The sequence below is a fragment of the Pyrus communis genome, chromosome 2, assembly GCF_963583255.1.
Source record: "Pyrus communis chromosome 2, drPyrComm1.1, whole genome shotgun sequence".
NCBI classification, from domain to species: Eukaryota; Viridiplantae; Streptophyta; class Magnoliopsida; order Rosales; family Rosaceae; genus Pyrus; species Pyrus communis.
In genome coordinates, this window is record NC_084804.1 from 16,723,890 (window position 1) to 16,795,978 (window position 72,089).

The following is a 72,089-nucleotide window of genomic DNA, read 5'->3' on the forward strand; positions in this document are numbered from 1 at the left end:
TTTTTTGTTGATAGAAGTGATTATATTGGGGAAGGAGATTCGAATTCAGTGTATATGTTATGAAATAGATCCGGATGGATTTGTAGGTTATGAAAAATATATATGGATGGATTGCAGGTTATGAAATATAAATAGTGGGGTTTGCAGGTTATTAGTATGGCTTCTTCCTCTTCCTCTGCTGCTGCTATCTCGTCACCTCGAAGAAAGTATGATGTGTTTCTTAGTTTCAGAGGTGAGGACACCCGCAACACTTTCACCAGCCACCTTCATGCTGCTTTACTTCGAAAGAAACTTGTGTAAGATGTGAGTGTCAAGAAGAATGTGTTCTTGTTCTCGACAAACTGATAGCTCAGTGTATGAGTTATCATGTTGAGGAAATTCTGATCCTACTTGGCTAAGATTAAGAGTCCTAATAACATGCAATTATATTCTAGTAACCTTATCAAGACTTGACAAGAGTTCAATACCTATGAGGACTATACCGAAACCCTAATCAGTTTGGAATATCTAAGGTATCAGTTAATAGGCCTGATATCAAGGGAGTATGGATATATATAGGGAGGTCTCTGCACTCACAGTAATTATCCTTCTTTCGTGCTAAAACCCTATTTGATAGCAAGGAATCTCGGCTGCTTGAGTGTAGAAGACTCCTTATGAAACCCTAGCAGTCATGTCTTCTTCTTCTTCCTCCACTTCGGAAGATAAGTTTATTTCCCTTTAATTGTTTGATTGGTTTATTGTAATTATTTTGGTTTTATCTGTGATCCTAGTAGCTTGTTGATTTTGAATTACTTCTTACATGTGGTATCAGAGCCTCTCAACTCGCCTAGAATTCAGAATTTCGATCATGGTTGGTTTTGAATATATTGGTAACGTTCCAATATCATGCCATTACTTTTATCCTTACAATATGTAAAGCTTCCGCGAATAACATGACTCATTGATTTATATTGCTGATAATTCAATATGCGGATTGATTATCGTATTGGCTTTGCAAATAATTATTTAGTTATTATTATTATTTTTTAATCTGACCCATCTGCAGAAATACCTTTGCGTGTAGTTGTATTATCCTTGTCTGCAGATACAAATCTGCTAGGGAATTTGCAAAGCTTTGGGGTTCGGATTATTGGTAATCTGTTTGAACAAATTCTTAACAAATTAAAGGCATAATTATTTGTTGTTTTGGTTAAATGTCTTTTACTTGTGGATCCTGAGGCTTCCGCTTAATCTTAGAAAGGGTGCACGAGAAAACATTGATTAAATGCACGATCCTGACATAAGACTTCCGCGCAATGAAGCTAATCGGTTTATCAACTATTTTATGACAGACATCACATTTAGAATTATTTATATATATATATATATATGTACATGTTTTGCAAAATTCTTCTCCAGGAGTACAAGGATGTGTTTCAGTTTTCGGAGAATCAAATTACTGTCACTACATGTTATGACAGTCGAATTTTGGATCATGATCAATTTCAACTCAAAAGTGTTTGTATCATGGTTCAAATTGTCAGTTCAAATTGAACAGAACGATTAAACTGATGATGAATATGTTTTGAGATAATTCTAAAGAATTCTTATATTCAGTCATGTTTAATTGGTGTATAAGTGAGATACAAAATTAGTATAGATGCAATTTTATCTGCTCAAAAGTGTTAAAATTGTATCGCTAATGAGAATTTTGTATGTTGGTTATGCAAAACCTAATATAATCAGTTTTCGATCCAAAGATGTGACTGGTATTATATGATTTGATGCCATTAATTGTTCATATTTATGAACTCTTAATGAAGAACTTCTGAGCACAAATACTAAAACGTATGTTGTTGATACAGCTATGACTTCTCTCAATTTCTCCAATATTGAAACACTAACTAGATCCAACTACAAAAGATGGAAGGATGACATGGAGATAGCTCTTGGCACACATGTTCATTCATAGCTTAGATGAATGTGTGAACTCATTCTGCAGAAATTAGAAAGGTTTGAGATCCCTTTCAATTCTCAAATCTTGTGATCGTAAGGAGCTTGATCTATATACACATATTAATGCCGTAGCCATTTTGGTGTCATTTTTAAATTGTTTTCTTATCTTAAAAGGAGATTTTGATATATCACAATGGACATGCTAAATGTTGTTTTAAAAGAAAATTAAGATTTTAGTAAAGTTATGACAACAAGACTAGCTATGTTCATGCAGTTTAGCGTACCTAGCAATTTGTTCTGTTTTAGTTTCTGATTTTGATAGATTTTTCATAACTACAAATTTTATGAAATTTGGTCATGTCATAATATCAAATGGATTGTTGACGTTGGTATTTTTTTTCACGTTTCTAGACAAGAAATGGATTTATGTTAAATATTTAAGTGTGATACCATGTTGCTGGAATAGTCTGTTTGTGATATTATTTTGATATATCTATGTAACTCCTAAATTCATGAAATTTTAGTATGATATACATTGAGATGTTTATTTCAAATCTGGAAATTTTCACGAGCATTGGTTTGCAAATGAATTATTGGTGGGTTTTTAATGTCGGGACTGTTCTGCAGAATTTACGCAGCTCCTGCAGCACATTCCATTTCAATTTTATTTTTTATCCCACTTTTAAGATTAAAAAAATTATGGAACTTTTGGTGACAGTAAATGTATATGTCTACTTTATTTCTGGAAATTCTCATGCATATTGGAGACAAATTGAATTTTTGGTGAATTATTTAGTCTCCGGTATGTACTGCAGAATATTTGCCGTTTCTGCAGCATATCCCATTTCTAATTTTCTTTTAGTACACTTGTAATGTCTGAAAAATTATGAAATTTTGGGAATTAACATCTTTGTATGTTTAATTTATGTTTGAAAATTTTCATGCATATCGGATGAACAGTGAATATTGGTGATTTTGTAATCTCAGGTCTGTACTGAACCTTTTTCTGCAGTTTCTGCAGCACCTCCCTTCTCGAATTCATGTTTGGCTCGCTTAAAAATTTTAAAAATCATGAAATTTTTCGAAATAGTAGCCATATATGTCTAGTGCACACCTAAAAATTTTCATGACAATCTAAAGAGAATTTAGTTTTTAGTGAATTTGCAAACTTAAGTAGTATTGCTGAATTTTGGTACTTCAAAACTAGTTTTGTTATGTGATATTGTTTCACTGATTTGTGCACACCTATTGGTACCGATTATTGAACAAGTTTATGGTTCCAATATGTCCTTATTTTATGCAAATTCTCAATACTAATGACTTTATAGACAACACTGATTAAATTTTGGTTTAAAGATGTATTGGTTTATTTTGCTCAAACCAATATTTTGTTTGGTCATCAATTATGATTATATGATCATTGTCTTTCGAAAAAAAAAAAAAAAAAAAAAAAAAAAGAGGAAAGTGATATCAGTTTACTAATTGATCATTTTGGTCTCTATCGAATAACTAAATAATCATGTTTCCTCTTTCGAGAACTTTATTGTTCAATGTTAATAATGACATACTCTTGTGTCTGATTTAATCTTTTGAGAACCGGTTATTTAATATTGTTCTAAGGGATTATTTTGAAAAATCAGAATTCTAATTTATATGGTGAATACTTTTATCCCAATAGGAATTTCAGGAAATCGCTCACCAATTATAAATTAGTATTACAGCAAATCATAAAGTACTTCTAACATATTTTCATCTGGCCAAAGGTGTTGAAGCTATATGTATTTTGTGTATTTTATGTTTTGGCTAGCTATGCAGGTATTTTCTTTGCATGATTAGTTTTTGCCCAAAGGTGTAACAATCATGCAATTTGGAGTTGGTTCAATCCTCCACAACTCGACTACTTCCATGATGAATCTTGTAGAATCGAGAATGAGTAGGTAAATTTGCCAATCTTTTGCCTTAATTTTCTCTGAGTTCTAAATTGGATTAAAATTATTGTTGGAAAATTGATGTTATTGAGATATCTAAGTGTTTATCGACTTTGTTTTAGAATTAAAACATAAATTTTGAGTTTGGATTCTCTTATTAGGTTTCATTTTAATTTATGAACTAATCTTTAACACATATGTGGGTCATCTCTCATACACTAAAATTAAATTAAATTTGTAGTCATTGCATAAGTTTTTATGGAACTTTTAATTCTAACCTACTTTAATAAAAATAAAAAAAAATTATGTATTTGATCTTTATTGATTCAACTAGCCTATATTTTGTTATATGAAAGCCACTTTCTCTAGTGTTTAAACTTGCAATTTTGAGTGTTTGCCCAAGTGGGAGAAATAATGTATTATGGGCTTCACACTCATCAATTCTGCATGCTTTTAATGATCATGATTTTGGTAGATAAAATGTAAATTATCATACTTGTTTATATTTGATTAGTTACAAATTCAAGAAGGGTTAATGAGTATATTCTGCTCAAAAGTGTTTTTCTTATTAATTCTTGTTTGTTGTTCAAGAAATTGGACTTGTGATTTATATGTTATTTATGGATAATTAATCTGCTCAAAAGTGTTTTCTTATTCAGTCCAACTATAAATCAATGAACGGTTAAACATGGAATTGACAAGATTGTATATACTTCATCTGCTCAAAAGTGTTGAAACTATATACGTTTGCCCTTGTATTTTATGTTTTAGCTGTGAAAACCTAATATAATTAGATTCTGTCCAAAGATGATTCTAGAATTATATGTTTTTGTTGCAATCAGAAAACATTCCGTTAAAGTTTTCTGTTTTTGTCAAATTTTAGATGAATAAAACTGATCATATGATTTTGTATATCTTTTTAGCCACTCACTTCCTTGCAATATCTGACATAGAGATATAGTCAGAAAAATTAGTAGTTGATGTTGAATTCTCAATACTTTTAAATCCTTGATTAATGCTTGATCAGTGGGAGCTTTTAAAAGGTATATGCATTTATGAGATTTTTTACTCTTTTAATCAGTGGGAGTTTAAAATTGCTTTTGTATTATTGAATTGAAGTGTTAGTGGAAAATGGTTTAATCGTAAAATTTTATTCATAAATCTTGATAAGAGAGTAATTTTGTAACAATATATTGTATTTGCATCTTCTCTTATCAATATGTTTTAATTGACAAAAAATGTGAGCCATGCTTGCATAAGGCTCAGTTCAGGAGTTGAATTTTGTTTATCAACTTGAAACTTTTGAATTCTGTCAAACAACACAGTGCTTATGGTGTAGGTACTTGTAATCATAAAGTGCACATGTAGAAGAGATTACATAATGCATTTATGATTCAATATTCGAAGCTATAAGTGACAGGTTGTTAAAGGTTTAATTGCAGCTTTCGGGGACTTGTGATCACCTTAGTCTTAGCCTAAGTAATATCATTCTTCTTGGACACTCAAGTGGGAGAATGTAAGATGTGAGTGTCAAGAAGAATGTGTTCTTGTTCTCGACAAACTGATAGCTCAGTGTATGAGTTATCATGTTGAGGAAATTCTGATCCTACTTGGCTAAGATTAAGAGTCCTAATAACATGCAATTATATTCTAGTAACCTTATCAAGACTTGACAAGAGTTCAATACCTATGAGGACTATACCGAAACCCTAATCAGTTTGGAATATCTAAGGTATCAGTTAATAGGCCTGATATCAAGGGAGTATGGATATATATAGGGAGGTCTCTGCACTCACAGTAATTATCCTTCTTTCGTGCTAAAACCCTATTTGATAGCAAGGACTCTCGGCTGCTTGAGTGTAGAAGACTCCTCATGAAACCCTAGCAGTCATGTCTTCTTCTTCTTCCTCCACTTCGGAAGATAAGTTTATTTCCCTTTAATTGTTTGATTGGTTTATTGTAATTATTTTGGTTTTATCTGTGATCCTAGTAGCTTGTTGATTTTGAATTACTTCTTACAACTTGACACCTACATAGATTACAAACTTGAGAGAGGGGATGAAATCAGACCTGCCCTTCTAGAAGCTATTGAGAAATCAAAGCTTTCGGTGATCATTTTCTCAAAAAACTACGCTTCTTCCACATGGTGTCTGGATGAACTCGTCCATATACTAGGATGCAAGGAAAGGGATGGACAGTTTGTTATACCCGTTTTTTACGACATCAGTCCACAGGATGTACGAAAACAACAGGGGAGTTATGCAGATGCATTTGCCAAGCTTGAAGAACGTTTCAAGCTTGAAGAAGGTATGGACAAGGTGCTTAAGTGGAGGGATGCTTTGCAGAAAGCTGCCAACCTATCTGGTTATGATTATTCAAACAAAGCCGGGTAACTAACTTTGCAACTCTTGCAGAATTTTTTTACTTGTGACCTTTGTTTCAAACAAGATTCATTAATGCAGGACTTAGTAACTATTTTTTTCCTTCGTGGTTACTTATATTTTCCAGGACAGAGGCTGATTCCATTGAGAAACTTGTCGAAGTTATATTGAACAAATTGGATTGCAAAAGCTCAAGTAATTTAAAGGGCCTAGTTGAAATTGAAACCAAAGTTGAGCAAATTGAATCGTTACTATGCCTTGATTCATCGGATGTTTGCATTGTAGGTATTTGGGGCATGGGTGGTATTGGCAAGACCACCCTTGCTGATGTTGTATATCACCGACTCTCTTCCAAGTTTGAAGCTTGCTGTTTTCTTAAAAATGTTAGAGAAAATTACGAAGGAAAAGAAGGAATATATAACTTACGAAATGAACTTCTCCGTGAGATTTTAGATGATAAAAATACAAATATTAAGACTCCATCTATAGGATCAGAGCTTATTAAGGGGAGGCTCCGTCGTACAAAGGTACTCATTGTTCTTGACGACGTGAATGATTCAAGGCAATTAGAACTTCTAGTTGGAGATGATCTTGAGTTTGGTGTCGGAAGTAGAATCATTATAACAACTCGGGATAGGAGCTTACTCAATGAAAAGGTGGTTGATGACAAAATTTATGAGGTCAAGGGATTGAAACATGATGGCGCTCTTCAGCTCTTTCATTTTCATGCTCTGAAAAATAAGTCTCCTACGACAGTTTATACAGAGTTTTCAAGAAAGGTGATAGATCATATTCAAGGCATTCCATTGGCTCTTAAAACTTTGGGTGGCTTATTCCATCACTGCGATACAGAAGAAGACTGGGATGAAGAATTGAACAGATTGAAAAAATTTCCTAGCGAAAAAGTTCAGAATGTGTTGAGACTTAGTTACGATGGTGAGAAGAAAATGAGAAGGAATGCTTTCTTGACATTGCATGCTTTCTGAAAGGGGTAGATGTTTATCACGCAAAAAGAATATTAGATATTCGGGGTTTCCTTGTGACGGGAATCCAAATTCTCATTGACAAGTCTCTCATATCAATTTCAGAGATGAATCGCTTAGAGATGCATGATTTGCTGCAAGAAATGGGCCGGACAATTGTTCGCGAACAATGCAAGGACGAGCCAGGAAAACGTAATAGGTTGTGGGCTGCTGCTGATGTCTATCAAGTGCTGGAGAATGATATGGTAAGAACCAAAAATCATGAACTTTCTATGACGGGACCACGGAAACTCATTTTGTACAAGCATATGTCAACAAAAGTAGTTTTTAGTAATCTTGGTTGTACATTTATTCTCATTATACTATTTTCTCTTGATTTCCAGGGAACTTCAACAGTTCAATGCATATGCTTTGACACGTCTAACATTACACGGTTGGAATTATGTGGATCACCGTTCAAGAAGATGTCTAATTTAAGATTGTTGATAATTCATGATGATCATCTAAGACTCTATGACCTTCCAGAATGGATGCGACAGGCTTATGTTGCTGATCTTTTTGACAACAATCTGGACCTTTCTCAAGGTCTTCAGTCTCTTCCCAATTCTCTCAGGTATCTTTACTGGCAGGGATACCCGTTGAAATCTCTTCCAACAAAATTTTCTCCACAAAATCTTGTTGAGCTTCGATTGCCCCACAGCTTTGCTGGGAAAAAACTTTGGAGTAAAAACCAGGTATATATATGCTTCCTCTTCTTTTTTCTATGTTTTTTTTATAGAAGTATATATATGCTAACTTTTGTTCTTCGTATGAACTATGGTGCCTCTGGAAACCTATTGGGCCGAAGTCAATAATGTTCTTCTTTCCATTTTTCTTTAATTTGTTACAGAATCTTGGGAACTTAAAAGTGATTGAACTAAGGTTTTGCGTGCATCTGACTGAAGTTCCAGATCTCTCTCGCAGTAAAAAAATTGAAGATATAGTGCTTTTTGGGTGTGAAAGATTGGTTCGAATTCCTTCTTATTTTAAAGATCTTGACAAGCTTAGGTGGCTGAATCTGGGAAAGTGCTCAAGTCTAGAATTCTTACCAGAGCTCCCAGTGCTATGTTGTCTTGAAGCAAGTGGCTGCACTTCACTGAAGACAGTTTCAAGTTCAAGAAATTCACTCACACAAGCTTGGGATAAATATGAATTGTTTCGAGGGCGTTTTAACTTTGTTGATTGCCCAAAGTTGAATGAAAATGCAAGGACCAATATAATGGCTGACACACAGTTAAGAATTATGCGAGTGGCAACTGGGCCATTGAAAACTCAGCAACGTAAAGAAGAAGAACTTGTCATGGTATCTCTCTCCCTCTCTCTCACCCACGCACACACTTTCATATCTCCTTTATGCCATTTTTTCACATGTTGAATAATTTACTTGATTTACATGCATCGATGTTACAGGAAATGACTTCATCTATCCCTATGTGCTATCGGACTACACGTAGCACCGACTCTGCTCGGACTTTAGTTAGCACTGCATGTACAGGATATGAAATTCCAAATTGGTTCTGCCATCAAAATGAAGGATCTTCGATAACTATCAAGCTTCCTCGAAATTGGTATTGTACAGATTTTTTGGGTTTTGCTCTATCTGTTGTTCTCCCTCCCCAAATTTCTTATATGGAACTGATGCTTGGATGCTCGTGCAATTTTAAAACTAATAGTGGTGAAAGCCATGAAACCATTTATCCTACCCATTATCCTTTAAATGCAAAAGGGGAAGTGGTTGCTTATTCGCCATTCGGTCAGGTATTTGTGTGGTATAGTGCGTTTGCACTTGGAGAGGGAGCAAATTTGAATCGCTCCAATTCTTTTTACAAACTTGTCACTGGGGCCTGTTTTGAGTTCAACGCTGTGGATGCCTGCCGCCGTCGCGAATTTAAGGTGAAAAAGTGTGGGATCAGCCTGCTGTATGCTAAAGATGTCGAGACCATCAAGTGGGGAGGAAATACAGGTTGGAGTAGCCAAAAAAAAAAAGTTAGAAATGAAAAATTAAGAATTTGAGCTCTTCTTATTGTTTGTATTCTCATCAAGTCGGGAGGAAATATCGGGAAGATGTCTTCGCAGAGGATTGTTTACAAGGATTCATAATTTCAATTTTAGGACAGAAGATGTTATAAACATGTGAAAGTCATAATCTTTTGTTATTGGTGCTCATAATTATTATTTTTTCAAGTTTTAATTACCTTGTATTTGAGAAGAGGTTCAAAACTCTCTTCAATTTCTTTTGGTTCTGGTTTGGCTTCAGGCTTAGCCTCCGTTGTCACCATTGACAGAAGACGGGCTCTTAGGAATAGAAGTGGGTATGAATGGAGCTTGATATGATCTAATAATGAAAACATACACAAATCAAACATAAAATACTAGATCATATAAAAGTTTCCTTGTGAGTTTGGTTTTCTTGACCAAACTTTTATCATTTACTTAATTTATTATTCCTTGTGGCCTTTTTTTTTACCAATCTATATGATGGGTTTAGCTAGAAATACTAGATCATAGTACTAATTGTTATAGTTTTTAGGCTTTTGATCATTCTTTTATTAATTTTTAATATTTCATTTACTTAATTTATCATTTAATTCGCAAATTAATATAAAAAAACTCCAAAAATAATGTGGTCTTATCTTATCTTCTCTTACAATAATTCGTTTCATAATAATCACTAGCAAAAGTGCTCCACACATGGCTGCGAGTGCTTAAAATATTTTGATAATATATACATACAGAAAACATATCAAAAGATTGGCGGTGTTTACTCTTTATTCAATTGAGAGGCATTTTCAAATTGTGAGGGGATGAGAAGACCCGTCCCATCTTCCAACTTCAATACAAGTGCCTGTGGCGAAGCATATCGGGAAGATGTCTTCCTTGAGGATTGTTTATAAGGATTCATAGTTTCAACTTTAGGACAGAACTAGAAGAAGATGTTATAAACATGTGAAAGTCATAATCTTTTGTTCTTGGTGCTCATAATTTTTATTTTCTTTTCAAGTTTTAATTACCTTGTATTTGAGAAGAGGTTCAGAACTCTCTTCAATTTTCTGATTTGGCTTCAGGCTTAGCCTCCGTTGTCACCATTGACAGAAGACGGGCTCTTAGGAATAGTAGTGAGTATGAATGGAGCTTGATATGATCTAATTATGAAAACATACACTAATCAACATAAAATTTCAAATGCATGAACGAATTTATACAAATATGTTGAAAAGAATATCACTTTTTTTATATATGTTGAAATTTGTTGATGCTGGGGTGAAAAAATTCCTCGACTGAAAAATTTCCTGCCAATTTAGAAAAGAACTATTCCAAATTACGGATGTACTCTATTAATTTAACCAAGAACATGCATGGCACCACCACTATTAAGAAGCATCAGCATCAACATACAAAGACAAAAGTTTCTACAATCAGTTGTCAAATTGTTACCAAAAACATGCATGGAAAGAATAAAAATGACCACAAAGATGGCTAAACAATTAACCACATATGTTGTTTATATGCCCACTGAGAGGAAAAAGCTTCTGCAATTGCAAGAACGTATTTATATAAAATAGACATGTCACTTTAGCTTAAGCTCACACACCATCTGAAAGAGCTTCTTGTATCCATTCCAATCATACTCCTGTCAAGCATGTCCCTCTACTATTCCCCACCAGCAATCAACCATAAACGCCATCTACATTAACTGATATCAATACCCTCGGCTGCTTTAGTGAGCATCTGGATCAACCAGCACACACTTCATATGAATGACACCTAACTGCCACCAAAATAAAAGACATGATGAAGAGCATACAAATTGGCGACTAAGCTTAAAAACAACCCTTGTGTATTAAGCAGAACTTGAACTCACTTGACATGGCAACCTCTAATGCAAGGTAAAGAGTAGAAAAGCAAATGCATTGACAAACAGAAAACCATGTAATCCTTCAATCACATAAATATAAACATTATATCCAAGCACCTAAAATAAAAACATGAACCAAAATCCCAGAAATTTCACTATGAAACTGAAGCTTAATAAACATATGTGCACCTGTAGCTATTGCCTCATAAGAATTTCCTTGAAACGGTGTGAATTGAGTTGAGGATCAGAACCTATAATTGAATAGAACAGTCTGCAAGTATCAAACAGAAACAGGAATCCAAATGACCAAAAAGATAAATGCAGTGATAAATAAAGTTAATACCTATTCATATTCCCCTTGCACTGGCTGTAAAGATCAATCAACTCCTTCTTCTTGAAATCAGATCCCTTCTACTTTGCTTTGAACACTTCGATATCAGCTTCAATAACCTGCACCGGCCCTCGCTGTGGCAACTTTTTGTTCATTTTGCTGCCCTTACCCCTTGCTATCTTGTCCCGATTTACATGTTCTTCAAATCTCACGGGCGTCCATCTTCCTCGACCAATTTCATTCTGGCCTGCAGTCAGTTTTCAACGCAATTTGTTGCGATCATTCGAGAGGGTGCGTAGAGTTCTAGTGGTCACGCCGGCTCAGGTGTTTACAACACCACCTCCTTCTCTTTGTCTGCCTTTGTAGGCAGACAAAGAGAAGAGCATTAATTTCATGAAAAGCATTCTTACCTGATGATTATAGAGATTTCTGCACATCATAACAGCATTCAGACCTCCAGTAATAATTGAAAGTGCAATGATCTGTTGCAATTGGTAAGTAATACTTAGTCACTCGACAATTACCAAATGGACCAAATAATAAAGAAAAAACCAATCTTGGTTAATTCATTTAACTAAGAAGAAAGGCTGTGAAGTTCCAAAATGAATATGCAGCCATCTTTTGGAATGTCAAAACTTATTTCTCATATTTAACCATGATATACAGATTCTCCGTGTTTTCATCTTCTGGATTACATGGTGATTACTACCTTTCTCCCTTACCAAACCAGGAAGCAGAAACATAGGACCCCCATGGGACCCTATAATCTCCAGCCCAATGTCCATCTTGTGCCTGGATTGTTGAATAGAAACTCAGAGACCTTCGTAATGTGATTGTCACTGCCTCTTCCGTTACCTCTTCTTGATTTTTAACTTTGAGTTGTGGTAGATTAGTGGCAAATGGATTCTCCTTTGCAAACTGCATTTCAGAAATAAGAAGAGAACACGCTCGTAATCCTGCCAAAAGATACCCCTAATCACTAGCTATCGTTTTCATTGATCCAAATCATCCAATTAGCAGAAGTATCCAACAATCTCCTCGGCTGAAAAAATTCCTGCCAATTTAGAAAGGAACTATTCCAAATTACGGATGTACTCTATTAATTTAACCAAGAACATGCATGGCACCACCACTATTAAGAAGCATCAGCATCAACATACAAAGACAAAAGTTGCTACAATCAGTTGTCAAATTGTTACCAAAAACATGCATAGAAAGAATAAAAATGACCACAAAGATGGCTAAACAATTAACCACATATGTTGTTTATATGCCCACTGAGAGGAAAAAGCTTCTGCAATTGCAAGAACGTATTTATATAAAACAGACATGTCACTTTAGCTTAAGCTCACACACCATCTGAAAGAGCCTCTTATATCCATTCCAATCATACTCCTGTCAAGCATGTCCCTCTACTATTCCCCACCAGCAATCAACCATAAACGCCATCTACATTAACCGATATCAATAAGGATTTAAAAGAGAGAGAGACTGAACTCAGAAAAATTTGCTTCCTAGTAACATTGACTTAAATTTGTGGTAGAAGGACTGGAATTTTCTCTTCTTTTTTATTAAAGATAAAAGAGAGAGAGAGACTTCATTTAGATACAATAAGGATTTAAAAGAATGAATTCATATTTTGACAACAAGCTCAGATTTGTTTCTAACATGAAGATATAATCCACGAAATGAGCAAATGTAATGTAATAACTTAAACTAAAATGACTGTGTCCAATGAATCATTCGAAATCCATGTAATCCTTCAATCACATAAATATAAACATCATATCCAAGCACCTAAAATAAAAATATGAACCAAAATCCCAGAAACTTCACTATGAAACTGAAGCTTAATAAACATATGTGCACCTGCAGCTATTGCCTCATAAGAATTTCCTTGAAACGGTGTGAATTGAGTTTAGGATCAGAACCTATAATTGACCTGCACCGGCCCTGGCTGTGGCAGGGGTCGGTGGAAGATCTTTCCTTTTTCTCTAAGTTTCAACTTTTTGCTCATTTTGCTGCCTTTACCCCTTGCTATCTTGTCCCGATTTACCTGTTCTTCAAACCTCACGGGCGTCCATCTTCCTCGACCAATTTCATTCTAGTCTGCAGTCACTTTTCAACGCAATTTGTTGCGATTATTCGAGAGGGTGCGTAGAGTTCTGGTGATCATGCCGGCTCAGGTGTTTACAACACCACCTCCTTCTCTTTGTCCGCCTTTGTTGGCAATGTTGTTCGTGGTAAATCCACATGCTTTTTTCAATTTCTGGCTGAGATTGGCGCGAGGATCGTGGCTGGATGATGAGATTTTCCTCCATTTAATCTCTACGGTGCTGCTTGGTAGGATTTTTGGTGTCTGCTGGGGAAATCGATTCGGATTGATTGGGAAATACCATTGCAGTGGTGGTAGAAGGAATCCAGAATTTTCTTTTGTTCGTGTATAGCTTTGGGCCCTTGGTTGGGCTCTTTTGGGTTTAGCTTAGGTTGGGCTCCTTTGGGTTTAGCTTAGGTGGCTTCTGTTTGTTTTGTTTATGTGTACATGGGCCTTTGTTGTAACTTAATGCTGGAATAAAATTTTGTTCCTTTCTACGGAAAGGATTTTACCAAAAATAAATAAATAAATAAATAAAAGGTAAATATCAGTTTCGTGGTTTTCTACATTTACTACATGAAATTTTTTTTGTTCTAAGTCATATCTAAAATGTTAATTTTGGAACAGTCTCATACATCCGTTAGTGTGACTATTAAGTCTCTCAATGACATAACGTCTATGTAGACAATGATTGAATGACACATGTTATTAAGGGATCCATGTGAAAATCAAAAATTCAAAAAATATTTAAAAATTAATTAAAAAAATATTTATTTAAAAATTGAATGACACGAGTTACGACATTCGGCGCATTGAACGCCGAGTGATTTTATGATTGGATACTCACAAGTGAGTTTCAGAGTTCGGCATTCTGACGGCCGAACCACATTCACCATCAAGACATACATCACCTTTGAATACTTGTGTTCGTACATTCTGGTGTCGATTCGACGTGCTTATACTCTTACGAATATAATCACTATGACCAAATCCGGCACCGACGATTTGTGCACTTCGCAGAACTAGCAGCATTGTCTTCAGGCTCGAGAATCCAAGGGCCGAGATTTGTTCCTTTCTCAGCTGCAGTCGCAAGATAAAGAAGTCAGCAACACACTTAACGCAACATCAACAAATTTTACTCCTTGACCGAGCTCGGCCGACGATTTGGCACGCCCCGCATTCAACCGAATGACGTAGTTAGCTTATTAGTTACTCGGCATGCGCGTCACGTAGGTTTTGTAATTTTTAGAACCAACACCAACAAAGCACCAATCTGAATACTTCAATTTCCAAGGAGGTGTGAGCTAACTATGAATCGTGAGCTTTGAATCAAATAGGGTGAGAAACATGAGAAACCCCAAGGAAACTTGGACACAGTGTCTTGTGATCCTAAGTAAACAGTCCAGATAACATTGCCACTTGAACATGGCTTGCGTACAATATATATCTCGTGCCAATATCTTAGTAAGCAGATCGGGTTGCTAAAGAGGATGTGGTGTCTCCCTTAGCTCTCCACATCCCCCATCGTCTTTGATTCTTTTACCAACTCCAAGATTGGTCTTTGAGGACCACCTTATTTCTTCTTTTTCTGGTTCTCTTCTTAATTGATAGCTTTTTATTTCCTTTTATTTTTCCCTACTCTTTCTACTAATTCATGTAATATCTTGTAACACTCAAATTCATTCAATTCATCATTCTCCATCAAAAGTTAAACGAGAGGCCATTATAGAATTAACCAACACAACAATCTCGATCAGAAAGGAAAATATTTGGTTTCTTACGTTGAAGCAATCTCTTACACGAGTTAAAAAAAAAACCTAAACAAACCCGAGTTACGACACGAGTTAATATTTAAAAATATTAATTTTTAAATAAATTAACCCACACCATTAAGATGGTCTCAGAAATTAAAAACTGATTAATGTAGTCCCTGAAAATAGTTGTCACAAATCAATAGTCCCTTTGTCACAATTCTGTAAAAAAATTATATTATGTGTTGACGTGACACATAAATGGGCCTTATAAGTTTGTTTTTATCACCAAATGGTCTTTGAAATTAACCCACACCATCAAGATTGCCTTTGAAATTGAAAATCGATCAATGTAGTCCTAGAAATAGATGTGTCAAATCAATATGATCTTTTACTCATAATTCTACTTATTAATTAAAAAATAATTAGAAATAAATTTAATAATTAATTTAAAAATAGCCCAGAAACTCAATCCCACAATCACCTCCAATCCCAACCCACACTCCTCTACCTCCATCTATGGTAGCCTTCGCCGTCTCTTCTCTGAAATAAAAAAAATAAAAAATAAAAATCTCAAGGCACCTTTCTTTACACCCTTTGGCACCCTTCAAAGAATTGGACCAGGAACGAAACCACATTTGGTGACATCTTGGATCCGTGATGACTTTGACATCACCGTTAACATTTGGATGATTGACATCATCACAACCTTAATCTTAGAGAGCTTGTTGGGCGTTTCCGCAAATGATCTTGGTGACGTGGATAATGGCGAGCTCTGATTTGATATGATCTCATTTTGTTAAAAGGTATTTTGACAACTTTTTAAATTAATTATTAAATTATAAAACCTACATAAGCATGTAACAAATTTTTTGACAGAATGATAATATTGATTTGCGACATCTATTTTCAGGGACTACATATTTGAATTTTTAATTTCAGGGACCATTTGAGATAAAAACCCTTAAATCTTGTGAACTCCTTTATGTACCACATTAGCATATAACAGAATTTTTAATAAAGTTGTGACGGAATGACCAAATTGATTTACGACACTTATTTTGAAGGACTATACTATTCGATTTTCAATTTCAAAAACTATTTTGATGGTGTTAGTTAATTTTAAAGACCATTTCAGGTAAAACCCCATCTAAGATAAACTTAACAAATAGTGACTTGGAGAGATCCTCTTTAAACGTGTACGCGTCGTTTCTTTTTACACCAACCTTCAACATTACAATTTTGATCTGTTTAGAGCTTTGCTTGTGAAAGCCATAGGTGTGTGGTAAGGCTGGGTTCGGTTCAAATTGGTTTGGTTTTTTGTCGAAATCAAAACAGAACCGAAATTTCGGTTCGGTTTTTTCTGGTTTGGTTTCAATTTTTTTTTTCTTTTTCAAAAAATGAAAAAAAAATTGAAATCTTAAATTTTGTCAAAGTGATAGTATTACATTATCACTTTTCATTAGTGATAGTATTGAGCTAAAAAGGAAGCTGGATGCTAAAAAAAAAAAAAGAACCTTGAAAGTTTAAAGCGAGCAGCCCCCATGCACTCTGAGAGTCAATCAGATTTTGTGTGTTTCTTTCTCACCCTTTGCCGTGACTGACTGATAGGAATCCAGATTCAGAGGGAAGGAGATTATGAAAAAGAACTGAATAGATTAATTAATTTACCACACTGCAACTAATGCCACGTTTAACATATAAAACTAAGAAAAAGTACGTATTTTAGGTCAAACCAGTAAGTAGCTAGTGATTATTATATGCTTAAATATCATGTATTTTAGGTCAAAAAATAAAAAAATTTGAAATCTTAAATTTGAACATCTCAAGCACAACCATGACATAAACATACCAACTAGAATCAAAGAAAATGAAAATAAACATTTAAAGTTCAACGAGAATCATAATATAAAGGCTTTTATTAATATTTTGGGTTTAAAGTTTGACAATACATTGGGCTTAGCACATTTGGACTTGCAAATTGGGTTTAAAAAATAATACCCAAAACAGATAATTAAAAAATATTAATTTAATTAATTTGGTTCGGTTCGGTTCGGTTCAATTTTTTCGATTTCGGTTCGGTTCGGTTTTCGATTTTTTGAATCCACCCATAATGTGTGGCATTCACGCATATAATTAAGTAATGAATGGTCATATAAAATTATAAAATCTAATAATTAAGTGACCGACTAGTTTTTCAAGTTAAAAGGTGAACCCCGTTTCATTAATATTTTAGAAGTTATATACCATAGTGTTGGATAATAGATTTTTACATGAAACATACAACAGGATATATAGTATATTTACGGTGGTAGATCCAATCTTAATATTACTCGTTATCAACTGTTAGTTTAAGTTGTGACATGATAGTCTGATTAAACGTAAATACGAAAAGAAAAAAAAAATGTAAACTTGATATACATTATTATCTCAATCCTTCTCAGTTTCAGTTGTTGTAACCTGGCTGTTGTGTAGACCCTGTTGAAATTGAATATCACAGCTGAAACCCAATGGGCATAGAATAGAAGTTTCTTTCTAACAAAGTCAAATGGTTGCTGTCATTCAGTTTAATATTTGATTAAAACTTCTAATTACAACTCAGATGGAAAAATCCCACATTGACAATTCCTATATAAAGCTCAATCATGGATGTTCCACACAACAAAACAAACTATCAGAAAAATGGGTCTGATCAAGAGAGTATTATTTCGACATTTTCGAGCTGCGATTAGTCGAAAGAGCAATTTGATCGGAAGCAATGAGTTCATGGAGGCCGTTGCAAAAGTAAACGGTGATCATCATCATCAGGGTACTAACGTAATTTCTCATCAGACTCAGGAAGATGGGGTTGTGAGGATGAAGATTCTGGTAAGAAAGCAAGATTTGAAGCAAGTTCTGGAGCTCATGAATGGCGCTGGCATTCATAACCAAGCATCAGTTGTTAGGGCAACATCGTCATTTTCTCTGGAGCAGAGGCCGAGGCTGTTGAAAAAAACGCAAATTCTGAGAGCCAAACATAGTCGCCAAAGTTCCTGGATCCCGGAGCTGCAAAGCATCCCTGAAGAAATTTAATTAAGCTTAATAATATTACAACAATTTTTCAAGCGTGTATGTTTTACTATATATGTTTAACATATCACTTTCATCACTGTAAACTTTTTTCCAATTCCTATTGGTTTGTCTCCTTCGACATAATCAGACTATGTTGGTTCTGTGATAGCTTGTTGTCCCCCAGGGCTCGTTTGAAATTATTTTTAAAATAACAAAAAATGCTTATGGCGAAATTGATTTTGGGTTTCAAAAACACTAAATATGTGTTTCTTGCAGAAATCACTTAAAATGTTTTTTTAGGATTCACTTGCATTTTTATTAAGAATTGATTTCAAAAACATTTTCACTAAAAACACTTTCAGCCATTCTAAAAGTATTTCCAAACGAGTCATAATTTGTTTCCAATATTACTAGTTGTGTGTGTGTGTGTGTGTGGTGAGAGAATGCCAAATAGGGTAAATACTATCAACGACAGTCATAGAAACAACCAAATCATCACTAGTCGTTACATAACGAAGACTACAATTCATAATTGTAGAAGGAAAAATAATCCCCGCCTAGCGCCTAGAAGGAAAAATAATCCCGGCCTAGCATCTAGGCGGCCACCGCCCTAATTAATGCCTAAACGTTTGAAAATTAAGAAATGGCGCCTAGACCCGCCTAGGTTACGACTCATTTGGACAGAAAATAGATAACTTTCATTTTGCATTTTATTTTTTTCAATAAATTGTAAGAGACTTGTTGAATACTTAAATGAATACACATTATCTGCATGTTCTCCATGTTTTCATTATGTTTCAATACTTCCTAATATATATGTCATTTTATTTTGTAGTTTATAATGAAATTATATATATTTTAAGTATAAACTATAAACAAACACTTACTTAAATCCTCCTAGTCCGCCTAGGACCCCGTCTAGGCTCCGCCTAGGCGCCTAGGCGCTAGGGCCCAGCTCACTGGCCGAGTAGCGCCTAACGTATTTTAGAATCTTGAGTGCAAAACAATTGCAATCCCTAGCTTAGCGAAAAAAAAAAAAAAAAAAAAAAAAAAAACGTATCCTTAATTGGTTTAAACTCTATAAACGCGTTGGAAAGAAACCTCTTGGAAGCATCAAATAACATAACAAATGTTAGTAACTTCTTACCAAAGAATGGACACCAAGGTGCGTGAAATGACTGTAAAACAATGTCAATTAGGGTTTTGATTAAACCAATTGACACTACGTATAACCAACTTATCTAAATTTATTAAGGTCCTGTTTGATAACAAGTTTCGTTTTTCAGTTTTCAGTTTACACTATAGGATAAATAAGTGTGGGAAAAAAAAGGGATGTAGAAGAGGAATGAATGATTGTGGTAGAGATGTATAAGAAATGTATAATGCAAGGCACACAACGAAAAAAAACCCTAAAACCATTGGAATTTTGGAAATATAAAAATGTATGATGAAAGACTTAAGTGAAAATTTAAAAAAACTATTAATTTTAAATTAAATCTTTCCTTCTTCTTTTGTAGAAACTCTCTCTCTCTCTAAAGAGCGTCGTCTTTAGAAGAAACCCTAAACTTCATCATTATTCTTGACGCCGGCCTCTAGCTTCTGCTTGGGATCGGTGGCAAACAACTTTTCAAACTTGTTTTCCTCCTCCTCCTTCTCTTCATCCTTCTCTTCCTTCCCAAGACCTACGATGGCCCTTTTTCCCTTCTGGATTTTGGGGATCTACACACCTTCTTCGGAAGGAGTGGATGGAGCTCGATCTATGGACTTTTTGTCTTTCCCCGCACATGGGGTGGCCCCGTTTCCCATCAAGGAACGGTGGAGCAACCCACCATATACGGGTGGTATGGGTAGAGTACTAACTCTGGGCTGTTTGCCCATGTATCATGGTAATCTGATTTGGAGTCTTTGGGTTATGATTTGGGGCCCTGCGCTCAAGATCTTCCAAAACTTCGAATCAAATTCCAAATTTGGTGTATCTCACCTCAACACTTGCTTGCTGCTTCTTTCGTGCTTCTCTCCAGTCAAAGACAACTACAAGTTGTCACCCCTAAAAAGAAGCAGCAATTGGGCATTAGCCTTTGGGCTCCTATGTAATTTTCATTTTAGGTATAGATATGAACCTTTACTCATGCATTGTGTGCATGTGTGGCGCCTTGTCTGTACCGAACCTTTTTTATGGGCTGTTTTTATTTCTCGCTTTCATTTGCGAAGTCTTTGTAATTTATCATCCAGGACTTTGTTATAAAAACTCCCATCGACAAAAAAAAAAATATATATATATATATATATACAAAATGTAAAATTGAGAATTGAAAACGAAATGATTATTAAACGTATCTTAAAAGTCTTTTATAACTCCTCCCTCCGAGGGGAAAAACCTCATAATTTACCAATCATGTCTAAGAATTAAGCGTCATTAGCTACTTAGTACTACAGTCTAGAGACATTCCTCTTCATTTGTAAGTGAGAGGTTTTAAGTTCGATTCTCGTCAAAGGCGAATTTGAATTACATTATTGCTAGCCCATTGTGAGACTAAGCTCATCTTCATTCCCCTTAGTGTAGATAATATCGTTTGTTAAAAAAAATAATAATAATTAAGTGTCTTTCAACCCCAAAACTTTGGCTCATGTTAGGGTTTATGCGCTGTAGCTTAATAAGTTCATACGATTGTAGGTGGGGAGAGATTAAGACTAATGATTAGAAACACGTACGGGCCATACAAACAACTCACTATACATATAAGACCCTTTCACATTTTTCATTTCAAAATTTTGAAGCAACCCTAATAATATAGATTCTTCATTCTCGAATGCCACCTGTTTTAATTTGAGCTAAACTCCATCTGATTAATTTAATAATCTCAATGAATGTTTTCTCTTTACCTAATCACCAATCTATGATAAACATATATAACAGATAGATTCTCAATCTCGAATGCTACAACTGTTTACAAAGCATTTTAATTTGAACCAAACTACATTGTGATTAATATAATTAATCTCAAAGAATGTTCTCTCTTTACCTAATCATAAATCTGAGACAAAGATAACTGAACTGATAGAGAAACCTAGAGATCTCTATTTAAACGTGTGCACGCGTCGTTTTCATTAGCACCAACCTCCAGCACTAACATACAGGGCTTTGCATGTGAGCTGTCGGTGTGTGCCACAATCCATTCATACGTACGTTCACTTGAACAATGTGGTCATACAAAAATTTTACAATATAAATCTGTTGAATAAAGCAAAAGTCCCCTTCGAATTGTATTGAGACCTTTTGCATAAAAATTCACATCTATTAATTGCACGAATAATTAAGTGGAGATATTATCAATGCTATTAGTGGTAAATCGCCCGTCTCTCTAAAACTATAGCAAAAACCTAATCATTGAATAAGTAATTGAAGTCTATCAAGACTATGCTACTGCTATGATCAACTTCAAAATGAGACCTTGTTTTACTAACATTTTAGAAATTGATATTTTGATGCGTAAACCTCATTTACATTGTTGATTCGTTTTCTGTTAGCTTAAGATTTTGATGTTTAATTGTTGTTCGGTTGTCTTTCTCCCTTTATCTAACTAAATCCTTACGTTAGAGAAGATGTAAACTTAATATACGCTATTGTCTTATTCCTGTTTGCTTATATTGTTGTAACCTAGTTGTTGTATGGTCCCCGCTGACTTCGAATATAAGTATTACAGCTAAAACCCAATTGGGCACAGGAGTATATTAACAAAGTCAAATGGTCGCTACCATTCAGTTTAATATATTAATTAAAAAAATTAGTTAAAACGCAGAGGGCTAAAACCACATTGGCAATTCCTATATAAAGCTCAATCACAAATGCTATGTTCATCACTACACACAGGTTTAATTAAAGCTTAGTTAAACACACAAAACATAAAAAATCAAATATTCAGAAAGATGGGGCTGATCAAGAGAGTACTATTTCGACATTTTCGAGCTCTGTTTAACCGAAAGAGCAATTTGATCGGAAGCAATGCGTTCATGGAGGCCCTTGCAAATGTAAATGGTGATCATCGTCATCAGAGTACTAACGTAATTTCTCACCAAACTCAGGACGATGGGGTTGTGCGGATGAAGATTCTGGTAAGAAAGCAAGATTTGAAGCAAGTTCTGGAGCTCATGAATGGCAACGGCGTTCATAACCAATCATCAGTTGTTCGGGCATCGTCGTCATTTTCTTTGGAGCAGAGGTTATATGTTTTGAGAAAAAAGCAAATTCAAAGAGCCAAACATAGCCGCCAGGGTTCTTGGAGTCATGAATTGCAAAGCATCCCTGAAGAAATTTAATTTTATAACCTAATTACAACTAAGATTTTCGAGTGTGTTGTTTGACTTTATGTGTTTGACATCATACTTTGATCGCATGTAATCTTTTCTTTTTTTTTCCAATTCATATTGGTTTTTCTTTCAACATAATAAAACTATCCTTGTTGGTTCTGAACTCTATGGTAGCTTGTTCTAGCTCTAGTGGCTTTAATTTGGGTTTTGCAAGCCACATACAAATATGAGTTCATGTGATCAATAATTTACCTTCGATCAATTAACAATCCCGGATAGAGGTAACCGATCAATGACGAAGCCAGAAATTTATCGTAATGGGAGCACAACAAAAGAATAATACTTGGCCAAAGAATGAGTAGGAGTTCCTACTCAAAACAGTTCGTTGCCGATCCATAGAACTTAGTGTTTATATCATAACCGTTTATATTACAAATATTATATAAAGATCGTTTGTGCAAAAAACAATTAAAATTAAGGTCATTTGGTCACTGAATTGAATAAAAACAGATGAATGAAATTGGTAAAAGCATTATGAATTGTCTATGTATTTGCTACAATAAATTGACTAAATGACTTTAGTTTTAATTTAATTTTTGCATAGATGATCTTTACAAAGTGATTTATAATATGAACGGTTTTTATTATAAGCACAAACCTATGTAATTTGAACATGAAGAGTTTTGAGTAAAAGTTCCTACTCATTCTTAAGTAGCCAAGCATTATTCACAACAATAGCTCCGAAAGTTGGTTACCTTCCATTTATAGTTTTCCTTACAAAATCTTATGTTCTATAAGCCATATGATTCCTTTGAAAGATATGCATTATATCTAAAATTTAGTTTTCTCAAGTAAATTAAAGCAAACCAATGATAATTATATATTTTGGGGCTTCAAATATGCATTTGACACGTTAAAAAAACATTTGAGACATATATTTGTTAGTCATGTTTGGAAGTGACTTTAGAATGACTGAAATCGTTTTTGGTAAAAGTATTTTGGGTTACAAAAGCACTAAAAGTGCATTTTGGAAGAAGCTCATTGATGTGCTTGTTGTAGGAGTACTTCAAAATGTTTTTTTTAGAATTCACTTGCATTTTGATCAATGATTGGTTCCAATTATAATTTTTTCAAAACGCTTTCAATCATTTAAAAAGTACATTCAAACACATATTTGTACATATCAAATGCTCAATGTTAATTCACTTCTATGATGGTCCTAGTAATGTATCTAATGTAGAACCCTTAATTATTTGCAAAAGAGAGATATTTTGCATGGGTGTTTGCCTTTCTTTGCATGAACGTATCTTTGGGGCCGGCACCGGAATTCAATGGGAAGAAAACCATCTTGTTGGGGTCACAGTCATCCATTGACCCCACCTTCCCTCTGCTAGCGTAACCGACCACTTAAAAATAACTCTATTATAATTGTTAACAAAGAGCACATATATTTATGAACATTAAGAGCAAAGCACAAGTAGTATTTGTGCGTTTAACTAGATATATTAGTGTCGATAACATGTTTTTCTTGGATCAATGGGGTTAGAGGAATCAAACTTGACATTTTTTTCACTATGAAAAAAGAGAAGTACTACTAATGTGACATCCCACATCGCCCAGGGTAGTGATCCTTATATGTATATTCTCATCCTTACCTAGCACGAGGCCTTTTGGGAGCTCACAGGCTTTGGGTTCCGTAGGAACTCCGAAGTTAAGCGAGAAGGAGGCTAGAGCAATCCCATGATGGGTGACCCACTGGGAAGTTGCTCGTGAGTTCCCAAAAACAAAACCGTGCGGGAATGGTAAGCCCAAAGCGGACAATATCGTGCTACGGTGGTGGAGCGGGCCCGGGAAGTGATCCGCCCCGGGCCGAGATGTGACAATTGGTATCAGAGCCAATCCCTGGCCGGAAATGTGCCGACGAGGACGTCGGGCCCCTAAGGGGGGTGGATTGTGACATCCCACATCGCCCAGGGTAGTGATCCTTATATGTATATTCCCATCCTTACCTAGCACGAGGCCTTTTGGGAGCTCACTAGCTTTGGGTTCCGTAGGAACTCCGAAGTTAAGCGAGAAGAAGGCTAGAGCAATCCCATGATGGGTGACCCACTGAGAAGTTGCTCGTGAGTTCCCAAAAACAAAACCGTGCGGGAATGGTAAGCCCAAAGCGGACAATATCGTGCTACGGTGGTGGAGCGGGCCCGTGAAGTGATCCGCCCCGAGCCGGGATGTGACAACTAAACTAATATCTAAATGGTATAACAAGTATATTAAGATAAGATTGCCATTTATTTGTATTCGATGTGTAATTAAAGTATACAGGAAGTCTAAAGAAGCTAACTCGTTTAGAAGAGTTACTTGATGAAGTTTGTTTTCAATGTTAATAAATATTTTATGTGGCTAGAGTGAAAACAAAATACTATCATCAACAATCGTAGAAACAAGCAATTCTCATTACATCATGATGACTATAGTTCACCATTGTAGAAGGAAATGAGTGATTCAACCGCTGAAAACCTTAGCTTAGTAATTATATCTGCAATCGAATTTAGTCTCTAAGACGTGTCTTGGTGTAACCAATTTAGCAAAATTAATATTTTATACTGCCCTCACTTGGGAGAAAGACATACATGACACAGATACACGCCGTGGTGGCGTCCCCATGCCATTATAATGAAGATGTATAAATTTTTGTCTCCATATCCTTATTTCATTGACAAAGAATGTCGCGTGACAGTTTACTCGTGTCATGTAAGTCGTTATTCTCACTTAGAGGTTCTTGCTTAACTACGACTACTCTTTGGGCTTAAAATAGCTGGGCTCAAAAGATTCGGGCTGCCCCAGCCCGTTAACGATTGCATATATCGACAGTTTAAAAGTTGTCAGAAATACCTATCATTCAAAACCCGCGGAGGAGGAGGAAGACAGAGTGTGTACCCCTTTGGTTTTTGTCTGTTGAGTAATGAGTTGGAACGGCTATTTTCCCAGCGCCGCCTAATCCCTGAAGCCATTCAAAAATGGCTGCAAGTCTCGCTCACAGTCACAGCTCTTACCTCTACAACTCCACCTCCCCGCCACCGAGCCTTTTACGAAAACGAGCCGCTGAGCCGAAAGCAAACCAAAGCTCCGACCAGCCGAAGTTTCCTAAGTTGGTTCGTGGAATCCGAAAACTATCAGAGAATCCGAGCACCTCGATTGAACCCCTCAACAACTATGCGCTCAAACAGGCTCTTCAAGAACATGTGGAATCTGGGTCCATAGAGGATGCACTCCGGGTGTTTGAGAAAATGTCCCATTCAGATACGTATTACTGGAATGTTATGATTAGAGGTCTCACTGATAACGGGTTGTTCCGGGAGGCGATTGGTTTTTATCATAGGATGCAAAGTGAAGGTGTTCGAGCCGATAATTATACCTACCCATTTGTGATCAAGGCTTGTGGTGGGTTGTTGTCGTTGGATGAAGGACAAAAGGTTCATGGGAAGTTGTTTAAGGTCGGGTTGGATTTGGATGTTTATATCGGTAACTCGCTTTGTGCTGCGTATGCAAAACTTGGTTGCATAGAGTATGCAGAGAGAGTGTTTGACGAAATGCCTGTTAAAGACTTGGTTTCTTGGAATTCTATGATTGGCGGGTATGCTGCTGTTGGGGATGGTTGGAGGGCGATGGTTTGTTTTCAGGAAATGCAGGTGCTCGGTATGAAGCCTGATAGATTCAGTATGATTGGCGGTCTTAACGCTTGTGCTATTGATTGCTTTCTCCAACCCGGGAAGGAAATCCATTGCCAGGTTCTTAAATGTATGCTTGAATCAGATGTCATGGTGCACACCTCGCTTATCGACATGTACCACAAATGTGGTAGAGTGGACTATGCAGAGAGGTTGTTTGATGAGATTTGCACCAAGAATGTTGTGGTTTGGAATGCAATGATACATGGGTATACTCTAAATGCTCAGCCGCTTGAGTCACTTTCTTGCTTGAAAAAAATGCAAGAGGCAGATAAGTTGATTCCTGATGCTATCACAATGATCAATTTTCTTCCCTCTTGCACACAACTAGGAGCCCTATTGGAAGGTAAATCAATCCATGGCTATGCCATTAGACGAGGTTTTCTCCCTCATATTGTATTTGAAACTGCACTGATCGATTTGTATGGTGCCTGCGGCAGGATAAATTTGGCAGAACGTATATTTGGTCAGCTAATTGAAAAGAACTTGATATCGTGGAATAGCATGATTTCTGCATATGTACAAAGTGGACATAACAGGGAAGCCTTGGAATTATTTTGGGATCTCTTGAATGAACCGCTTGAACCGGATGCAATTACATTTTCAAGCATCATACCTGCCTATTGTGAAGTAGCATCCATTGGGGAGCGGAAGCAAATTCATGGTTGTATCACAAAATTGGAGCACAACTCAAATACATTAATCTTGAATGCAACTGTTTACATGTATGCAAAATGTGGGTATCTGGAGACGGCGCGAGAAGTTTTTGATAGGATGATATTCAGGGATACCAGTTCGTGGAACACTATAATTATGGCTTATGCAATTCATGGGTTTGGGAGAATATCCATCGAGTTTTTCTCCAAAATGAGAGACAATGGCATTCAGCCTAATGAGAGCACATTTGTTTCCTTGTTAATGGCGTGTAGTGTTTCTGGCATGGTTGACGAGGGTTGGAAATACTATAGCTCGATGAAAAGAGACTATGGTATTGATCCTGGAATAGAGCACTGTGGTTGTATGATCGATCTTCTTGGTCGAACAGGTAATCTTGACCGTGCCAAGATTTTTATCGAGGAAATCTCGCTGCTGCCCACAGCCAGAATTTGGGGGTCATTACTGACAGCTAGTAGAAACAACAGAAACATAGAGTTAGCTGAACTTGCTGCTGAGCATATTTTGTCCTCGGAACATGATAATACCGGGTGTTATATCTTGCTTGCGAATATGTATTCTGAAGCTGGGAGGTGGGAAGATGTAGAACGGCTTAAATCTCATATGAAGCAAAGAGGACTCCGGAAAACTGTCGCGTGCAGCTTTGTTGAGACCAAATGTAGGCCTTACAGATTCATCAACCAAGATACGACCCACGTTGAAACCTACATGATTTATGCTGTTTTAGATTTGATTCTGAGGAAGATAGGGGAAGATAAATATGTTAACAGTATCACCAAGTTCAGACCGTTGGATTTGAAGAGAAAGAGAGCAAATTCCGCAGAGAGTCACAGTGTAAGATTGGCAATTTGTTTTGGTTTGATCTCCACAGAAATCAGACACCCCGTTGTTGTTCGGAAGAACACGAGAATCTGTGAAGAATGCCATAGCGCTGCAAAGAAGATTTCAGAGATCACCAAAAGAGAGATAATTGTAGGAGATTCGAAGGTCTTTCACCACTTCATTGACGGCAATTGCTCTTGTCGTGATTACTGGTGAGACTAGTTTTGTAGAAACTTCTTGTATATACACAAATATATTGCGCAACTGTGTGACAAAACATCTAGGCCTCCTTTGGTGCCTAGGATGGATTTGAGTAGATAACTCACTAGATCCTATGTTAGTTGATAGAAGAAATACATGGCAACTTCTAAAATTTGAAGGTCTAAGATTAGTCGTGAAGGAAACGTATCCTTCATGATTGTGCGTAAATTTGACGTCATCCGGTATAATTTGCTTTGGGTTGATGTAATCTAGTGGTCAAGTTGGGTCAAAATGAGGATAATTGAGATAATAAAAGGGATCTAGCCCGGAATTTATTTAGGCCAGACTCTAATTCATGTTGAAATTGTGATTTTGATTAAAATGAATCGATATTATCATGACATTAATCACGTCAATAATTGAATCACTTTGTGGTCATATTCGCACCAATCTATTAGTATGACTAGAGTAATTCTTAAGAAGTGTGACAACATGTTATTTATACAAACATCATTTCTAATGGAATCTCTACCACCGTATGTACTTAAATTTGAGCATTATGTGACTTCTAATGAGGCGGAGCTCCAATTCCTGTATTAGAGGGACAAAGTAGAGTTCTTAAAATTTTCTTCACATTTGAGGACCACATAAGGGCTATCTTTATTCATTTTTTTAATCACAAATTCTGATTTTACCGTGTACTTTTTCAATTCAAATGGGCCCATCGCTTTATTTTTCTTGTTGTTTTGCACAATTATTTGGCGCAACGACCGCGACTTCCATCCCTTTTCTTCTTGTTTGCTTATTTTGCCTTCCAATTTTATATGCTTTCACGTTCTATACTCATTTCTCTAAATTATACAATTTATTTTCCTTAGTTTGTTAATTTATTTTCTTCATCAATGGCAGGTTTAAGTAAGCTCCAAGTCCAACTAACTATTTTATATATATATATATTTATAACTAATTTAATAGTTAAATCTGTATGAACTTATTAATTCTTTTATTCATTTCAAATTTCAAATTACAAAACATAAATTACGTACTTAATCAACAAGAGTTAACTAGTAACATTACAATAATATTTCTAATTACTTATTGGAAGCATGAAAAATTGATTTGCAAATTATTTAATTATCCACTCTCCGTCCATTCCACAAGTGTTCAACGAAATCATTACAAAGAGCCATGTATCCAACTAGTAGAATTTAAATGTTTTTTTGGCCAAAATGTTTACAAAAATATTTTTCGACAACGTAATGTTAAATTAATTAAAAAAAAGTTAACACAAAAATAGAAATTGTACCTAATCAAATTATCACATAAAATCGTAAAAACCTCAAATTTAAGAATCCTTCTATAGGGACTCTTCCATTAGAGGCAATATTCTTTAAAGACACGAAGATGCCTTTAAGTTCCTAAATGGGTTTTTAAAAGTGGTGGTGGAATCCCTAAATAGGGAGTTCCATTGTAGATGCTCTAATGTCATCTCTAACCGAAAAGGCTAAACACATCCTCATCTAGAATTATAGCCTTACAAAAAGTTATTTTTAAATGAACAATGTCAGTCCATACTTATATATTATCTCTAACCGAATAAGCTAAACATAACTTTCTCAATAATTTATTAGTTTTACGTTTATACTTTAAATTTATTGATTAATTTAATTAAACGACCTTTGTCACTTAGTACTACAATCTCATGATATTCATCTTCACTTGCAATTAAGATGTCTTAGGTTCAATTCTCACCAAAGGCGAATTTGAACTACATTATTACTAGTCTATTGTGAGGCTAAGCTCACCCCACTCCCCTTAGTGTAGATACTATCGTTTGTTAAAAAAAAATTAAAAAAAATTAAACAACCTTGAATGTTTTCAAATCTAACCGTTGAATTTGAATTAATAATTGCAATTAAGGAGCTTAGGTCCAAAAATGGGATAAGAAGGGGCTATATTTGGCCAACATAATGCACCTTTGGCCAAATAATGGCCTGTAAGCTTCATAAAATTATAACCGGAACAACAATTGAAGATGAAATTTTAAACAAATCAGATTATTTTTTAGTTTCAAACCTTTCCCTTCCCATTAAAGTTGGCCTAACGGTTAGAAGAAAATTTGCAAAATGGAGCACCGTAGATAAATTTGCAAAAGTAAGCACTATAGATCTTTTGCCAAAAGCAAATCTTTTGTCAAAAGCAAAAGTGAGCATGCATGATTAGACTTGTCCTGCACTTGGGTAAATCAACGACCCAAGCAAGTCAAGTTGGGTACAACATGATCTCTCATCCAACTTGTTTCTTTCTATCTCTCTCTCTTGCGCTGGATTATTTCCATCAGGGTTCTGGAGAAGCTTCAACTCGATGAGTCTTTCATTTTAGATATCTCTAGATCCTAATATTTCCTAATCAATATCTTTTTTGATTCAGAGGTAACTTACTTAATTACACAAATTAATTACCATATAATTATAGTCTTCTCTTATAATATTGTACAACGACTGTTAATTGGTGGTGACTTTTTGGGCCTTCAGAATGTTTATAAAGCTCTCCAAGATAGAAAAGTTGATTTTTTTTTTTTTTTTGTTTGTTTGTTTGTTTGTATGTTGTTGATGGAAGTGATTATGTTGGTGAAGGAGATTCGAATTCAGTGACCCCGGGTGCGTTCAGGGTAGATTCTAACTGAGATGTATGTCAGTTGGGTCAAAATGAGGATAATTGAGATAATAAAAGAGATCTAGTCCGGAAATTTTTTATTCTAATCCATGTTGAAATTATGATTTTGATTAAAATGAATCGATATAATCATGACATTAATCATGTCAATAGTTGAATCACTTTGTGGTCATGTTCGCACCAATCTATTAGTATGACAACATGTTATTTGTACAAACATCATTTCTAATGGAATTTCTACCACCGTATGTACTTAAATTTAAGCATTATGTGACTTCTAATGAGGCGGAGCTCCAATTCCTGTATTAGAGGGACCAAGTAGAGTTCTTAAAATTTTCTTCACATTTGAGGACCAAGTAAGGGCTATCTTCATTCATTTTTTTGGTCACAAATTCTGACTTTGCCGTGTACTTTTTCAATTCAAATGGGCCTGTCGCTTTATTTTTCTTGTTGTTTTGCACAATTATTTGGCGCAACCTGACCGCAACTTCCATCCCTTTTCTTCTTGTTTGCTTATTTTGCCTTCCAATTTTATATGCTTTCACGTTCTATACTCATTTCTCTAATTATACAATTTATTTTCCTTAGTTTGTTAATTTATTTTATTCATCAATAGGTTTAAGTAAGCTCCAAGTCCAACTAACTATTATATATATATATATATATTTTTTTTTTATAACTAATTTAATAGTTAAATCTGTATGAACTTATTAATTCTTTTATTCATTTCAAATTTCAAATTACAAAACATAAATTACGTACTTAATCAACAAGAGTTAACTAGTAACATTACAATAATATTTCTAATTACTTATTGGAAGCATGAAAAATTGATTTGCAAATTATTTAATTATCCACTCTCCGTCCATTCCACAAGTGTTCAGCGAAATCATTACAAAGAGCCATGTATCCAACTAGTTAGAATTTGAATTTTTTTTGGTCAAAATGTTTACAAAAATATTTTACAACAACGTAATGTTAAATTAATTAAAAAAAAAGTTAACACAAAAATAGAAATTGTACCTAATCAAATTATCACATAAAATCGTAAAAACCTCAAATTTAAGAATCCTTCTATAGGGACTCTTCCATTAGAGGCAATATTCTTTAAAGACACGAAGATGCCTTTAAGTTCCTAAATGAGTTTTTAAAAGTGGTGGTGGGAGTCCCTAAATTGGGAGTTCCATTGTAGATGCTCTAATGTCATCTCTAACCGAAAAAGCTAAACACATCCCCGTCTAGAATTATAGCCTTGCAAAAAGTTATTTTTAAATGAACAGTGTCAGTCCATACTTATATATTATCTCTAACCGAATAAGCTAAACATAACTCCCTCAATAATTTATTAGTTTTATGTTTATACTTTAAATTTATTGATTAATTTAATTAAACGACCTTTGTCACTTAGTACTACAATCTCATGATATTCATTTTCACTTGTAATTAAGATGTCTTAAGTTCAATTCTCATCAAAGGCGAATTTGAATTACATTATTATTAGCCTATTGTGAGGCTAAGCCCACCCTACTTTGGAGTCTTTTGTTAAGAATTTTTTTTTTTGTTTTTGGTGGCCTTTGGTCTGCAGATACAACTTTTGTTTAAATTTTTGTTTTTTTTTCAAATTTTGGCTATTTTGTTTATGTGTTTAGATGCTCAGTGTGGGTTTATGGTATAATTTTCCTTTTATTTTCAGGAAACGGTGCTTTTTGTTTTCTGAAACCGCTTGCAGAGCGCACACTTGAGGATCTCAGACCGAAGGTAAAAGGTAAAAGGTAAAAATCTCTGGCTTCCTTTAGTGGTGTAAGCTTGCACGAAAGAGAGAAACAATAACCAAAATTTTATCTGAAGAGAACCCAGAATTTTGAAGCCAATTACATTGGCTTAAGAATTTCTTAGGATACAACTTGCACTCGATCGACAGTTTTATTTATTTGCCTCTGTTTTCTTGCTCGGAAAATATTATTTCCAGCCCTCAAAGCTAACCAATTGAAAATTCTGTTCGGGCAACAACCAACACATAATTCTAATAAAAAAGAAGTAGCGAGAAGAAGAATGTAACACAGAGACACATGCACGTGGAACTTCATTGCTAGATTTTATTATTTATCATAACTCAGTAAAGAAAAATTACAGACGCTGCCTTCATAGGTTTAGGGTTTTATTTTAGATAAATTGCAGTGCACTGTCTGTGCTAAAAGTTTTTGGATCCAAAGCAGTCAGGATGCTAATTTATAAAGAATTTTTCTTTAAATTTTTGTGTTCTTTTGTGATTTCATTTTATCTGAATTATTCATTTAATGTTTGAGATGCACTACCTTGCAGACTATTGTTCTCTTTTGGCTATAACAAGAAATTTGATTGTGCAGATTGTATTTGTTTTGGGATCTATAAAAGGATATTACAGGGAACATATCTTGGCTGTTGATACCATACTTGGATTCTAAACTCTCCAAAGCTGCCTTCATCTGGGTTATTTTCTCAACATTCTCTTTTTCGTTTACGGTTGGTTTCGTATACCATTGCAAGTGTTAAATTTGTGATTTGTTGTTTATGTGGTGAAAAACTAGGTTGCTAGAACGATTCAGATTATTTATTTGTTACACAAAAAAAAACTTTTAGAACTCCCGGTAGAAAGAGATTTCGCTAACGAAAAAGTCTTTTATTTTTTTGTGAGACTTAAGAGGTTACCTTCTCCAAACGCATAAATGGACTTTTGAAGAAGGCTTTTGACCTCTCTATCCTCTACGATGCTGAAGTTGCCCTCATGATCATCTTCTCTCCCTCTGGCATGGCCTGCCAATTTGCAAGCCACGAGTACGTTTAATTAACAAATAATTCAACTAGCTAGCTAGGTTTGATGATCATCTTTTCAATTAATATGGTTTTGCTAACGTGTAATGCAGCATAAACAGGATCATTTCCATGTATAGAGGTAAAGTAGGGTTGCCTGAAATCAAACAACTTAATTTTGTGTTCCAATATCACAAAGAATGGTGCAGGAATTTTCATATTTGGGTAGATTTTTATGAATTGTTCTTGAGCTAAAGGTTGAAATGATCTTATTCACTTTGATCTTTTCTAGAAGCTATTTGTTAATGGTTGTTAACTTGGCTAAATGAGTTTTTCATGCTACCATTTTGTTTAAATGTAGAAACAAAAACTAATATCCATGAAAAGAAAGATGAGTTACAAGGAAAGATAGGATATCCGTTTAAGCTTGACTGAAAGTTAGAGTGTAATGCTTGGTGATCGTCTATTGCTACAAGAAGAAATTAAAAAAACTTTGTTATTTGATTCTCTGCATTTTCATTTCTGATTCGTCTATGAACATTTAAATTTTGGTTTGCCTTTATTAATCTTGAGTTCACTCTTTTCTATTTTTATTATATATTGTTTTCAATTATATAATTGCAGCTTTCAAAAGAGGAAGATGGGTATTTTTGTTTGGTGAGAAAGAGGGGGAAGATAGTCAGAGAGGTGAATTATGTTGACAAATGGGATGGTGGATTATAATGTTGTATTAATTAGTATGTTAGGATTTTGTATCATGTTGTGTGAGTTACTGTTTTCTATTCTATGTTGTGAATGATTTTGCATTCATTGCTGCCAGGTTTTTGTTCCAGTGTTTATATGTGATCCCAGTCTCTATAGACGTGGGCTTTCAAACTAAGCAGAGCCTGAAAAAAAGTGTCAATCTTTTGTGTAATGGGGTTGTGCCAATCTTTATAAGTACAATGTTTTGAATAGGCCCAAAAAAATAAGGTTGTGATGTTGGTAGTTAGTATATGTGCTTAATGCTGCCCTCGATGCAACTTACGCTACTGTTCCCTGCACTGCTACAAGGTATGCCTGCTGATTTGTACAGATTTTTATTTATTTTATTTTGTAATATTTAGCAAAATCAAACATTTGATCACCTTCTTTTGATTTTGGGTTTTGGTTTTGGTGGATTTGAAATTGGTGAGTGGATAACACGTTGGAATTTGAATTTTCATGTGTTTTGTAATTCTAAGTCTGTATTTGGATGCTTTATGTTAATGTGTTGGATTACCATACATACTAGCCTTATGTGACTGCCTTGATTCATGCATGATGGAACTAAATTACTTTAATAGATCATTTTTCTGGTCTTCTTACTTTTATTGGAATGTTGTTTATGCATGATGGAACTAAATTACTTTAATAGATCATTTTTTTGGTCTTCTTACTTTTGTTGGAATGTTGTTACTGCAGTCTGTTAATTTTGGATTGTTTTGTGTTATGGGTTCTGTAGAATTAGTCTCCAGTTGTGTCATGGGTTGTGTCATCCCACAAACAATTGTGCCATGAGTGGGATGCTGGATGATTGTTAAAACATGAGACTTATCAAAATGTAAATAGGAAATAACACCTATGTAAGTATACTCTGGTTTTGGCCCTGCATTCTTAGTTGTGTGAGATATACATGGTTGATATCAACTAATTATACGTATTGCAATTATATTCCCTTAATTAATGGGGCTAACCTTTATGAATTGAGTATAGGATTTAGATGTATAGTGTTTCGATGGGAACATGAAGACTGCATTTGGGAGTGTGCATTAAATGTATTTGATACATCAACACTTCCATATGCTTATTTCTCTTTCTTAGATGAAATTATCCATATGTCAAATAAACCATAGTGGATAATTTCACTTCATTATACATAACACTTCCATGTGCTTATTTTACTTCATTATTTTTTGCATTCCAGTTGGTCTTTGTTTCGTTCTCAGATAGTTATCAGCATAGATAAAGTAAAATTCCGTTCTTGGCTCTCTTTTTCTTTACTGTAGCATCTGTTTATCTGTTAGTGTAAATTTGGGTTATGTTGGATTTTTCAATTTGATTCTCCAATATATTTTTTTGATGACAAACTGTTCTAATCAGTAATTCCCCACTCTGAGAACTTGAGACCTTGGACTGATATGCATTTCTGAGATTTTCTGGTATACTCACAGACCCCTGAGATTTTCGTGTCTCCAGAGTTCTCCAGCCAACCACAGACCCCTGGTTGCCATACTTTCGTTGCACGCAGATCTTCTGGTATACTCACTAAGTGTAAATTTAATGGTTTACAGAAACTTTTAATAGTTCCATCCTAAATATCTTCCTTTATTCTTGATGCCATGCTACTTGCTTGACCCTTTCTTGCATCAGTTGTGTCACCTAAAATTAAAATGAAATGAAATAGTTTCCCTACATGCTCAATGTTGTGAATGTAGGTGATGTTAGAAATTTAGTGTTGTTGTTCTATTTAATATATCCGTACTCATGTGTTTTACAGATGCGCAGTTCAAAAGATCTGGTTACTGCTTGGGTGAGAGGTTTATAATTTCATTAAAAAAAAAAAAAAAAAAAAAAAAAACTGTTTTGGTTACTGGTGGCGGTTTATCTGTATTCTTGCCTTGGAGTTGGATGCACTTTGTGTACTGGATTGTGATTTGTTTGAAAATATCTATGGTGATGATTTTGAGTATAATGTGTTTTCCTAATACTGTTTTTCTCCCTCTTTGTAGTCCAGTTGTGCAGAAAACATCTCCATTAATCGATAACAAATGAAATCGTTTGTTGTCGAGGAAGAAGAGCGAAAATGCTGCAAGTGGAGGATAGATAACAGCTCAAGACACATGGTATGAGGGTGCAGGTAAACTGTACATATGCATCTGGAAAAAGTAAAAAGTTAAGGCGGGTTGGTTGTAGCTTCTACTTCTCGCCACAACAGGAAGTACTTTTGAACTGCATTAAGCTGTTAATAAATTAAGCTTAAGCTATATTTTACTTATCAAAAATGGGTAAACTGTTTTACATAGGAAATTAAGTGCTCATATCAGGTAAACTGTCACTTTTACAAAGTTTTCTGATAAATTAGATATATAGTTTAATTCGAAGAGTTGTGTTAAATTATATAGTTTAATTACGTCCCCTTTGTCCAATGCCTATATATCTGCTCAACTCTTGGGTTGATTATTTGCCAGTAGGAATGTTTAATTGCTTGATCAATGATGTCGATTCAATTTGAAGAAGAAATAGGACTTTTGTTCAATAGGGATTGAGACTCTCACATACGAGTAAGATGTCTCAATTGTTCATTGATTCCTAGGTGCTACGTCTTTTTAGTTGCTTTGTGTGGAAACTATTCATGCCTGTTGCAACTAATACATTCAAGTCCCGCAGCAACACGCGGGCATATTTTCTCGTTCACTCTATTTCCCAACATGAGATCAAACTCAATTGTCCAATTTCCATAATTACATAATTTCCTGCTTAAATTTATTAAACGTTCACACAATTTATAACTAGAATTTATATATATAAAACATAAGATTTACTTTTATAATAAGATTCCAAACTCCTTACTTAGTTCAATTTCTTAATCAAAGCTTTGTCTCGTTTATTTAATCACACTTATTGTATGGCTGCATCTAACGTCTCGTTAGACTGCCTACGTATCCTAAATAGGGATCAAGCCATTCGTAGTTCACATTTCAAAAATTCAAACCAAATCCGAATATATTCATTTAATCCAACATATACCACAATCGTATTAATATTCAAACCACAACAGTTAGGTCTCAAAAGCATAATTAGAATAACGAAATTCACATAAAAACACAATGTCGGCTCCCTGGCCGTGCCCTGCCGCACCCACCGCCGCGGATGGCAGTTAGCCGCCCCGGCTTGCTGGAAAATTCAACTATTTCTAAAAATTCTCAAAAATTACAGAAATGAAGATCTTAAAGAGTAGAGCAAACTTTATACCTGCGTCCAAATCCAATTTGGCCTGGAAAGGCTCCAATTTTCCTCAAACCCGCCGGAAAACCTATAAATGGGTGGCCTCAAAACTTCACCTCCGGTGCTCTGCCGCCCCTACCATTGTTTGGGCTTCATTCCACCTCAAGGGGAGTCTAATGGTGGTGGAGATGGACGTATTTTGCTTCAGATTTAGTTGATTCGAACACACACTAGCCGCACCCCACCGTGCGGTTTCTCCCGATTTAAAGTCCAAATCCCTATATTTTTGGGATGTAATAGGAAGAGGGAAGGTCGTGGAGGGGTTTCCAAGTGGTTGTTTGATGTAATTCACCAGAAAAAGGGGTGAAAACCCGTCAGAAATATGTATGGGAGCCGATCGGGTCGGGTCACCAAGACCTGGCTCCCGATCCTCCGTTTCTCTTCTCTCCTTTCTCCTCACAGTTCTCTCTCCCCATTGGTCACCCTCCCTCAATTACTGCCTCCTTTTCCTCCTTTCTATTCTTTTCTTTTAATCACAACCATCCATCATTTATTTTTCTCTTCAATCATAGCCACACACGTGGCACAACTCATGGCTCCAGATTTCTGGAGCCTTCTAAATGGAAATAAAATTACCAAAATAACCCTGATTTTAAACGTTAATAACTCTTTCGTTATAACTTCGTTTCACGAATGGTTTGCGCCTATGCGTTCGTGAGATCGGACTCTATTCAAAAATATAAATTGTGACATCAAAAGGTCTACAGATTTTAAATAAATAAATTCCTAAATTCCTAACTTCATAACTAGTTTAATTTAAAACTAAACTAAATAAATTAATATAAATTCTCGATTCTTTCCACATATTCCTGATAATGAGTATGTTCTTTCTCTCTCCTTTTTTTTTATTTTTTTTTTTATTTTTTACTTTTCCGTCTTTCCTTCAATCCGCTCGATTTTTTCTCTCGATTTTTTCTCTCACTCCGCTTCCTCTCTATCTCGTCTAATCCTCTCTCTTATTTCTCTTTTCTTCAATCATCTCTTACCTGCTTTCCTCCTCTCTCTCCTCTTTCTTCCTCTCTTGCGACCCCCTCTTTTTAGATCTCTTTGTCTAGTTTAAGTCCTAAGATTTAAAAATTTTAAATCACAAACCAATCAAGTTTTTTAGTCTTAAAGAAAATTATTTTCAAAAACTGTTCTTAAGAAATATTTTGAAAAATGATAAAAAATTTCAAATAGAATATCGAACGGACTCTAAAATTTTCCTCACATTTGAGGACTACATAAGAACTATCTTTATTTATTTTTTTTAATCATAAATTCTAACTTTGCCGTGTTTTGCTAACTTTTTCAATTCAAATGGGCCCGTCACTTCCTTTTTCTTCTTGTTTTGCACAATTATTTGGCACAATCTGACCGCGACTTCCATCCCATTTCTTCTTGTTTGCCTATTTTGCCTTCCAATTTTATATGCTTTCATGCTCTATACTAAATAACTAAAATGGTCCATGTGATTTGTATAAACATCACTTTAGTTCCTGAGATAAAAAATTAATAGAAATGGTCATTGAGATTGTCTACCATTCATCATTTTGGTCATTCCGTTAAAAATTCTTTGGGCAATTTTCAAAGCTTCGTAACTCAATTGTTTATTAACCAAATTCGACTCATAATATATCAAAATGAAGATAGGAAAATGTAGAACAAGATTATACTTATTTGGAAGCCCAATGGTTGGTGAATCAAGGAACTTCATGGATTTGGGATACCCAACAGTCAACACACATACAATATAAGTTAGGAATGAAGATTGCCGTATCATTTGGCTATACCAAAAGATTTTTTTGGCATCCGAAGGATTATTCTTCCGTAGAAATTTCAAAAGATGATAAAGTTGAACTAATCAAATTTCAACAAGTTTGAAAAATCAACTATTTATATATATGAGGATCCTGATTGATGTGTTACGTTAATTTGAAGAACGGTCTTGAAGTTATGGAATGAGACATTCATTTTAAATTAACAAAAAAAAAATGTAATAATTAGAAAAAGGGTTGTCTAAATGGTGGGGTACTCATTGACACATGACCTAAAATAGAGGAAAAGTCATACAGTTTACTTTTTAAGTCTTTCAGGAATAAGAGTGGCAGGTTCCAAATTGGAATAATGCAATTTTCATCTTAAGAGGCTGTAATACTGGTTATAAAAAAAAGGTTTTTGGCACGCGGATAATAATGTGATTAAATTAGTTGTCAAATGATTGTTTTTTTTTTTTTTGAACAAACGATATTATCTACACTAAGGAGAGGGGGTGGGCTTAACCTCACAATGGGCTATCTATAATGTGATTCAATCAGTTGTTTATTTGGTTTTTTTTTTTTTTTTTTTTTGAACAAACAATATTATCTACACTAAGGGGGAGGGAATGAGCTTAGCCTCAAAATGCGCTAGCTATAATGTGATTCAATCAGTTGTTTATTAAATATTATTTTCTTTATTCTTAATATAAATTCAATAGAGACCGATTTTATTATGTGGATTCAGCTGTTTTAATTGAATCCAACTTTTTAAACTCAAAAACAATTTTCAAGTTTTAGACCTTAAAAACTTGTTTGGTAAGACTATTTTCAAAAACTGAATTCAAGACTAACTCAAAAAATATAGTCTATTCTCTAAAAATATAAAAAGTAAGTTTTTAAAGTTTTTAAACTTAAACTCACTCCTTTTTTTTTTCTCTCCCTCCTCCTATAATGCCCCGGCCCCGAAATATTTATTTTCGGAAATAATTCCAATGATAGGCCCAATTCAATATTCTTGTTTGATTTATTATCAGTACACTTTATTCTTTAATTAAAAAATTTCCTAACTACTCACATAAGTATCCACCAAACTTACTTAGCAAATCGTACGTTTATATTTTTACTTTAACACCAATACCTTCATATTCACTCTATTTCCCAACACGAGATCAAACTCAATTGTCCAATTTCCATAATTACATAATTTCCTGCTTAAATTTATTAAACGTTCACACAATTTATAACTAGAATTTATATATACAAAACATAAGATTTACTTTTATAATAAGATTCCAAACTCCTTACTTAGTTCAATTTCTCAATCAAAACTTTGTCTCGTTTATTTAATCCCACTTATTATATGGCTGCATCTAACATCTCGTTAAACTGCCTATGTATCCTAAATAGGGATCAAGCCATTCGTAGTTCACATTTCAAAAATTCAAACCAAATCCGAATATATTCATGTAGTCCAACATATACCACAATTGTATTAATATTCAAACCACAACAGTTAGGTCTCAAAAGCATAATTAGAATAACGAAATTCACATAAAAACACAATGTCGGCTCCCTGGCCGTGCGCCGCCGCACCCACCGCCACGGATGGCAGTCAGCCGCCCCAGCTCGCCGGAAAATTCAACTATTTCTAAAAATTCTCAAAAATTACAGAAATGAAGATCTCAAAGAGTAGAGCAAACTTTATACCTGCGTCTAAGTCCAATTTGGCATGGAAAGGCTCCAATTTTCCTCGAACCCGCCGGAAAACCCTATAAATGGGTGGCCTCAAAACTTCACCTCCGGTGCCCTGCCGCCCCTACCATTGTTTGGGCTTCATTCCACCTCAAGGGGAGTCTAATGGTGGTGGAGATGGACGTATTTAGCTTTAGATTTAGTTGATTCGAACACACACCAGCCGCACCCCACCGTGCGGTTTCTCCCGATTTAAAGTCCAAATCCCTATATTTTTGGGATGTAATAGGAAGAGGGAAGGTCGTGGAGGGGTTTCCAAGTGGTTGTTTGATGTAATTCACCAGAAAAAAGGGTGAAAACCCGTCAGAAATATGTATGGGAGCCGATTGGGTCGGGTCACCAAAACCCGGGTCCCGATCCTCCGTTTCTCTTTTCTCTCCTTTCTCCTCCCGTTTCTCTCTCCCCATTGGTCACCCTCCCTCAATTCCTTCCTCCTTTTCCTCCTTTCTATTCTTTTCTTTTAATCACAACCATCCATCATTTATTTTTCTCTTCAATCATAGCCACACACGTGGCACATCTCATGGCTCCAGATTTCTGGAGCCTTCTAAATGGAAATAAAATTACCAAAATAGCCCTGATTTTAAACGTTAATAACTCTTTCGTTATAACTTCGTTTCACGAATGGTTTGCGCCTATGCGTTCGTGAGATCGGACTCTATTCAAAAATATAAATTGTGACATTAAAAGGTCTACAGATTTTAAATAAATAAATTCTTAAATTCCTAACTTCATAACTAGTTTAATTTAAAACTAAACTAAATAAATTAATATAAATTCTCGATTCTTTCCACATATTCCTGATAATGAATATGTTCTTTCTCTCTCCTTTTTTTTTTTTTATTTTTTCGTCTTTCCTTCAATCCGCTCTCTTTATTCTCTCGATTTTTTCTCTCACTCCTCTTCCTCTCTATCTCGTCTGATCCTCTCTCTTATTTCTCTTTTCTTCAATCATCTCTTACCTTCTTTCCTCCTCTCTCATCTTTCTTCCTCTCCTGCGACCCCCTCTTTTTAGATCTCTTTGTCTAGTTTAAGTCATAAGATTTAAAAATTTTAAATCGCAAACCAATCAAGTTTTTTAGTCTTAAAGAAAATTATTTTCAAGAACTGTTTTTAAGAAATATTTTGAGAAATGATAAAAAATTTCAAATAGAATATCAAACGGACCCTAAAATTTTCCTCACATTTGAGGACTACATAAGAACTATCTTTATTTATTTTTTTAATCATAAATTCTAACTTTGCCGTGTTTTGCTAACTTTTTCAATTCAAATGGGCCCATCACTTCCTTTTTCTTGTTGTTTTGCACAATTATTTGGCACAATCTGACCGCGACTTCCATCCCATTTCTTCTTGTTTGCTTATTTTGCCTTCCAATTTTATATGCTTTCATGCTCTATACTAAATAACTAAAATGGTCTCTGTGATTTGCATAATACATCACTTTGGTTCCTGAGATAAAAAATCAATAGAAATGGTCGCTGAGATTGTCTACCATTCATCATTTTGGCCATTCCATTAAAAACTCTTTAGGCAATTTTCAAAGCTTCATAACTTAATCGTTTATTAACCAAATTCGACTCATAATATATCAAAATGAAGATAGGAAAATGTAGAACAAGATTATACTTATTTGGAAGCCCAATGGTTAGTGAATCAAGGAACTTCATGGATTTGGGATACCCAACAGTCAACACACATACAATATAAGTTAGGAATGACGATTGTCGTATCATTTGGCTATACCAAAAGATTTTTTGGCATCCGAATGATTATTCTTCCGTAGAAATTTCAAAAGATGATAGAGTTGAACTAATCAAATTTCAACAAGTTTGAAAAATCAACTATTTATATATATGAGGATCCTGATTGATGTGTTACGTTAATTTGAAGAACGGTCTTGAAGTTATGGAATGAGACATTCATTTTAAATTAACAAAAAAAAAAGTAATAATTAGAAAAGGGGTTGTCTAAATGGTGGGGTACTCATTGACACATGACCTAAAATAGAGGAAAAGTCATACAGTTTACTTTTTAAGTCTTTCAGGAATAAGAGTGGCAAGTTCCAAATTGAAGTAATGCAATTTTCATCTTAAGAGGCAGTAATACTGGTTATAAAAAAAAGGTTTTTGGCACGCGGATAATAATGTGATTAAATTAGTTGTCAAATGATTGTTTTTTTTTTTTTTGAACAAACGATATTATCTACACTAAGGGGAGGGGGTGGGCTTAACCTCACAATGGACTATCTATAATGTGATTTAATCAGTTGTTTATTTGATTTTTTTTTTTTTTTTTGAACAAACAATATTATCTACACTAAGGGGGAGGGAATGGGCTTAACCTCAAAATGGGCTAGCTATAATGTGATTCAATCAGTTGTTTATTAAATATTATTTTCTCTATTCTTAATATAAATTCAATAGAGACTGGTTTTATTATGTGGATTCAGCTGTTTTAATTGATTTATGAGGGGTTTCTTCTAGCATGATCTAAGATTATTCATTTACTTTAAATAACTTTTCTTTTGTCAATTTACGCATATAAATACATTTAAAATGTGTAAGTCTGCGTAGTATACCGTGATTCAAAAAATGTCTTTTGCATACACGTTTGTTTTGTTTATGTGTATACGGGCCTTTGGTTTGTAAATTAATGCTGCAATAAAATTTTGTTCCTTTCAAATGGGCCCTTTGATTTGTAAATTATTGCCGCAATAAAATTATGTTCCTTTCTACGGGAAGGATTTCCCGAAAAATTAAAAAAAAAATTCTTTTGCCAACAGCAATACGTCTGTATGATTCGACTTATCCCACACCTGGGTAAGTCAACGACCACACAAGTGAAGTTAGAGACAACATGATCTCTCTTCCAACTTGTTTCTTTCTGTATTTCTCTCTTGCGCTGGATTATTTTCATCAGGGTTCTGGAAAAGCTTCAAGTTGATCAGTCTTTCATATTCGATCTCTCTAGATCTTAATATTTCCCAATCAACTTCTTTCCTGATTCAGAGGTATTCTCACTGACTTAATTACACTTGGAGAACTAATTACCATATAATTATAGTCTTCTCTTACATTTCTTATAATATTGTATAACGACTGTTAATTTGTGATGACTTTTTGGTCCCTCAGAATGTTTATGAAACCCACCAAGATAGAAAAATTGTTTTTTTTCATTTTTTTGTTGATAGAAGTGATTATATTGGGGAAGGAGATTCGAATTCAGTGTATATGTTATGAAATAGATCCGGATGGATTTGTAGGTTATGAAAAATATATATGGATGGATTGCAGGTTATGAAATATAAATAGTGGGGTTTGCAGGTTATTAGTATGGCTTCTTCCTCTTCCTCTGCTGCTGCTATCTCGTCACCTCGAAGAAAGTATGATGTGTTTCTTAGTTTCAGAGGTGAGGACACCCGCAACACTTTCACCAGCCACCTTCATGCTGCTTTACTTCGAAAGAAACTTGTGTAAGATGTGAGTGTCAAGAAGAATGTGTTCTTGTTCTCGACAAACTGATAGCTCAGTGTATGAGTTATCATGTTGAGGAAATTCTGATCCTACTTGGCTAAGATTAAGAGTCCTAATAACATGCAATTATATTCTAGTAACCTTATCAAGACTTGACAAGAGTTCAATACCTATGAGGACTATACCGAAACCCTAATCAGTTTGGAATATCTAAGGTATCAGTTAATAGGCCTGATATCAAGGGAGTATGGATATATATAGGGAGGTCTCTGCACTCACAGTAATTATCCTTCTTTCGTGCTAAAACCCTATTTGATAGCAAGGAATCTCGGCTGCTTGAGTGTAGAAGACTCCTTATGAAACCCTAGCAGTCATGTCTTCTTCTTCTTCCTCCACTTCGGAAGATAAGTTTATTTCCCTTTAATTGTTTGATTGGTTTATTGTAATTATTTTGGTTTTATCTGTGATCCTAGTAGCTTGTTGATTTTGAATTACTTCTTACATGTGGTATCAGAGCCTCTCAACTCGCCTAGAATTCAGAATTTCGATCATGGTTGGTTTTGAATATATTGGTAACGTTCCAATATCATGCCATTACTTTTATCCTTACAATATGTAAAGCTTCCGCGAATAACATGACTCATTGATTTATATTGCTGATAATTCAATATGCGGATTGATTATCGTATTGGCTTTGCAAATAATTATTTAGTTATTATTATTATTTTTTAATCTGACCCATCTGCAGAAATACCTTTGCGTGTAGTTGTATTATCCTTGTCTGCAGATACAAATCTGCTAGGGAATTTGCAAAGCTTTGGGGTTCGGATTATTGGTAATCTGTTTGAACAAATTCTTAACAAATTAAAGGCATAATTATTTGTTGTTTTGGTTAAATGTCTTTTACTTGTGGATCCTGAGGCTTCCGCTTAATCTTAGAAAGGGTGCACGAGAAAACATTGATTAAATGCACGATCCTGACATAAGACTTCCGCGCAATGAAGCTAATCGGTTTATCAACTATTTTATGACAGACATCACATTTAGAATTATTTATATATATATATATATATGTACATGTTTTGCAAAATTCTTCTCCAGGAGTACAAGGATGTGTTTCAGTTTTCGGAGAATCAAATTACTGTCACTACATGTTATGACAGTCGAATTTTGGATCATGATCAATTTCAACTCAAAAGTGTTTGTATCATGGTTCAAATTGTCAGTTCAAATTGAACAGAACGATTAAACTGATGATGAATATGTTTTGAGATAATTCTAAAGAATTCTTATATTCAGTCATGTTTAATTGGTGTATAAGTGAGATACAAAATTAGTATAGATGCAATTTTATCTGCTCAAAAGTGTTAAAATTGTATCGCTAATGAGAATTTTGTATGTTGGTTATGCAAAACCTAATATAATCAGTTTTCGATCCAAAGATGTGACTGGTATTATATGATTTGATGCCATTAATTGTTCATATTTATGAACTCTTAATGAAGAACTTCTGAGCACAAATACTAAAACGTATGTTGTTGATACAGCTATGACTTCTCTCAATTTCTCCAATATTGAAACACTAACTAGATCCAACTACAAAAGATGGAAGGATGACATGGAGATAGCTCTTGGCACACATGTTCATTCATAGCTTAGATGAATGTGTGAACTCATTCTGCAGAAATTAGAAAGGTTTGAGATCCCTTTCAATTCTCAAATCTTGTGATCGTAAGGAGCTTGATCTATATACACATATTAATGCCGTAGCCATTTTGGTGTCATTTTTAAATTGTTTTCTTATCTTAAAAGGAGATTTTGATATATCACAATGGACATGCTAAATGTTGTTTTAAAAGAAAATTAAGATTTTAGTAAAGTTATGACAACAAGACTAGCTATGTTCATGCAGTTTAGCGTACCTAGCAATTTGTTCTGTTTTAGTTTCTGATTTTGATAGATTTTTCATAACTACAAATTTTATGAAATTTGGTCATGTCATAATATCAAATGGATTGTTGACGTTGGTATTTTTTTTCACGTTTCTAGACAAGAAATGGATTTATGTTAAATATTTAAGTGTGATACCATGTTGCTGGAATAGTCTGTTTGTGATATTATTTTGATATATCTATGTAACTCCTAAATTCATGAAATTTTAGTATGATATACATTGAGATGTTTATTTCAAATCTGGAAATTTTCACGAGCATTGGTTTGCAAATGAATTATTGGTGGGTTTTTAATGTCGGGACTGTTCTGCAGAATTTACGCAGCTCCTGCAGCACATTCCATTTCAATTTTATTTTTTATCCCACTTTTAAGATTAAAAAAATTATGGAACTTTTGGTGACAGTAAATGTATATGTCTACTTTATTTCTGGAAATTCTCATGCATATTGGAGACAAATTGAATTTTTGGTGAATTATTTAGTCTCCGGTATGTACTGCAGAATATTTGCCGTTTCTGCAGCATATCCCATTTCTAATTTTCTTTTAGTACACTTGTAATGTCTGAAAAATTATGAAATTTTGGGAATTAACATCTTTGTATGTTTAATTTATGTTTGAAAATTTTCATGCATATCGGATGAACAGTGAATATTGGTGATTTTGTAATCTCAGGTCTGTACTGAACCTTTTTCTGCAGTTTCTGCAGCACCTCCCTTCTCGAATTCATGTTTGGCTCGCTTAAAAATTTTAAAAATCATGAAATTTTTCGAAATAGTAGCCATATATGTCTAGTGCACACCTAAAAATTTTCATGACAATCTAAAGAGAATTTAGTTTTTAGTGAATTTGCAAACTTAAGTAGTATTGCTGAATTTTGGTACTTCAAAACTAGTTTTGTTATGTGATATTGTTTCACTGATTTGTGCACACCTATTGGTACCGATTATTGAACAAGTTTATGGTTCCAATATGTCCTTATTTTATGCAAATTCTCAATACTAATGACTTTATAGACAACACTGATTAAATTTTGGTTTAAAGATGTATTGGTTTATTTTGCTCAAACCAATATTTTGTTTGGTCATCAATTATGATTATATGATCATTGTCTTTCGAAAAAAAAAAAAAAAAAAAAAAAAAAAGAGGAAAGTGATATCAGTTTACTAATTGATCATTTTGGTCTCTATCGAATAACTAAATAATCATGTTTCCTCTTTCGAGAACTTTATTGTTCAATGTTAATAATGACATACTCTTGTGTCTGATTTAATCTTTTGAGAACCGGTTATTTAATATTGTTCTAAGGGATTATTTTGAAAAATCAGAATTCTAATTTATATGGTGAATACTTTTATCCCAATAGGAATTTCAGGAAATCGCTCACCAATTATAAATTAGTATTACAGCAAATCATAAAGTACTTCTAACATATTTTCATCTGGCCAAAGGTGTTGAAGCTATATGTATTTTGTGTATTTTATGTTTTGGCTAGCTATGCAGGTATTTTCTTTGCATGATTAGTTTTTGCCCAAAGGTGTAACAATCATGCAATTTGGAGTTGGTTCAATCCTCCACAACTCGACTACTTCCATGATGAATCTTGTAGAATCGAGAATGAGTAGGTAAATTTGCCAATCTTTTGCCTTAATTTTCTCTGAGTTCTAAATTGGATTAAAATTATTGTTGGAAAATTGATGTTATTGAGATATCTAAGTGTTTATCGACTTTGTTTTAGAATTAAAACATAAATTTTGAGTTTGGATTCTCTTATTAGGTTTCATTTTAATTTATGAACTAATCTTTAACACATATGTGGGTCATCTCTCATACACTAAAATTAAATTAAATTTGTAGTCATTGCATAAGTTTTTATGGAACTTTTAATTCTAACCTACTTTAATAAAAATAAAAAAAAATTATGTATTTGATCTTTATTGATTCAACTAGCCTATATTTTGTTATATGAAAGCCACTTTCTCTAGTGTTTAAACTTGCAATTTTGAGTGTTTGCCCAAGTGGGAGAAATAATGTATTATGGGCTTCACACTCATCAATTCTGCATGCTTTTAATGATCATGATTTTGGTAGATAAAATGTAAATTATCATACTTGTTTATATTTGATTAGTTACAAATTCAAGAAGGGTTAATGAGTATATTCTGCTCAAAAGTGTTTTTCTTATTAATTCTTGTTTGTTGTTCAAGAAATTGGACTTGTGATTTATATGTTATTTATGGATAATTAATCTGCTCAAAAGTGTTTTCTTATTCAGTCCAACTATAAATCAATGAACGGTTAAACATGGAATTGACAAGATTGTATATACTTCATCTGCTCAAAAGTGTTGAAACTATATACGTTTGCCCTTGTATTTTATGTTTTAGCTGTGAAAACCTAATATAATTAGATTCTGTCCAAAGATGATTCTAGAATTATATGTTTTTGTTGCAATCAGAAAACATTCCGTTAAAGTTTTCTGTTTTTGTCAAATTTTAGATGAATAAAACTGATCATATGATTTTGTATATCTTTTTAGCCACTCACTTCCTTGCAATATCTGACATAGAGATATAGTCAGAAAAATTAGTAGTTGATGTTGAATTCTCAATACTTTTAAATCCTTGATTAATGCTTGATCAGTGGGAGCTTTTAAAAGGTATATGCATTTATGAGATTTTTTACTCTTTTAATCAGTGGGAGTTTAAAATTGCTTTTGTATTATTGAATTGAAGTGTTAGTGGAAAATGGTTTAATCGTAAAATTTTATTCATAAATCTTGATAAGAGAGTAATTTTGTAACAATATATTGTATTTGCATCTTCTCTTATCAATATGTTTTAATTGACAAAAAATGTGAGCCATGCTTGCATAAGGCTCAGTTCAGGAGTTGAATTTTGTTTATCAACTTGAAACTTTTGAATTCTGTCAAACAACACAGTGCTTATGGTGTAGGTACTTGTAATCATAAAGTGCACATGTAGAAGAGATTACATAATGCATTTATGATTCAATATTCGAAGCTATAAGTGACAGGTTGTTAAAGGTTTAATTGCAGCTTTCGGGGACTTGTGATCACCTTAGTCTTAGCCTAAGTAATATCATTCTTCTTGGACACTCAAGTGGGAGAATGTAAGATGTGAGTGTCAAGAAGAATGTGTTCTTGTTCTCGACAAACTGATAGCTCAGTGTATGAGTTATCATGTTGAGGAAATTCTGATCCTACTTGGCTAAGATTAAGAGTCCTAATAACATGCAATTATATTCTAGTAACCTTATCAAGACTTGACAAGAGTTCAATACCTATGAGGACTATACCGAAACCCTAATCAGTTTGGAATATCTAAGGTATCAGTTAATAGGCCTGATATCAAGGGAGTATGGATATATATAGGGAGGTCTCTGCACTCACAGTAATTATCCTTCTTTCGTGCTAAAACCCTATTTGATAGCAAGGACTCTCGGCTGCTTGAGTGTAGAAGACTCCTCATGAAACCCTAGCAGTCATGTCTTCTTCTTCTTCCTCCACTTCGGAAGATAAGTTTATTTCCCTTTAATTGTTTGATTGGTTTATTGTAATTATTTTGGTTTTATCTGTGATCCTAGTAGCTTGTTGATTTTGAATTACTTCTTACAACTTGACACCTACATAGATTACAAACTTGAGAGAGGGGATGAAATCAGACCTGCCCTTCTAGAAGCTATTGAGAAATCAAAGCTTTCGGTGATCATTTTCTCAAAAAACTACGCTTCTTCCACATGGTGTCTGGATGAACTCGTCCATATACTAGGATGCAAGGAAAGGGATGGACAGTTTGTTATACCCGTTTTTTACGACATCAGTCCACAGGATGTACGAAAACAACAGGGGAGTTATGCAGATGCATTTGCCAAGCTTGAAGAACGTTTCAAGCTTGAAGAAGGTATGGACAAGGTGCTTAAGTGGAGGGATGCTTTGCAGAAAGCTGCCAACCTATCTGGTTATGATTATTCAAACAAAGCCGGGTAACTAACTTTGCAACTCTTGCAGAATTTTTTTACTTGTGACCTTTGTTTCAAACAAGATTCATTAATGCAGGACTTAGTAACTATTTTTTTCCTTCGTGGTTACTTATATTTTCCAGGACAGAGGCTGATTCCATTGAGAAACTTGTCGAAGTTATATTGAACAAATTGGATTGCAAAAGCTCAAGTAATTTAAAGGGCCTAGTTGAAATTGAAACCAAAGTTGAGCAAATTGAATCGTTACTATGCCTTGATTCATCGGATGTTTGCATTGTAGGTATTTGGGGCATGGGTGGTATTGGCAAGACCACCCTTGCTGATGTTGTATATCACCGACTCTCTTCCAAGTTTGAAGCTTGCTGTTTTCTTAAAAATGTTAGAGAAAATTACGAAGGAAAAGAAGGAATATATAACTTACGAAATGAACTTCTCCGTGAGATTTTAGATGATAAAAATACAAATATTAAGACTCCATCTATAGGATCAGAGCTTATTAAGGGGAGGCTCCGTCGTACAAAGGTACTCATTGTTCTTGACGACGTGAATGATTCAAGGCAATTAGAACTTCTAGTTGGAGATGATCTTGAGTTTGGTGTCGGAAGTAGAATCATTATAACAACTCGGGATAGGAGCTTACTCAATGAAAAGGTGGTTGATGACAAAATTTATGAGGTCAAGGGATTGAAACATGATGGCGCTCTTCAGCTCTTTCATTTTCATGCTCTGAAAAATAAGTCTCCTACGACAGTTTATACAGAGTTTTCAAGAAAGGTGATAGATCATATTCAAGGCATTCCATTGGCTCTTAAAACTTTGGGTGGCTTATTCCATCACTGCGATACAGAAGAAGACTGGGATGAAGAATTGAACAGATTGAAAAAATTTCCTAGCGAAAAAGTTCAGAATGTGTTGAGACTTAGTTACGATGGTGAGAAGAAAATGAGAAGGAATGCTTTCTTGACATTGCATGCTTTCTGAAAGGGGTAGATGTTTATCACGCAAAAAGAATATTAGATATTCGGGGTTTCCTTGTGACGGGAATCCAAATTCTCATTGACAAGTCTCTCATATCAATTTCAGAGATGAATCGCTTAGAGATGCATGATTTGCTGCAAGAAATGGGCCGGACAATTGTTCGCGAACAATGCAAGGACGAGCCAGGAAAACGTAATAGGTTGTGGGCTGCTGCTGATGTCTATCAAGTGCTGGAGAATGATATGGTAAGAACCAAAAATCATGAACTTTCTATGACGGGACCACGGAAACTCATTTTGTACAAGCATATGTCAACAAAAGTAGTTTTTAGTAATCTTGGTTGTACATTTATTCTCATTATACTATTTTCTCTTGATTTCCAGGGAACTTCAACAGTTCAATGCATATGCTTTGACACGTCTAACATTACACGGTTGGAATTATGTGGATCACCGTTCAAGAAGATGTCTAATTTAAGATTGTTGATAATTCATGATGATCATCTAAGACTCTATGACCTTCCAGAATGGATGCGACAGGCTTATGTTGCTGATCTTTTTGACAACAATCTGGACCTTTCTCAAGGTCTTCAGTCTCTTCCCAATTCTCTCAGGTATCTTTACTGGCAGGGATACCCGTTGAAATCTCTTCCAACAAAATTTTCTCCACAAAATCTTGTTGAGCTTCGATTGCCCCACAGCTTTGCTGGGAAAAAACTTTGGAGTAAAAACCAGGTATATATATGCTTCCTCTTCTTTTTTCTATGTTTTTTTTATAGAAGTATATATATGCTAACTTTTGTTCTTCGTATGAACTATGGTGCCTCTGGAAACCTATTGGGCCGAAGTCAATAATGTTCTTCTTTCCATTTTTCTTTAATTTGTTACAGAATCTTGGGAACTTAAAAGTGATTGAACTAAGGTTTTGCGTGCATCTGACTGAAGTTCCAGATCTCTCTCGCAGTAAAAAAATTGAAGATATAGTGCTTTTTGGGTGTGAAAGATTGGTTCGAATTCCTTCTTATTTTAAAGATCTTGACAAGCTTAGGTGGCTGAATCTGGGAAAGTGCTCAAGTCTAGAATTCTTACCAGAGCTCCCAGTGCTATGTTGTCTTGAAGCAAGTGGCTGCACTTCACTGAAGACAGTTTCAAGTTCAAGAAATTCACTCACACAAGCTTGGGATAAATATGAATTGTTTCGAGGGCGTTTTAACTTTGTTGATTGCCCAAAGTTGAATGAAAATGCAAGGACCAATATAATGGCTGACACACAGTTAAGAATTATGCGAGTGGCAACTGGGCCATTGAAAACTCAGCAACGTAAAGAAGAAGAACTTGTCATGGTATCTCTCTCCCTCTCTCTCACCCACGCACACACTTTCATATCTCCTTTATGCCATTTTTTCACATGTTGAATAATTTACTTGATTTACATGCATCGATGTTACAGGAAATGACTTCATCTATCCCTATGTGCTATCGGACTACACGTAGCACCGACTCTGCTCGGACTTTAGTTAGCACTGCATGTACAGGATATGAAATTCCAAATTGGTTCTGCCATCAAAATGAAGGATCTTCGATAACTATCAAGCTTCCTCGAAATTGGTATTGTACAGATTTTTTGGGTTTTGCTCTATCTGTTGTTCTCCCTCCCCAAATTTCTTATATGGAACTGATGCTTGGATGCTCGTGCAATTTTAAAACTAATAGTGGTGAAAGCCATGAAACCATTTATCCTACCCATTATCCTTTAAATGCAAAAGGGGAAGTGGTTGCTTATTCGCCATTCGGTCAGGTATTTGTGTGGTATAGTGCGTTTGCACTTGGAGAGGGAGCAAATTTGAATCGCTCCAATTCTTTTTACAAACTTGTCACTGGGGCCTGTTTTGAGTTCAACGCTGTGGATGCCTGCCGCCGTCGCGAATTTAAGGTGAAAAAGTGTGGGATCAGCCTGCTGTATGCTAAAGATGTCGAGACCATCAAGTGGGGAGGAAATACAGGTTGGAGTAGCCAAAAAAAAAAAGTTAGAAATGAAAAATTAAGAATTTGAGCTCTTCTTATTGTTTGTATTCTCATCAAGTCGGGAGGAAATATCGGGAAGATGTCTTCGCAGAGGATTGTTTACAAGGATTCATAATTTCAATTTTAGGACAGAAGATGTTATAAACATGTGAAAGTCATAATCTTTTGTTATTGGTGCTCATAATTATTATTTTTTCAAGTTTTAATTACCTTGTATTTGAGAAGAGGTTCAAAACTCTCTTCAATTTCTTTTGGTTCTGGTTTGGCTTCAGGCTTAGCCTCCGTTGTCACCATTGACAGAAGACGGGCTCTTAGGAATAGAAGTGGGTATGAATGGAGCTTGATATGATCTAATAATGAAAACATACACAAATCAAACATAAAATACTAGATCATATAAAAGTTTCCTTGTGAGTTTGGTTTTCTTGACCAAACTTTTATCATTTACTTAATTTATTATTCCTTGTGGCCTTTTTTTTTACCAATCTATATGATGGGTTTAGCTAGAAATACTAGATCATAGTACTAATTGTTATAGTTTTTAGGCTTTTGATCATTCTTTTATTAATTTTTAATATTTCATTTACTTAATTTATCATTTAATTCGCAAATTAATATAAAAAAACTCCAAAAATAATGTGGTCTTATCTTATCTTCTCTTACAATAATTCGTTTCATAATAATCACTAGCAAAAGTGCTCCACACATGGCTGCGAGTGCTTAAAATATTTTGATAATATATACATACAGAAAACATATCAAAAGATTGGCGGTGTTTACTCTTTATTCAATTGAGAGGCATTTTCAAATTGTGAGGGGATGAGAAGACCCGTCCCATCTTCCAACTTCAATACAAGTGCCTGTGGCGAAGCATATCGGGAAGATGTCTTCCTTGAGGATTGTTTATAAGGATTCATAGTTTCAACTTTAGGACAGAACTAGAAGAAGATGTTATAAACATGTGAAAGTCATAATCTTTTGTTCTTGGTGCTCATAATTTTTATTTTCTTTTCAAGTTTTAATTACCTTGTATTTGAGAAGAGGTTCAGAACTCTCTTCAATTTTCTGATTTGGCTTCAGGCTTAGCCTCCGTTGTCACCATTGACAGAAGACGGGCTCTTAGGAATAGTAGTGAGTATGAATGGAGCTTGATATGATCTAATTATGAAAACATACACTAATCAACATAAAATTTCAAATGCATGAACGAATTTATACAAATATGTTGAAAAGAATATCACTTTTTTTATATATGTTGAAATTTGTTGATGCTGGGGTGAAAAAATTCCTCGACTGAAAAATTTCCTGCCAATTTAGAAAAGAACTATTCCAAATTACGGATGTACTCTATTAATTTAACCAAGAACATGCATGGCACCACCACTATTAAGAAGCATCAGCATCAACATACAAAGACAAAAGTTTCTACAATCAGTTGTCAAATTGTTACCAAAAACATGCATGGAAAGAATAAAAATGACCACAAAGATGGCTAAACAATTAACCACATATGTTGTTTATATGCCCACTGAGAGGAAAAAGCTTCTGCAATTGCAAGAACGTATTTATATAAAATAGACATGTCACTTTAGCTTAAGCTCACACACCATCTGAAAGAGCTTCTTGTATCCATTCCAATCATACTCCTGTCAAGCATGTCCCTCTACTATTCCCCACCAGCAATCAACCATAAACGCCATCTACATTAACTGATATCAATACCCTCGGCTGCTTTAGTGAGCATCTGGATCAACCAGCACACACTTCATATGAATGACACCTAACTGCCACCAAAATAAAAGACATGATGAAGAGCATACAAATTGGCGACTAAGCTTAAAAACAACCCTTGTGTATTAAGCAGAACTTGAACTCACTTGACATGGCAACCTCTAATGCAAGGTAAAGAGTAGAAAAGCAAATGCATTGACAAACAGAAAACCATGTAATCCTTCAATCACATAAATATAAACATTATATCCAAGCACCTAAAATAAAAACATGAACCAAAATCCCAGAAATTTCACTATGAAACTGAAGCTTAATAAACATATGTGCACCTGTAGCTATTGCCTCATAAGAATTTCCTTGAAACGGTGTGAATTGAGTTGAGGATCAGAACCTATAATTGAATAGAACAGTCTGCAAGTATCAAACAGAAACAGGAATCCAAATGACCAAAAAGATAAATGCAGTGATAAATAAAGTTAATACCTATTCATATTCCCCTTGCACTGGCTGTAAAGATCAATCAACTCCTTCTTCTTGAAATCAGATCCCTTCTACTTTGCTTTGAACACTTCGATATCAGCTTCAATAACCTGCACCGGCCCTCGCTGTGGCAACTTTTTGTTCATTTTGCTGCCCTTACCCCTTGCTATCTTGTCCCGATTTACATGTTCTTCAAATCTCACGGGCGTCCATCTTCCTCGACCAATTTCATTCTGGCCTGCAGTCAGTTTTCAACGCAATTTGTTGCGATCATTCGAGAGGGTGCGTAGAGTTCTAGTGGTCACGCCGGCTCAGGTGTTTACAACACCACCTCCTTCTCTTTGTCTGCCTTTGTAGGCAGACAAAGAGAAGAGCATTAATTTCATGAAAAGCATTCTTACCTGATGATTATAGAGATTTCTGCACATCATAACAGCATTCAGACCTCCAGTAATAATTGAAAGTGCAATGATCTGTTGCAATTGGTAAGTAATACTTAGTCACTCGACAATTACCAAATGGACCAAATAATAAAGAAAAAACCAATCTTGGTTAATTCATTTAACTAAGAAGAAAGGCTGTGAAGTTCCAAAATGAATATGCAGCCATCTTTTGGAATGTCAAAACTTATTTCTCATATTTAACCATGATATACAGATTCTCCGTGTTTTCATCTTCTGGATTACATGGTGATTACTACCTTTCTCCCTTACCAAACCAGGAAGCAGAAACATAGGACCCCCATGGGACCCTATAATCTCCAGCCCAATGTCCATCTTGTGCCTGGATTGTTGAATAGAAACTCAGAGACCTTCGTAATGTGATTGTCACTGCCTCTTCCGTTACCTCTTCTTGATTTTTAACTTTGAGTTGTGGTAGATTAGTGGCAAATGGATTCTCCTTTGCAAACTGCATTTCAGAAATAAGAAGAGAACACGCTCGTAATCCTGCCAAAAGATACCCCTAATCACTAGCTATCGTTTTCATTGATCCAAATCATCCAATTAGCAGAAGTATCCAACAATCTCCTCGGCTGAAAAAATTCCTGCCAATTTAGAAAGGAACTATTCCAAATTACGGATGTACTCTATTAATTTAACCAAGAACATGCATGGCACCACCACTATTAAGAAGCATCAGCATCAACATACAAAGACAAAAGTTGCTACAATCAGTTGTCAAATTGTTACCAAAAACATGCATAGAAAGAATAAAAATGACCACAAAGATGGCTAAACAATTAACCACATATGTTGTTTATATGCCCACTGAGAGGAAAAAGCTTCTGCAATTGCAAGAACGTATTTATATAAAACAGACATGTCACTTTAGCTTAAGCTCACACACCATCTGAAAGAGCCTCTTATATCCATTCCAATCATACTCCTGTCAAGCATGTCCCTCTACTATTCCCCACCAGCAATCAACCATAAACGCCATCTACATTAACCGATATCAATAAGGATTTAAAAGAGAGAGAGACTGAACTCAGAAAAATTTGCTTCCTAGTAACATTGACTTAAATTTGTGGTAGAAGGACTGGAATTTTCTCTTCTTTTTTATTAAAGATAAAAGAGAGAGAGAGACTTCATTTAGATACAATAAGGATTTAAAAGAATGAATTCATATTTTGACAACAAGCTCAGATTTGTTTCTAACATGAAGATATAATCCACGAAATGAGCAAATGTAATGTAATAACTTAAACTAAAATGACTGTGTCCAATGAATCATTCGAAATCCATGTAATCCTTCAATCACATAAATATAAACATCATATCCAAGCACCTAAAATAAAAATATGAACCAAAATCCCAGAAACTTCACTATGAAACTGAAGCTTAATAAACATATGTGCACCTGCAGCTATTGCCTCATAAGAATTTCCTTGAAACGGTGTGAATTGAGTTTAGGATCAGAACCTATAATTGACCTGCACCGGCCCTGGCTGTGGCAGGGGTCGGTGGAAGATCTTTCCTTTTTCTCTAAGTTTCAACTTTTTGCTCATTTTGCTGCCTTTACCCCTTGCTATCTTGTCCCGATTTACCTGTTCTTCAAACCTCACGGGCGTCCATCTTCCTCGACCAATTTCATTCTAGTCTGCAGTCACTTTTCAACGCAATTTGTTGCGATTATTCGAGAGGGTGCGTAGAGTTCTGGTGATCATGCCGGCTCAGGTGTTTACAACACCACCTCCTTCTCTTTGTCCGCCTTTGTTGGCAATGTTGTTCGTGGTAAATCCACATGCTTTTTTCAATTTCTGGCTGAGATTGGCGCGAGGATCGTGGCTGGATGATGAGATTTTCCTCCATTTAATCTCTACGGTGCTGCTTGGTAGGATTTTTGGTGTCTGCTGGGGAAATCGATTCGGATTGATTGGGAAATACCATTGCAGTGGTGGTAGAAGGAATCCAGAATTTTCTTTTGTTCGTGTATAGCTTTGGGCCCTTGGTTGGGCTCTTTTGGGTTTAGCTTAGGTTGGGCTCCTTTGGGTTTAGCTTAGGTGGCTTCTGTTTGTTTTGTTTATGTGTACATGGGCCTTTGTTGTAACTTAATGCTGGAATAAAATTTTGTTCCTTTCTACGGAAAGGATTTTACCAAAAATAAATAAATAAATAAATAAAAGGTAAATATCAGTTTCGTGGTTTTCTACATTTACTACATGAAATTTTTTTTGTTCTAAGTCATATCTAAAATGTTAATTTTGGAACAGTCTCATACATCCGTTAGTGTGACTATTAAGTCTCTCAATGACATAACGTCTATGTAGACAATGATTGAATGACACATGTTATTAAGGGATCCATGTGAAAATCAAAAATTCAAAAAATATTTAAAAATTAATTAAAAAAATATTTATTTAAAAATTGAATGACACGAGTTACGACATTCGGCGCATTGAACGCCGAGTGATTTTATGATTGGATACTCACAAGTGAGTTTCAGAGTTCGGCATTCTGACGGCCGAACCACATTCACCATCAAGACATACATCACCTTTGAATACTTGTGTTCGTACATTCTGGTGTCGATTCGACGTGCTTATACTCTTACGAATATAATCACTATGACCAAATCCGGCACCGACGATTTGTGCACTTCGCAGAACTAGCAGCATTGTCTTCAGGCTCGAGAATCCAAGGGCCGAGATTTGTTCCTTTCTCAGCTGCAGTCGCAAGATAAAGAAGTCAGCAACACACTTAACGCAACATCAACAAATTTTACTCCTTGACCGAGCTCGGCCGACGATTTGGCACGCCCCGCATTCAACCGAATGACGTAGTTAGCTTATTAGTTACTCGGCATGCGCGTCACGTAGGTTTTGTAATTTTTAGAACCAACACCAACAAAGCACCAATCTGAATACTTCAATTTCCAAGGAGGTGTGAGCTAACTATGAATCGTGAGCTTTGAATCAAATAGGGTGAGAAACATGAGAAACCCCAAGGAAACTTGGACACAGTGTCTTGTGATCCTAAGTAAACAGTCCAGATAACATTGCCACTTGAACATGGCTTGCGTACAATATATATCTCGTGCCAATATCTTAGTAAGCAGATCGGGTTGCTAAAGAGGATGTGGTGTCTCCCTTAGCTCTCCACATCCCCCATCGTCTTTGATTCTTTTACCAACTCCAAGATTGGTCTTTGAGGACCACCTTATTTCTTCTTTTTCTGGTTCTCTTCTTAATTGATAGCTTTTTATTTCCTTTTATTTTTCCCTACTCTTTCTACTAATTCATGTAATATCTTGTAACACTCAAATTCATTCAATTCATCATTCTCCATCAAAAGTTAAACGAGAGGCCATTATAGAATTAACCAACACAACAATCTCGATCAGAAAGGAAAATATTTGGTTTCTTACGTTGAAGCAATCTCTTACACGAGTTAAAAAAAAAACCTAAACAAACCCGAGTTACGACACGAGTTAATATTTAAAAATATTAATTTTTAAATAAATTAACCCACACCATTAAGATGGTCTCAGAAATTAAAAACTGATTAATGTAGTCCCTGAAAATAGTTGTCACAAATCAATAGTCCCTTTGTCACAATTCTGTAAAAAAATTATATTATGTGTTGACGTGACACATAAATGGGCCTTATAAGTTTGTTTTTATCACCAAATGGTCTTTGAAATTAACCCACACCATCAAGATTGCCTTTGAAATTGAAAATCGATCAATGTAGTCCTAGAAATAGATGTGTCAAATCAATATGATCTTTTACTCATAATTCTACTTATTAATTAAAAAATAATTAGAAATAAATTTAATAATTAATTTAAAAATAGCCCAGAAACTCAATCCCACAATCACCTCCAATCCCAACCCACACTCCTCTACCTCCATCTATGGTAGCCTTCGCCGTCTCTTCTCTGAAATAAAAAAAATAAAAAATAAAAATCTCAAGGCACCTTTCTTTACACCCTTTGGCACCCTTCAAAGAATTGGACCAGGAACGAAACCACATTTGGTGACATCTTGGATCCGTGATGACTTTGACATCACCGTTAACATTTGGATGATTGACATCATCACAACCTTAATCTTAGAGAGCTTGTTGGGCGTTTCCGCAAATGATCTTGGTGACGTGGATAATGGCGAGCTCTGATTTGATATGATCTCATTTTGTTAAAAGGTATTTTGACAACTTTTTAAATTAATTATTAAATTATAAAACCTACATAAGCATGTAACAAATTTTTTGACAGAATGATAATATTGATTTGCGACATCTATTTTCAGGGACTACATATTTGAATTTTTAATTTCAGGGACCATTTGAGATAAAAACCCTTAAATCTTGTGAACTCCTTTATGTACCACATTAGCATATAACAGAATTTTTAATAAAGTTGTGACGGAATGACCAAATTGATTTACGACACTTATTTTGAAGGACTATACTATTCGATTTTCAATTTCAAAAACTATTTTGATGGTGTTAGTTAATTTTAAAGACCATTTCAGGTAAAACCCCATCTAAGATAAACTTAACAAATAGTGACTTGGAGAGATCCTCTTTAAACGTGTACGCGTCGTTTCTTTTTACACCAACCTTCAACATTACAATTTTGATCTGTTTAGAGCTTTGCTTGTGAAAGCCATAGGTGTGTGGTAAGGCTGGGTTCGGTTCAAATTGGTTTGGTTTTTTGTCGAAATCAAAACAGAACCGAAATTTCGGTTCGGTTTTTTCTGGTTTGGTTTCAATTTTTTTTTTCTTTTTCAAAAAATGAAAAAAAAATTGAAATCTTAAATTTTGTCAAAGTGATAGTATTACATTATCACTTTTCATTAGTGATAGTATTGAGCTAAAAAGGAAGCTGGATGCTAAAAAAAAAAAAAGAACCTTGAAAGTTTAAAGCGAGCAGCCCCCATGCACTCTGAGAGTCAATCAGATTTTGTGTGTTTCTTTCTCACCCTTTGCCGTGACTGACTGATAGGAATCCAGATTCAGAGGGAAGGAGATTATGAAAAAGAACTGAATAGATTAATTAATTTACCACACTGCAACTAATGCCACGTTTAACATATAAAACTAAGAAAAAGTACGTATTTTAGGTCAAACCAGTAAGTAGCTAGTGATTATTATATGCTTAAATATCATGTATTTTAGGTCAAAAAATAAAAAAATTTGAAATCTTAAATTTGAACATCTCAAGCACAACCATGACATAAACATACCAACTAGAATCAAAGAAAATGAAAATAAACATTTAAAGTTCAACGAGAATCATAATATAAAGGCTTTTATTAATATTTTGGGTTTAAAGTTTGACAATACATTGGGCTTAGCACATTTGGACTTGCAAATTGGGTTTAAAAAATAATACCCAAAACAGATAATTAAAAAATATTAATTTAATTAATTTGGTTCGGTTCGGTTCGGTTCAATTTTTTCGATTTCGGTTCGGTTCGGTTTTCGATTTTTTGAATCCACCCATAATGTGTGGCATTCACGCATATAATTAAGTAATGAATGGTCATATAAAATTATAAAATCTAATAATTAAGTGACCGACTAGTTTTTCAAGTTAAAAGGTGAACCCCGTTTCATTAATATTTTAGAAGTTATATACCATAGTGTTGGATAATAGATTTTTACATGAAACATACAACAGGATATATAGTATATTTACGGTGGTAGATCCAATCTTAATATTACTCGTTATCAACTGTTAGTTTAAGTTGTGACATGATAGTCTGATTAAACGTAAATACGAAAAGAAAAAAAAAATGTAAACTTGATATACATTATTATCTCAATCCTTCTCAGTTTCAGTTGTTGTAACCTGGCTGTTGTGTAGACCCTGTTGAAATTGAATATCACAGCTGAAACCCAATGGGCATAGAATAGAAGTTTCTTTCTAACAAAGTCAAATGGTTGCTGTCATTCAGTTTAATATTTGATTAAAACTTCTAATTACAACTCAGATGGAAAAATCCCACATTGACAATTCCTATATAAAGCTCAATCATGGATGTTCCACACAACAAAACAAACTATCAGAAAAATGGGTCTGATCAAGAGAGTATTATTTCGACATTTTCGAGCTGCGATTAGTCGAAAGAGCAATTTGATCGGAAGCAATGAGTTCATGGAGGCCGTTGCAAAAGTAAACGGTGATCATCATCATCAGGGTACTAACGTAATTTCTCATCAGACTCAGGAAGATGGGGTTGTGAGGATGAAGATTCTGGTAAGAAAGCAAGATTTGAAGCAAGTTCTGGAGCTCATGAATGGCGCTGGCATTCATAACCAAGCATCAGTTGTTAGGGCAACATCGTCATTTTCTCTGGAGCAGAGGCCGAGGCTGTTGAAAAAAACGCAAATTCTGAGAGCCAAACATAGTCGCCAAAGTTCCTGGATCCCGGAGCTGCAAAGCATCCCTGAAGAAATTTAATTAAGCTTAATAATATTACAACAATTTTTCAAGCGTGTATGTTTTACTATATATGTTTAACATATCACTTTCATCACTGTAAACTTTTTTCCAATTCCTATTGGTTTGTCTCCTTCGACATAATCAGACTATGTTGGTTCTGTGATAGCTTGTTGTCCCCCAGGGCTCGTTTGAAATTATTTTTAAAATAACAAAAAATGCTTATGGCGAAATTGATTTTGGGTTTCAAAAACACTAAATATGTGTTTCTTGCAGAAATCACTTAAAATGTTTTTTTAGGATTCACTTGCATTTTTATTAAGAATTGATTTCAAAAACATTTTCACTAAAAACACTTTCAGCCATTCTAAAAGTATTTCCAAACGAGTCATAATTTGTTTCCAATATTACTAGTTGTGTGTGTGTGTGTGTGTGGTGAGAGAATGCCAAATAGGGTAAATACTATCAACGACAGTCATAGAAACAACCAAATCATCACTAGTCGTTACATAACGAAGACTACAATTCATAATTGTAGAAGGAAAAATAATCCCCGCCTAGCGCCTAGAAGGAAAAATAATCCCGGCCTAGCATCTAGGCGGCCACCGCCCTAATTAATGCCTAAACGTTTGAAAATTAAGAAATGGCGCCTAGACCCGCCTAGGTTACGACTCATTTGGACAGAAAATAGATAACTTTCATTTTGCATTTTATTTTTTTCAATAAATTGTAAGAGACTTGTTGAATACTTAAATGAATACACATTATCTGCATGTTCTCCATGTTTTCATTATGTTTCAATACTTCCTAATATATATGTCATTTTATTTTGTAGTTTATAATGAAATTATATATATTTTAAGTATAAACTATAAACAAACACTTACTTAAATCCTCCTAGTCCGCCTAGGACCCCGTCTAGGCTCCGCCTAGGCGCCTAGGCGCTAGGGCCCAGCTCACTGGCCGAGTAGCGCCTAACGTATTTTAGAATCTTGAGTGCAAAACAATTGCAATCCCTAGCTTAGCGAAAAAAAAAAAAAAAAAAAAAAAAAAAACGTATCCTTAATTGGTTTAAACTCTATAAACGCGTTGGAAAGAAACCTCTTGGAAGCATCAAATAACATAACAAATGTTAGTAACTTCTTACCAAAGAATGGACACCAAGGTGCGTGAAATGACTGTAAAACAATGTCAATTAGGGTTTTGATTAAACCAATTGACACTACGTATAACCAACTTATCTAAATTTATTAAGGTCCTGTTTGATAACAAGTTTCGTTTTTCAGTTTTCAGTTTACACTATAGGATAAATAAGTGTGGGAAAAAAAAGGGATGTAGAAGAGGAATGAATGATTGTGGTAGAGATGTATAAGAAATGTATAATGCAAGGCACACAACGAAAAAAAACCCTAAAACCATTGGAATTTTGGAAATATAAAAATGTATGATGAAAGACTTAAGTGAAAATTTAAAAAAACTATTAATTTTAAATTAAATCTTTCCTTCTTCTTTTGTAGAAACTCTCTCTCTCTCTAAAGAGCGTCGTCTTTAGAAGAAACCCTAAACTTCATCATTATTCTTGACGCCGGCCTCTAGCTTCTGCTTGGGATCGGTGGCAAACAACTTTTCAAACTTGTTTTCCTCCTCCTCCTTCTCTTCATCCTTCTCTTCCTTCCCAAGACCTACGATGGCCCTTTTTCCCTTCTGGATTTTGGGGATCTACACACCTTCTTCGGAAGGAGTGGATGGAGCTCGATCTATGGACTTTTTGTCTTTCCCCGCACATGGGGTGGCCCCGTTTCCCATCAAGGAACGGTGGAGCAACCCACCATATACGGGTGGTATGGGTAGAGTACTAACTCTGGGCTGTTTGCCCATGTATCATGGTAATCTGATTTGGAGTCTTTGGGTTATGATTTGGGGCCCTGCGCTCAAGATCTTCCAAAACTTCGAATCAAATTCCAAATTTGGTGTATCTCACCTCAACACTTGCTTGCTGCTTCTTTCGTGCTTCTCTCCAGTCAAAGACAACTACAAGTTGTCACCCCTAAAAAGAAGCAGCAATTGGGCATTAGCCTTTGGGCTCCTATGTAATTTTCATTTTAGGTATAGATATGAACCTTTACTCATGCATTGTGTGCATGTGTGGCGCCTTGTCTGTACCGAACCTTTTTTATGGGCTGTTTTTATTTCTCGCTTTCATTTGCGAAGTCTTTGTAATTTATCATCCAGGACTTTGTTATAAAAACTCCCATCGACAAAAAAAAAAATATATATATATATATATATACAAAATGTAAAATTGAGAATTGAAAACGAAATGATTATTAAACGTATCTTAAAAGTCTTTTATAACTCCTCCCTCCGAGGGGAAAAACCTCATAATTTACCAATCATGTCTAAGAATTAAGCGTCATTAGCTACTTAGTACTACAGTCTAGAGACATTCCTCTTCATTTGTAAGTGAGAGGTTTTAAGTTCGATTCTCGTCAAAGGCGAATTTGAATTACATTATTGCTAGCCCATTGTGAGACTAAGCTCATCTTCATTCCCCTTAGTGTAGATAATATCGTTTGTTAAAAAAAATAATAATAATTAAGTGTCTTTCAACCCCAAAACTTTGGCTCATGTTAGGGTTTATGCGCTGTAGCTTAATAAGTTCATACGATTGTAGGTGGGGAGAGATTAAGACTAATGATTAGAAACACGTACGGGCCATACAAACAACTCACTATACATATAAGACCCTTTCACATTTTTCATTTCAAAATTTTGAAGCAACCCTAATAATATAGATTCTTCATTCTCGAATGCCACCTGTTTTAATTTGAGCTAAACTCCATCTGATTAATTTAATAATCTCAATGAATGTTTTCTCTTTACCTAATCACCAATCTATGATAAACATATATAACAGATAGATTCTCAATCTCGAATGCTACAACTGTTTACAAAGCATTTTAATTTGAACCAAACTACATTGTGATTAATATAATTAATCTCAAAGAATGTTCTCTCTTTACCTAATCATAAATCTGAGACAAAGATAACTGAACTGATAGAGAAACCTAGAGATCTCTATTTAAACGTGTGCACGCGTCGTTTTCATTAGCACCAACCTCCAGCACTAACATACAGGGCTTTGCATGTGAGCTGTCGGTGTGTGCCACAATCCATTCATACGTACGTTCACTTGAACAATGTGGTCATACAAAAATTTTACAATATAAATCTGTTGAATAAAGCAAAAGTCCCCTTCGAATTGTATTGAGACCTTTTGCATAAAAATTCACATCTATTAATTGCACGAATAATTAAGTGGAGATATTATCAATGCTATTAGTGGTAAATCGCCCGTCTCTCTAAAACTATAGCAAAAACCTAATCATTGAATAAGTAATTGAAGTCTATCAAGACTATGCTACTGCTATGATCAACTTCAAAATGAGACCTTGTTTTACTAACATTTTAGAAATTGATATTTTGATGCGTAAACCTCATTTACATTGTTGATTCGTTTTCTGTTAGCTTAAGATTTTGATGTTTAATTGTTGTTCGGTTGTCTTTCTCCCTTTATCTAACTAAATCCTTACGTTAGAGAAGATGTAAACTTAATATACGCTATTGTCTTATTCCTGTTTGCTTATATTGTTGTAACCTAGTTGTTGTATGGTCCCCGCTGACTTCGAATATAAGTATTACAGCTAAAACCCAATTGGGCACAGGAGTATATTAACAAAGTCAAATGGTCGCTACCATTCAGTTTAATATATTAATTAAAAAAATTAGTTAAAACGCAGAGGGCTAAAACCACATTGGCAATTCCTATATAAAGCTCAATCACAAATGCTATGTTCATCACTACACACAGGTTTAATTAAAGCTTAGTTAAACACACAAAACATAAAAAATCAAATATTCAGAAAGATGGGGCTGATCAAGAGAGTACTATTTCGACATTTTCGAGCTCTGTTTAACCGAAAGAGCAATTTGATCGGAAGCAATGCGTTCATGGAGGCCCTTGCAAATGTAAATGGTGATCATCGTCATCAGAGTACTAACGTAATTTCTCACCAAACTCAGGACGATGGGGTTGTGCGGATGAAGATTCTGGTAAGAAAGCAAGATTTGAAGCAAGTTCTGGAGCTCATGAATGGCAACGGCGTTCATAACCAATCATCAGTTGTTCGGGCATCGTCGTCATTTTCTTTGGAGCAGAGGTTATATGTTTTGAGAAAAAAGCAAATTCAAAGAGCCAAACATAGCCGCCAGGGTTCTTGGAGTCATGAATTGCAAAGCATCCCTGAAGAAATTTAATTTTATAACCTAATTACAACTAAGATTTTCGAGTGTGTTGTTTGACTTTATGTGTTTGACATCATACTTTGATCGCATGTAATCTTTTCTTTTTTTTTCCAATTCATATTGGTTTTTCTTTCAACATAATAAAACTATCCTTGTTGGTTCTGAACTCTATGGTAGCTTGTTCTAGCTCTAGTGGCTTTAATTTGGGTTTTGCAAGCCACATACAAATATGAGTTCATGTGATCAATAATTTACCTTCGATCAATTAACAATCCCGGATAGAGGTAACCGATCAATGACGAAGCCAGAAATTTATCGTAATGGGAGCACAACAAAAGAATAATACTTGGCCAAAGAATGAGTAGGAGTTCCTACTCAAAACAGTTCGTTGCCGATCCATAGAACTTAGTGTTTATATCATAACCGTTTATATTACAAATATTATATAAAGATCGTTTGTGCAAAAAACAATTAAAATTAAGGTCATTTGGTCACTGAATTGAATAAAAACAGATGAATGAAATTGGTAAAAGCATTATGAATTGTCTATGTATTTGCTACAATAAATTGACTAAATGACTTTAGTTTTAATTTAATTTTTGCATAGATGATCTTTACAAAGTGATTTATAATATGAACGGTTTTTATTATAAGCACAAACCTATGTAATTTGAACATGAAGAGTTTTGAGTAAAAGTTCCTACTCATTCTTAAGTAGCCAAGCATTATTCACAACAATAGCTCCGAAAGTTGGTTACCTTCCATTTATAGTTTTCCTTACAAAATCTTATGTTCTATAAGCCATATGATTCCTTTGAAAGATATGCATTATATCTAAAATTTAGTTTTCTCAAGTAAATTAAAGCAAACCAATGATAATTATATATTTTGGGGCTTCAAATATGCATTTGACACGTTAAAAAAACATTTGAGACATATATTTGTTAGTCATGTTTGGAAGTGACTTTAGAATGACTGAAATCGTTTTTGGTAAAAGTATTTTGGGTTACAAAAGCACTAAAAGTGCATTTTGGAAGAAGCTCATTGATGTGCTTGTTGTAGGAGTACTTCAAAATGTTTTTTTTAGAATTCACTTGCATTTTGATCAATGATTGGTTCCAATTATAATTTTTTCAAAACGCTTTCAATCATTTAAAAAGTACATTCAAACACATATTTGTACATATCAAATGCTCAATGTTAATTCACTTCTATGATGGTCCTAGTAATGTATCTAATGTAGAACCCTTAATTATTTGCAAAAGAGAGATATTTTGCATGGGTGTTTGCCTTTCTTTGCATGAACGTATCTTTGGGGCCGGCACCGGAATTCAATGGGAAGAAAACCATCTTGTTGGGGTCACAGTCATCCATTGACCCCACCTTCCCTCTGCTAGCGTAACCGACCACTTAAAAATAACTCTATTATAATTGTTAACAAAGAGCACATATATTTATGAACATTAAGAGCAAAGCACAAGTAGTATTTGTGCGTTTAACTAGATATATTAGTGTCGATAACATGTTTTTCTTGGATCAATGGGGTTAGAGGAATCAAACTTGACATTTTTTTCACTATGAAAAAAGAGAAGTACTACTAATGTGACATCCCACATCGCCCAGGGTAGTGATCCTTATATGTATATTCTCATCCTTACCTAGCACGAGGCCTTTTGGGAGCTCACAGGCTTTGGGTTCCGTAGGAACTCCGAAGTTAAGCGAGAAGGAGGCTAGAGCAATCCCATGATGGGTGACCCACTGGGAAGTTGCTCGTGAGTTCCCAAAAACAAAACCGTGCGGGAATGGTAAGCCCAAAGCGGACAATATCGTGCTACGGTGGTGGAGCGGGCCCGGGAAGTGATCCGCCCCGGGCCGAGATGTGACAATTGGTATCAGAGCCAATCCCTGGCCGGAAATGTGCCGACGAGGACGTCGGGCCCCTAAGGGGGGTGGATTGTGACATCCCACATCGCCCAGGGTAGTGATCCTTATATGTATATTCCCATCCTTACCTAGCACGAGGCCTTTTGGGAGCTCACTAGCTTTGGGTTCCGTAGGAACTCCGAAGTTAAGCGAGAAGAAGGCTAGAGCAATCCCATGATGGGTGACCCACTGAGAAGTTGCTCGTGAGTTCCCAAAAACAAAACCGTGCGGGAATGGTAAGCCCAAAGCGGACAATATCGTGCTACGGTGGTGGAGCGGGCCCGTGAAGTGATCCGCCCCGAGCCGGGATGTGACAACTAAACTAATATCTAAATGGTATAACAAGTATATTAAGATAAGATTGCCATTTATTTGTATTCGATGTGTAATTAAAGTATACAGGAAGTCTAAAGAAGCTAACTCGTTTAGAAGAGTTACTTGATGAAGTTTGTTTTCAATGTTAATAAATATTTTATGTGGCTAGAGTGAAAACAAAATACTATCATCAACAATCGTAGAAACAAGCAATTCTCATTACATCATGATGACTATAGTTCACCATTGTAGAAGGAAATGAGTGATTCAACCGCTGAAAACCTTAGCTTAGTAATTATATCTGCAATCGAATTTAGTCTCTAAGACGTGTCTTGGTGTAACCAATTTAGCAAAATTAATATTTTATACTGCCCTCACTTGGGAGAAAGACATACATGACACAGATACACGCCGTGGTGGCGTCCCCATGCCATTATAATGAAGATGTATAAATTTTTGTCTCCATATCCTTATTTCATTGACAAAGAATGTCGCGTGACAGTTTACTCGTGTCATGTAAGTCGTTATTCTCACTTAGAGGTTCTTGCTTAACTACGACTACTCTTTGGGCTTAAAATAGCTGGGCTCAAAAGATTCGGGCTGCCCCAGCCCGTTAACGATTGCATATATCGACAGTTTAAAAGTTGTCAGAAATACCTATCATTCAAAACCCGCGGAGGAGGAGGAAGACAGAGTGTGTACCCCTTTGGTTTTTGTCTGTTGAGTAATGAGTTGGAACGGCTATTTTCCCAGCGCCGCCTAATCCCTGAAGCCATTCAAAAATGGCTGCAAGTCTCGCTCACAGTCACAGCTCTTACCTCTACAACTCCACCTCCCCGCCACCGAGCCTTTTACGAAAACGAGCCGCTGAGCCGAAAGCAAACCAAAGCTCCGACCAGCCGAAGTTTCCTAAGTTGGTTCGTGGAATCCGAAAACTATCAGAGAATCCGAGCACCTCGATTGAACCCCTCAACAACTATGCGCTCAAACAGGCTCTTCAAGAACATGTGGAATCTGGGTCCATAGAGGATGCACTCCGGGTGTTTGAGAAAATGTCCCATTCAGATACGTATTACTGGAATGTTATGATTAGAGGTCTCACTGATAACGGGTTGTTCCGGGAGGCGATTGGTTTTTATCATAGGATGCAAAGTGAAGGTGTTCGAGCCGATAATTATACCTACCCATTTGTGATCAAGGCTTGTGGTGGGTTGTTGTCGTTGGATGAAGGACAAAAGGTTCATGGGAAGTTGTTTAAGGTCGGGTTGGATTTGGATGTTTATATCGGTAACTCGCTTTGTGCTGCGTATGCAAAACTTGGTTGCATAGAGTATGCAGAGAGAGTGTTTGACGAAATGCCTGTTAAAGACTTGGTTTCTTGGAATTCTATGATTGGCGGGTATGCTGCTGTTGGGGATGGTTGGAGGGCGATGGTTTGTTTTCAGGAAATGCAGGTGCTCGGTATGAAGCCTGATAGATTCAGTATGATTGGCGGTCTTAACGCTTGTGCTATTGATTGCTTTCTCCAACCCGGGAAGGAAATCCATTGCCAGGTTCTTAAATGTATGCTTGAATCAGATGTCATGGTGCACACCTCGCTTATCGACATGTACCACAAATGTGGTAGAGTGGACTATGCAGAGAGGTTGTTTGATGAGATTTGCACCAAGAATGTTGTGGTTTGGAATGCAATGATACATGGGTATACTCTAAATGCTCAGCCGCTTGAGTCACTTTCTTGCTTGAAAAAAATGCAAGAGGCAGATAAGTTGATTCCTGATGCTATCACAATGATCAATTTTCTTCCCTCTTGCACACAACTAGGAGCCCTATTGGAAGGTAAATCAATCCATGGCTATGCCATTAGACGAGGTTTTCTCCCTCATATTGTATTTGAAACTGCACTGATCGATTTGTATGGTGCCTGCGGCAGGATAAATTTGGCAGAACGTATATTTGGTCAGCTAATTGAAAAGAACTTGATATCGTGGAATAGCATGATTTCTGCATATGTACAAAGTGGACATAACAGGGAAGCCTTGGAATTATTTTGGGATCTCTTGAATGAACCGCTTGAACCGGATGCAATTACATTTTCAAGCATCATACCTGCCTATTGTGAAGTAGCATCCATTGGGGAGCGGAAGCAAATTCATGGTTGTATCACAAAATTGGAGCACAACTCAAATACATTAATCTTGAATGCAACTGTTTACATGTATGCAAAATGTGGGTATCTGGAGACGGCGCGAGAAGTTTTTGATAGGATGATATTCAGGGATACCAGTTCGTGGAACACTATAATTATGGCTTATGCAATTCATGGGTTTGGGAGAATATCCATCGAGTTTTTCTCCAAAATGAGAGACAATGGCATTCAGCCTAATGAGAGCACATTTGTTTCCTTGTTAATGGCGTGTAGTGTTTCTGGCATGGTTGACGAGGGTTGGAAATACTATAGCTCGATGAAAAGAGACTATGGTATTGATCCTGGAATAGAGCACTGTGGTTGTATGATCGATCTTCTTGGTCGAACAGGTAATCTTGACCGTGCCAAGATTTTTATCGAGGAAATCTCGCTGCTGCCCACAGCCAGAATTTGGGGGTCATTACTGACAGCTAGTAGAAACAACAGAAACATAGAGTTAGCTGAACTTGCTGCTGAGCATATTTTGTCCTCGGAACATGATAATACCGGGTGTTATATCTTGCTTGCGAATATGTATTCTGAAGCTGGGAGGTGGGAAGATGTAGAACGGCTTAAATCTCATATGAAGCAAAGAGGACTCCGGAAAACTGTCGCGTGCAGCTTTGTTGAGACCAAATGTAGGCCTTACAGATTCATCAACCAAGATACGACCCACGTTGAAACCTACATGATTTATGCTGTTTTAGATTTGATTCTGAGGAAGATAGGGGAAGATAAATATGTTAACAGTATCACCAAGTT

The 72,089-nt window shown here is 35.1% G+C and overlaps 4 protein-coding genes, 2 long non-coding RNA genes and 2 pseudogenes across 6 annotated transcripts in view; 6 read left to right on the plus strand and 2 right to left on the minus strand.

Annotated features, from left to right (window-relative positions):
* Nucleotides 1-5,753: 5,753 nt before the first annotated feature.
* Nucleotides 5,754-8,060, plus strand: LOC137724873 (disease resistance protein RUN1-like; annotated as a pseudogene).
* A 1-nt stretch (nucleotide 8,061) lies between these two features.
* Nucleotides 8,062-9,735, plus strand: LOC137725475 (disease resistance-like protein DSC1). The gene is made up of 2 exons (XM_068464166.1): nucleotides 8,062-8,569; nucleotides 8,677-9,735. Exons 1-2 carry the CDS (start codon nucleotides 8,081-8,083, stop codon nucleotides 9,277-9,279), a joined length of 1,092 nt encoding a protein of 363 aa, XP_068320267.1. The 5' UTR covers nucleotides 8,062-8,080; the 3' UTR covers nucleotides 9,280-9,735.
* Nucleotides 9,736-11,598: 1,863 nt separating this feature from the next.
* Nucleotides 11,599-12,413, minus strand: LOC137725478 (uncharacterized). Its single transcript, XR_011067530.1, has 3 exons — nucleotides 12,176-12,413; nucleotides 11,864-11,935; nucleotides 11,599-11,700 (listed from the first exon to the last, which is right to left on the minus strand). It is a non-coding gene; the product is annotated as an uncharacterized lncRNA (long non-coding RNA).
* A 13,168-nt stretch (nucleotides 12,414-25,581) lies between these two features.
* LOC137725434 (pentatricopeptide repeat-containing protein At4g35130, chloroplastic-like) lies at nucleotides 25,582-28,238 on the plus strand. Its single transcript, XM_068464109.1, has one exon. The coding sequence runs from the start codon at nucleotides 25,676-25,678 to the stop codon at nucleotides 28,097-28,099; it is 2,424 nt and encodes an 807-aa protein (XP_068320210.1). The 5' UTR covers nucleotides 25,582-25,675; the 3' UTR covers nucleotides 28,100-28,238.
* A 21,761-nt stretch (nucleotides 28,239-49,999) lies between these two features.
* On the plus strand, nucleotides 50,000-52,306 carry LOC137724874 (disease resistance protein RUN1-like; annotated as a pseudogene).
* A 1-nt stretch (nucleotide 52,307) lies between these two features.
* Nucleotides 52,308-53,981, plus strand: LOC137725436 (disease resistance-like protein DSC1). The gene is made up of 2 exons (XM_068464111.1): nucleotides 52,308-52,815; nucleotides 52,923-53,981. Exons 1-2 carry the CDS (start codon nucleotides 52,327-52,329, stop codon nucleotides 53,523-53,525), a joined length of 1,092 nt encoding a protein of 363 aa, XP_068320212.1. The 5' UTR covers nucleotides 52,308-52,326; the 3' UTR covers nucleotides 53,526-53,981.
* Nucleotides 53,982-55,881: 1,900 nt separating this feature from the next.
* Nucleotides 55,882-56,659, minus strand: LOC137725437 (uncharacterized). Its single transcript, XR_011067521.1, has 3 exons — nucleotides 56,422-56,659; nucleotides 56,110-56,181; nucleotides 55,882-55,946 (listed from the first exon to the last, which is right to left on the minus strand). It is a non-coding gene; the product is annotated as an uncharacterized lncRNA (long non-coding RNA).
* A 13,168-nt stretch (nucleotides 56,660-69,827) lies between these two features.
* The window catches only part of LOC137725435 (pentatricopeptide repeat-containing protein At4g35130, chloroplastic-like), a 2,657-nt gene continuing 395 nt past the window's right edge, over nucleotides 69,828-72,089 (plus strand). The window contains exon 1 of the mRNA XM_068464110.1: nucleotides 69,828-72,089. This exon is cut by the window's right edge and continues 395 nt beyond it. Within this exon, the coding sequence (XP_068320211.1) occupies nucleotides 69,922-72,089 (2,168 nt within the window). The 5' untranslated portion in view covers nucleotides 69,828-69,921.

Coding starts and splice junctions, on each gene's coding strand:
- LOC137725475 (XM_068464166.1), top strand. CDS start 8,081: ATGTTCTTCTTTCCATTTTTCTTTAATTTGTTACAGAATCTTGGGAAC. Junction 8,570..8,676: donor AAGAAGAAGAACTTGTCATG/GTATCTCTCTCC, acceptor TCGATGTTACAG/GAAATGACTTCATCTATCCC.
- LOC137725434 (XM_068464109.1), top strand. CDS start 25,676: ATGGCTGCAAGTCTCGCTCACAGTCACAGCTCTTACCTCTACAACTCC.
- LOC137725436 (XM_068464111.1), top strand. CDS start 52,327: ATGTTCTTCTTTCCATTTTTCTTTAATTTGTTACAGAATCTTGGGAAC. Junction 52,816..52,922: donor AAGAAGAAGAACTTGTCATG/GTATCTCTCTCC, acceptor TCGATGTTACAG/GAAATGACTTCATCTATCCC.